This window comes from Lonchura striata, chromosome 3, assembly GCF_050655825.1.
Source record: "Lonchura striata isolate lonStrDom1 chromosome 3, ASM5065582v1, whole genome shotgun sequence".
Classification (NCBI taxonomy): domain Eukaryota; kingdom Metazoa; phylum Chordata; class Aves; order Passeriformes; family Estrildidae; genus Lonchura; species Lonchura striata.
In genome coordinates, this window is record NC_140705.1 from 37284974 (window position 1) to 37357062 (window position 72089).

A 72089-nucleotide genomic window follows, 5' to 3' on the forward strand; every position below is an offset into this window, starting at 1 on the left:
CATTCTGCAGGACTGGCTGACATAACAAACCAGTGTTTCAAATGGGAGCAGGCTATTTGCCAATGTCCAGATGTTGTCTACTGATATATACTAGATTTTTTTTCCCTGGGTGGAAATATTCTTTAAAACCAAGCCAGTACAGAGAAGACATAGATCCTTTTTTCATCTCAGCTTCCTGTTTAAAACATGAAGGTGAGTTAAAACCATAGTGAACTTAGGTGTCAGAGGCAATTTGAAACCTGATCTAGGTTTGAATTTACTTTTTTAACTGGAATACTAATGCTCTCTGGGCCAGCCTGTTCAGACCTATGCACAGCAAAACAGCAAAATATGCCAGGGTGGCACACATGAAATTTGCAGTGGGAAAATGTTCAAAACATTTTTCAGGCTTGCATATTTTTCTCCTTTTTTTATGGTTTGTGGAGATCTTTTCTTTGTCGAGGAGAATCTGAAATAAAAAGGGCTCTTCACAGCCTCCTTGGAAGGCTGTTGAAGGTTTTCAAATGTAAGAAGAAAATGTTGTGGGAAGAAAAACCCAGCAAAGCTTGGTGAGCTTAGCTGGAGCTTTAAAGAGATTATACCGAAAGTTCAGACAGACTTAGAAAAAGTTGAACTTGACTGTTATCTTGAAAAGATTTTGAAGGCAGGGATCATCAACACAACCACAGCTCTCATCTCTGGCAAACAATTTCAAGCAGCTTTAGTATCAGATAGTATAGCCTGGAGACTCAGGAGAGAACTTTCAGGGCTGCTGTTTCTTTATAGGTTCAGATTTGGAAGCAAAATTTACTATTGCTACATCTGGAGAAAGAAAAATAATAGTTAGATACTGAAGATGTGTATGATGGTCATTCTATCAGTGTTATTATTTCCAACTGCAGAAAGAATAAATCTGATATGACTAGAATGTATTTTTTTTTTTTTTTTTAGCAACTACAGGACTAGATAATTCTTGTGGCTGGAAACACACTATAGGAAACTTTTCCCCTTTGCCAGGCATGTCATTTTGACTGCTCAGAAGCCAGGTTTTATGGGCACATCACAGTTTGGTGACTATAGGAAATAAGTTCTTGGGTTCATTTCAACATGTTAAAAGGAAAAAATGCAGCACCACCATAGCACCTTTATAGATAGCTTTATTATCATAGAGTCATAGATCATAGAATGGTTAGGATTGGAAGGACCTTAGAAAATATCTAGTTCCATCCCCTTTCCATGAGCAGAGACACCTACCAGTAGAACATGTTGCTCAAAGCTCCATACAGCCTTGAACACTTCCAGGGATGGCCATCCACAATTTCTCTGGCCATCCTGTTCCAGCACCTCACCACCCTCACAATAAAGAATTACTTACTCATATCTAATACAAACCTACCCTATTTCAGTTTAAACATGTCAAGGGCTAACTGTATATGGTACTTGAAGTGATCTCCTAACATTTTTTTAGCATTATCTTTGTGGGTACAAGTGACATGTTCCTTTTCAGGGACTGACAAACAGAAAGTGCTAATATTACTTGCTAAACAGGCTTCTTTTGGGATCTCTTGTGTTTTGGAAAATAAGAGATGAGGTTCATGGTCTTTATTCACAGAAAGATTTAATAATGTATAAAATAATTATGCCTGCCTACTGCAATGGTATGCACTGCCACAAGCTGCCAGAACAGCCATGTGCTGGGGACACAGTTTTTGACAAACTGTTTCTAGAGTCATATAAAACTAAATTATTCCAGATTAGTAATCTATTTATAATATTAAATAGGTATTTAAAATTATCTTGCAATTCAAGTGTCAGCAGTGAATATCAATTTAATAGTTTTATCTTTTTTTGTCATGTCTGCAACAAAACTAGCACTTCAAGTGAGACCTCCCAACTATGTGAGAGTCAGTTGGAAGCTCATTAGCCTCAGTTTGATCAATTTTACTTGTACTTGGTGTCCTCTGCCTTAGCAGAGAATAGGAACAAAATATTAGTGACATGACAGCCTTGAGGAACATCTACAGAGTCAGGAAAATGTAAATTATCTTGTCATCATTTATTCTGTTACAACAAAGAATCTCTCTTTAAAAAACAAAAATTTTAAGGTAAGGAAATAAAGGCACTATCTAACACACATATATAGCTTTTTAAACTATTCCACCCACTTGGCTTTTTCCTTTCTTTATGTGTGTTCTGTTGTGGTGGTCAAAAACTAGTCCTCGTAGCCAGACTGAGGAATGGGTTTGTAGCTGCATGCTTCATAGCTGTTAAGAAATGGACATTTACATTTCAGAAAAAGGGAAAAGCTACATAAACTCTGTAGTAGCGCAAAACTCTAACAGCAAACAAATGATTCCTCTGCCTTCTGCTATATGATGCTTTGCAAAGTTTCGTCTTCAGTACTAAGAGAAGAGACATGTCTTTTAGACTCATGTTTTGCATTATTAACCTGTCCTTATCCATAGAATTTCAGCTCTAGCAAGTATGAGATGAATATGCAATTTATTATAAGAAAGAATGTTGAAACAGTGAGGTTCTCCATGCTTATCTTAGCATTTATATAGTTTATTCATCATTAAAATCGATGCATAATCATAACTGGATGTATAAGAGAGCTGTCAGGCACAGTGAAAAATTCAAAGAGGCAAGCAATTTACTAGAGTGTCTACATTTGGCTAAGGAATAACAGGTTATGGTGGTAATCTTTTCAAACAATCATTATGAGATCATTTTTCAAGCACAGATTTAAATAGAGATAATATCTTGGAACATTCAGTGCAAGGACAAAAATATAAAAATATATAACTAATGAAATATCTTAGAGTGCTCAGAAGTTGACAGGTACATGATAGCATAGCTGCCTGCAACTGTTGTTTTCTTATCTATGTTAATGTGTTTGAATGTTCACACTAACATAAATATTTTAGCTCAGCGAGAATAAGCCATATGAACCACTAGTCTGTCCATGGCAATAAGCAATCTGAGTTGTAGTATGTTAGATTTATAGAACAAACACAGGTCCATTTCTTAGTCTTTATCCAAGGTTTGACCCAAATCCTACAGAAGTTAATCATGGCTTAATCCACTATCTATTGTAGCCGCTGGAAAGCTCTCATACTCTCACTCTCTAGTGAGAGTCTTTTCACAAGGTGACAGTAAAAAGCTTCAAGATAAGAACAGAAGCAAGATCTGAACAACTGCAGAGCTATATAAGCAAGATTTCAGATATTTCCCACTGATTTGGTTGAGGAAAACACTTCACACCTTCTTTGCAGGTCCTTAACAGAGCAAGTGTCTGTAGAAAATTTACTTTGGGGAAAATACATGCTTGAATTACCTATGGATAAATCTCAGACAGACAAGATTATTTCAGACATCTTTTGGGGCATCAGTTTTCAGCTTGGAACAATTTTGCACAGCCAGGACAACACCAGAATTAGGTCAGATTGAATAGTGGGTATCTTGCAAACTTTGCCACTTTGGTGTTATGTAGCAAGCCTCACACAACAAAAGGCTTTAGATCATGGAAATCTTAGTTAACCATCTTTCTGCAGCTAACACTGAAAAATAGACACATAAGCTATAAACATGGCAACAGGAAACATTTTGTCTGGATTATGCATTGATGGAAGAACCTGGTCTGCGACCCATTTAATTTGGAGAAAAGAAGCCCATGATAACAAGAAAAGCCTATTTTTCTCATTAATGTCTGTAAAGTGACTAAATGGCCAATATAACTCAAAGTTTCCACACTTAATTGGGTTTTACTTCTAAATAAAGTGTAATTAGAGTTTACTAGGCACCAAAGTGCCTATTTGAAGGTAGTTTAGCCAGACACAGGAAATGCTGAAGGCAGAGAGAGCAGTGGGTCAATGTGTCACATATTCTTCAATACTAAGTTGTGCAATTATTGAAAACATCTATTTAGAATTCCTACATCAAATCCAAGCCTTTGAAATCAACTATCATAGAACTATATGTGTATAACAATTATATGTGTATAGTGGAAAAATAGGGTGAATTGACATTTCAAAATGATATTAGGAAATTGATAACTGTACTTGTTCTGTTGGCTAAGGGAAACATCTGGAGGAGATGGAAACAAATTATATTTATACGTAAAGATTCCTTAGTGAGTCAGTACTTCAAGGTGCACTATCTCCTCCAGGGTATTGAATGTCCTCTTCTGTAACTTGATGAGATTTTCAAAAGCATGGTGAAAGCAATATAGAAGCACTTGCCTTGGTTACCCTGTGGGAGAAGAAGGATCTTTATGCTTGTGATGCTTGTTCAGCATGGTTATGAAATGAATTTTGGACATATTGAGTACGAAAAACTACAGTGATGATGATCCTACAGAAAGTCGCTTTTTGGAATTATCTGCATCATGCATTATGGCTCAGGACACAAATATTAAAGGATTTCCTTAGCTTTCATAAGTTTCTTAGATGTCTGTTGGATTCAGCAGTAGGTGCCTTTCTATTTTGTAGATATATTTATGTTTTGCTCACTTTATAACTAAATTATTTTCTTCAGGAAATATTTTTATCATTAATTATATGCATGGACAATTCAGGAAGCAATTTAAATGGACAATTTACAAATGCATGCTCCCTAGAAGATCCTTGTGAGAACCACTGAATTCTCACTGGAGAAATAACATTTTGGGTTTTGGGAGGTATATAAACTATAAACAGCTTCATTATTTTCAGAGAAGTGCCTAGCACAGTCTTCCCTAAAGATTTTTGTTACATGCAGAAAATGTACTGTTAACATAAGATAGCACACATCTCAAGAAAACTCAAACATTTCCAGATGAAGATGTTTGTGAGACACAAGGTGAATCACTCTCCTATGAGGAGCAGCTGAGGAAGCTGAGGTTGTTTAGCCTGGTGAAAAGGAGGCTCAGGGGAGACCTTATAATTCTCTAAAATTGCCTGAAAAGAGGCTGTAGCTGTGTGGGGGTTGGCCTCTTCTCTCAGGCAGCCAGCAACAGGATAAGAGGACAAGTCTTAAGTGCACCAGGTGTGGTTTAGCCTGGACATTAGGAAGATGTTCTTCCCAGACGAATGATTGGGCATTGGAATGGGCTGCCCAGGGATGTAGTGGAGTCATCATCCCTGGAGGTGTTTAATACAAGACTGGCCGTGGTACTTAATGCTATGGGCTACTTGACAAAATGGTGTTAGGTCATAGGTTGGACTTGATGATCTCTCTAACCTAGATGGTGAATTTGTGATTGTTTGTTATGGAAAAAAGCCCAGAGGGTGTTATTGTTCAGATATTTTTTTTTTTTTTAGATGAATGAAGTTGGGAAAAAAATTAAATCTCTAGCATTTACTAATGTAGTTTAAATGAGATCTTACACTGTCTTCATATTTATGCTCCTCAGATGACAGATCCTGTAGAAACATATTATTTAATAGACGCATGGGTGGGAATTTCTTACTCACTCTTATAAAATCCCTTACTCAAAATTTGCGAGCTGTATGAAGGGAAAAATCGGATTGGTTTCTTCCCCCGATATTTTTCTTCATAAACAGCTGAACTTTCTAGATGAGTTCCTTAAAGAAAACCCAGTAAGATTAGACAAAGCTAGTCAGAAGAAAAATTCAGATTATATCAGAGCCAAAGTGAAACATGAAGATGTGTCATTTGGCAGAGTGAGACATCTTGGGGGCTGAGCACTGGTTAGTGAAGTAGATGATTAAGGTTCTGCTTGATGCTGTGCTGGCATAGAATGATTAAATAAAAGTTTGAAACTGATCCTCTGTAAACTTAGCTAAGTTTCCCAGCCAGCCAGTGCATACAGATACATACCTGTTTCTCCACATCCAGGAAGAAAATCAGTTCTCAGTGTAAGAACAAATTTTCTGACACATTTATCATTTATCACAAAGCTTTTAAATTAATGCATTTCAAAAAAAAAAAAAAAAAAAGAAGAAGAAGAGAAAAAAATTAATTCAGCAGCAGAACCACCATTTTAAGGACAATTCTTTAGAAAGGACAACTCAGAGCCTTCCTTTGGTTTTATGTTAGCAGTTAAAAAGCACTATAAGGCTATCAGTCCTTCTTTCCTTACATAACTGGAAATTATGAGAAATTTCATAGTTAAATTTTGTGATATCCCACTCCTTAGGGAAAGGGACACCCAAGATTTGTAAATGTTTGTAGTTAAAAGGAAAATGTCAGAGGGTCTGCAAAAATGCACAAAATTTTATTAATAAATTGCACACTTGGCATAGAAATCAACATGGTAGCACTACTATTTAGGCACACAACAATGGGTTTTAGGTAAAGGGGTGAGTTGAAAAAGTAGAGAGAAAAAAAGAGATTAATTAATAAGACAAAGAGAGAGAAAGGGAGTGAGAGATAAAGAGAAAGAGAGAGAGAGAGATAGAGGTAGGAAAAGAGATCACTAATTCTGGTTCCAGTACTGATCCATGGACAGGATGTCCAGGATCCTGGGGTGCACATGCAGGCTAGTTGGGGGTACTCATTTTTAAATAGGTTTTCCCCATCCTGAATATAGGTTTCTCACTTCCTATGCAAACTAGTTATCATTCAAAGTCTGTTCTTTCAGACCCTTCTGGAAATGTGTCAGAGGGCTTCAGGGGTCTTTGGTGGTCTTCGTCCCTCCTACAGTCCAATGTTCACCTCTCGGTTTCATTCTTGTGTTTGTGCTGTACTGTGTTGTGCTTATTTCCAGGGACTAGAACAAAGGTATTTGTACTGGAAATGTGCTGCCCTACCTCCTTATAACCCCCTTCTCCTGACACATTCTTCCACATGATGTGTTATTACCAATTATCCTTGTCTGTTATTACCAAGGATCCTTGGTTGGCTTCACTGTCATCTGGCTATCAGCATTTGAGGCACACACATTAGACCCTTATCTTCTGGGATTCTACAGATTTCTTCTCCTAAATCAGATAATGTTTTAAAATGCTGGGATTTCTTGTGGAACAACAATTCAGTATATGAACAAGTTGTTTGTAGAAATTCTGGATTAACATGATTTTGCAACACTGGGCGTGGCAAGATGCAGCAGCTGGTCCAGTATATCAGAATTTAATACACAGATTCTTGAATTTTGCTGTAAGGATTATATGTATCAAAGATATTTGTGAAAGAAGGAAATAGAATGTAGTGCACTATCCCCTTTGGAAGTAATAAGCAGTTACTGGATATGATTAAGTATCATCTGTTTAACAACTACAGTGTTAGATTCAAACAAAAAGAATATATTAAACTTCCCTACCAAAAAGAAAATATTAAACTTCCCTTTAAAATATTAAACCTACCTACTGTACCTACCACTGATCCATAAAATATAATTTAAGTTATTAAATGAAACGTTTTCCAGTAATATCTGTTGTTTACAACTCATATTTAAAATTTCCTCAGAAAATAAGATTACAAGGATTCAAATATCTCTTAAGATTTGCACATTCTTATTTTTTCAGAATGTAGTACCGTCTTTTCTCTGTGCAGCACATCTTGAAGCTTACTTGATTTGTTCTCTTTTTTTCCTCTGTCAAGCAGTCTCTTCTCAGCTATTTAATCTTGTATGAGCACATTTCATCCATGCTGGCTTTCTTTTCTGCTTATCTCTAAAACTGTTTTGTAGCCTATAGATGTATCATCATCTAACATATTATCTACCTAAAGTGTTTTATCCATGCACTGGGCTATAGAGTCCTTGATACAGAGACAACAGGTAGTCAGCATGCAGCTGATGTACACAAAATGCAGCCAGGTCTTCAAAAGTGATTTTTAATTTTGAAGCATTCAAACAGACAATTCATAGACTTCAGAAACAGAGGATGCTGAGTATGACCATTAAAATGTAACAGCCTGAAAACGACTGGTGCTAATGTTGATGACAATGGTAGTTGCTGGAGTTTTGACCATTGCTGTGCTTATTCTGCACTAAGACAGGAGGGATTTTTGTCATAAGAAGACTAATCTTCAAGGACTTGGGTTTTCTGAAGGCTCAGAATCAAATCCCAGATATCATAAGAGGCCAGGGCTTAAACAACCTCTTTTATCTCCACTGGTGAGCCAAATATCATTTCAGTATATTATTAGGTTTACATTTCTTGTCTAAAAATAGGATGGATACCTATGTTCTCAGGCTTCTTACCTGTAGGTGGTTTATTCTACCTCTGCTCTAATCTAAAATCCAAAGAGTTAAAGACACGAAAGTGTTCACTTTTTACACCGGGAGTGGCTTCTGCTGATTTTTTGCTTTAAGAGTCTGTGAAGTTAAGTGAAAGCAAAAGAATATATTTTTGCAGCATGTATCAATCTTCTGGTAGTCTTTGATCTCTTTAAGGGTATTCATGGTCTAAATGACTACCACACTTTTATACAAATAACTGAAAACTGGATTTGAAATAATTGACACCAAAGGGAAAACATGTTAAAAGTGTTAATCTCTATTCACCACTTAATTTTTTTCCAGTGCCGACACTTCAAAGGTAAACTAATCCTTATTTTTTTCTTGAAAACTAGTGATTTTTGCCAAAGTTAAGACATTTTATTATAAAAGCAGATATGTATACACTCTTCACAAGGAAGACACTTCAGAAAGTTTTAAGAAAAAATATTTTTGTCAACAAAACCATTGCCATAAGAATTTTTTCTTACAGTTTACCTAGAAGATTTTGCTTTCTGATTTCAAAGCCATAAGTGAAATTAGAAAAATAAAACCAGCCCAAACCCAAAAACCTGTAAACCACATTGTGCACAAGTAAGGCTTCTGAAAGTCTGCAGACAACATGTTTTTACCTCTTGTGACTTTGCCTTTTGCAAAACTCTTGTATTTTGTCATAGAATCACTTCTCCTCTATGCACTAAGGATGAACTCTTGATTGATACAGTTAGTAGAGGGAAAAATGTAGAGGACCAGCTTCTAGTGGTTTATGTAAGTAGATGTGGTAATAGATAAGGATATACTGGGATTTATTCCTGCTAAGTCTCTTAATTTTCATGGACTAGATCACATTCCTAAGTGCAGTGTAGTACACAAAGTTAATCAGAATAGTACTGCACATAGTCCTTTGCAAGATACTAAGTTCTTTGTAGATGCTAAATGAGGTATATCTTAATAAACTGCCTGAAACCAATTTATGAACAAATCAGAGAGAATAAGGCATCTCAGAGCATCTGTGGATTAGTGGGATTGAGAGGCACCCACATGGGATTTCCTGGTCACTCTGTCAGATATGATGGTGAAACTTCTCCCTCATGGGCTTGTCATGAAAACACTCTCTAGAAAGGAAAGACATGACAAAACATTTACATATAGCATAGGTATGTCAAATTCCTTTCAAAAGGAATAGTGATATCACCAGTGGTCATTTCCAAAGAGAATTTCTTCATAAGTATGTCTAAGGGTAGTGAGGTCCTAAGCAAATTAGTTTTAGCTTTTCCCCTTTTTCTCTTCATCCATATTTACTTAAAATCATAATCATTTATGTGGTAGAGAGCCGCAGTGTAAGAACAGAAATTCAAAGCCTTTAACTAAAACTAACAGCAAAGAATTGAAAATGGGATAGAATGTAGTTAAATCACATTCAATTCTTAAATAATATGCATTCTTTTATTCACAGATAATGCATTGATTTCACAACTTTAAAACAAAGTAACTCCTTAATATCAGCATTTAACATACTAGCTTGTAATTCAGATGGGATTTTGCTTCCATTTTTATAGGATATTCTATATCCCCATTATGCCTTGGGCACTGCATCCAAGGGCACAAACAGCCTGTAAAAGATGCCACAAAAGTAGTACTTGCCCAGTTTTCTTGGGAAGATATTCTATGTACACCAGGCAAATTTAATCAGACTGTTTTTTAATTAATTTATATTTCATTTACTGATTAAAAAAAAAAAATGCAATTAAAAGGAGTAATCAGAGGTAAAAATTCAGGAAACACTTGCTGGAATGGGGGGCACTAGAGTTCATTTGCTTCTGATTGCCATCACTGTGTTACAAAACATTTAACATTTAGAAGCATCTGCAGGTTTCCACATTGAGCCTTTTTCTTCACTGATGTAAACAATATTAAAGCTCTCTTAGTAGTGAGAGATGTGATACTGGGCTCATTGTTACTCTACTGAGATGCTAACAGAAAAGAAGTGAAAGGAATAAAGTTCAACAAAAGTTTTGAGAGATTTCCAAAGAAAAAAGTGATTATAACTTCTCCTTTTTCAAAGGGTCAGTTGTTCAGTAAGGTAGTCTCAGAGGGTGACATTACATTATTATACCAATTTGTCACCTAAATTAAAGCCATTTAGCCTGTTATTTAATGTGCAGCTGCAGAACTGATGTGTTTTATTTTATTTTTAATGTGCTTTTTTATAGATGGGAAAAAGAAAACTCAATATGGAGGTAAAAATCACATCAACTCTAAAGATATTGCTTATGATAGGAACTATCTCTGGCAAGAGGAACAATAATCTGAACAGATCAAAATGCTCTCCTTTGTTACATATATCTTGTTGGTTAAAAACACAGCAGTACAGAGATATCCCTTTACACAGACATCTTATTTTCTGTTTTTCTGATAAAGAACTTTCCCTAAAACAGACATAAGTGCATTTGTGCATTGACAGGACCTATTTCACATGTTGTGACCATGGGTAGTGTCTTCTACCCATGAAATTATGAAATAACTCCATTTATATTGTACATGTTACTGCTTCTATTATTTTATGTATTACTATTTGTTTTATTTTATTTCTCATGCTTAAAATATTTAACTGATCTACCAGGAATAAGAAACAATATCGACAAGACAGATGACCTTATGGAAAACTGCAAGTGGAAGTCTGCTGCAAGATTAAATCTCAACAGCTCTACTCCCCATTTGAATTCAACTGGAAGCTTGTTCAGAATTTCTTCAAATTCAGGTCTAATTTTAATCTCTTTTTTGCTTTACAATTCTGAGTGCTTATCATCATATTGTGCTAGCCAGAGGCAGTATTTCTATCAGAATGATAAAGTGCTGTCCTGGCTGGTCAGTTATCCAAATCTGTGCATACTTTTTACATATGCCATAAGATATACAAACTTAGTTTCCTGGAAGAATATATCTTCCTGAAGTTTCTCCCTACCGCTACATTTAACTTTCAGTTTGACTTTTGATGACCTTCTAATAAGCACACTCCTTTCATATTTTTTGCTCCATTTTTAGTTTTTTTTTTCATACTAAAGTGTCATTTGTCATGCCTTGGGATTTTTTTCAGCCTCTTTGCTTTTGATTGCTTTATTAAGTTGAGCATCAGTCCTTTATTGTCTCCTTAAAACTCTGTAATATTTTTTATATTTTCAAAGAAGTACATTTATATGTCGGAGAACAATAGTACTGACTTATAACAGTGTTCTGTTCTGCTTTTATTTGAAAAAATTGCCCTATGAACACAGTCCTATATTCAAATATTCTGAATCAAGGGCAATTGCCCAGGATTTATCAGTTTTATCAAACATCCATGCACAAACAGGCATATGATGGAGTTTACTTTTCTGTGGGCAGAAGAAGTGGGATTGCATCCCAAGGTGCCAGGCTCCAGGGGTTGCTACAAGCAGTAGTGTGTTACACTGAGTTTTTAGAGATGGAATCATAAGGTACAAGTTTGTAGTTGGCAGCTGGTGGAGTGAGTTTGGATTAGTTATGAAGGCTCATGGTTCTGCACATTTCCTGAGTGATCTGAGGGTTGGGAAATCCTGAATGGCTACACTGTGATTGTGATTCAGAATAATCTCACCTTTCTGCTGCTGAAATTGACACTGAGGAAAACGGTGAGGCCTTGGACTGAAATTCAGTCCTAACTGTTTCTCATGTATGTCTATTCAAATCCTGTTTTGTAGATATTTTCTAAGATCACTCATGACCTATCAGCATTTCACTGAGGTATTGTCCTTGTCTAAGTCTTTATTGTGTGGAATGACAGAAAATAATGTAAACCATGACAGAATTAAAAATCAGCAGGGAACATCTTAGCACCCTGTCAAGGCCACTCTGCAACTTTTTTTATCACAGCGCAAGAGGAAAACACTGCTTTGTAATTATGACTCACTGATTTTGGGTAGTTCAAGTGAAAAGAGCAACAATAATAACATTTATAACAACTGTTTTCTCCTCTATGTCTTGGAGTTCTTCATCCATATACAGCATTCATTTCTTTTTGCAGAGACCATCACACCTGGAGGCAACCTGGAAAACTGTGCTGTTAGAGAAAAGCTCTAGCTGCTCCTTGGACCCCTCAGCTTTTTTTTTTTTTTACTTTTTTTTTTCTATATGAAAAAAGAAGTATTGTTTTTATTTCTTTCACATTTTCTCAGCCATTCCTCTCCTATCAGATGATGGTTAGAAACATGTTTTCCTCAGAAATTTCCTTTGGATTTGAACTAGTCTGACAAATCAGAGTTTAAATTGCAAAATTAAATTATTATTCTAATTTGTTTATCTATGTGCTTAATTTAATTATATTATGACAGATATGAACAAAATAAGTCTTCTAATTTTTGCATAAAGGAAACCAATAGCAAGATTCAAATTCTTTTTTGGCTGGTCACAATATGAAGGTCTATTATCTGTAAATCCACAAAAGCACCTTTTAGATTATCAATGTTTCCTTCCACACACATTAAGAAAACAACCTTACATTTAAATAATACTTGATTTTAATATTTATTTTTTAACCTTTCAGTAAAAATGTTTATTGACTATAATTTCAATATTTTAATTTTTTTAACAATAAATAAAATCCAAACCTGCATTTAAATAATGCTAAATTTGTAATGCAAATTGCCTCAAGCCAAGCAACTACAAAGTCAAGTTGAAAATATATTGTTATTTGTATTCCATTTAAAACAAAACAAACCAAAGCCCAAGGATAGAATTGGAAAGAGTCATGAAAGGTCCTGGTGTAATAAAAGAAATCTTTTGAGTATATTACCACTGTTATATTTTAATTCTTGTTTAACTTTAATTATTAAAAATAGCCACAATTAAATACATTTGGAAAAACCCAGCTTCTTTAACTCTAAGAGCTTTAAGAGATATAAATCTCTAGGCAACCCAGAAAAGTCCTGGAATGCATGGAGGATAACTTCTGTCCTGGGTAAATCAAAATTTTTTATTCCACGTATATCCATGCCCAAAATTGTTACCGTCTCTTTAAAGCCAGGTGCTGAGGCCAGAAACAGAACTGCTGGGGGGATTCCCTTTACAAAATTGAAGCTGCCCAAGCAGACTTTCTTGCTTTGTGGTCTTTGCCTAAGGCAGAGGCTTTGCTTAGCGTTTGTTTTTTCCCCTTTTTGTTTCTCTCATATTCATTTCTTCTTATTGGTGGAAAGGGATTTGTTAAAAATAAGGTCAGGAAACAAATTCTGGAGATCCCCGTAAACTGTCTTAAACCAAGACAGCTTCCTAAGCCAGGCAATAGATAGCCCTCCTGGAGGGAGAGCAGTGATGGAGCTGTGTGTGAGCTGCTTGGGAGCCTCAGGGCTGGAGGCAGGCTGGGCTGCTGTGAGCACACACCAGTGGAGCTCACAGCCTTGAGGAACACGGGGCAGGTAGGGAGGAAAGTTAGGTCCCAGCAAACTTCCAGCTTTTCAAGGAGTTTAATAGGACCCCTCAGGAAACTGCTCTTGAGGGTGAGGAGCAGAACAGAACTGGCAGATTATTAAGGCTATCTTCTGTAGGGTCCAAGAACCAGTGAGCCCCAGGCACAAGAAATAAGGCAAGGAAGGCAAGAGACTGGCATGGCTGAGGCAAGACCTGCTGGTCAAGCTAAAGTACAATGAGGGTATGCACCAGCAAGGGAAACAAGGACAGGTACCCCAGGAACAGTATAGAGATACAGTCCCATTGTGCAGGACTGAGGTGAGGAGGACCAAGTCAAAGCATTATTTATATGAGGATGTTAACAAGTGGACTAAGAACTTTTAAAGGACAGATTTTTTTTTTTTTTTTTTTTTGTAAAATACAGAAAGGCTTCTCTTTTACAAAATTGTAAGAAAGAATTTATAACCTTCATGCATGATGCTTGCTATATTTCTTTGCATGTGTATTTCAAAGGCATCTTTCTGTATTCCATATGAATATAATGACCCCTATACAAGCTCCTGAGCATGACTCAATTTCTTACACATTTCCACCTCTATTATGTCACCTGCTTTGTGGCTGCTGCCTCTGAAGAGCCCAGGTGCCTGATTCCTGTGCAAATCCACCAGGTGCACATACATGTTTTGAATATTGTAGGATATCCCAAATGGGACAAAACACCAGACACCTATGTTTAATCATCCCCCAAAGAATTCAATTCAATGACTGAATATATCCACAACCTCAATGTTTAATATGCTATTGTATTTAAGGAACATATCCAGATTAACTAGTCTTTATAGATAAAAATAGAGATTAAGACTGCTTTTATGAGGTGAGTCCATAGTGTATGAATGGAAAAATAAGTTATGAGTGATTCACCTGACCTGGAACAGCAGAGAATTTGTTTTAGAAAAGTTAGCTTAGTTTTACATAAATACTAACCATGGTAGTATCTAGAAGACAAACTTTTGACACTAAATAAATAAACACTATTTAGTGAGGAATAACCTAACTTTTGGTTGTAAAAGCCTGCTAAAGACTGTTCCGTTGAAGAAATAATTCCTCATTCTTCCCTCAGATACATTTCTGAGATGTTCAGAAAGAATACCTGAACCCTTCCAAAGGAACCTTCACATATATTCTACTCATTTCCTCTCTTTCTCTGTTCCCTGTTAAAATTCAATTCAAGATTTAGTTTGGAGACAGAAAGGTGGCTTTATGTCTAATTTATGTAAATATAAGTAGTGTTTATTTGAATACTGCTGAAGTTGGAGAGGGAAAAATTTCACATGGGGGATTTTTCTTAAACTTGTAGCTTTCTGATTATGATTAATTCCTCTTGTTACTGTCATTAGAAGCTGCTCTGAGAAGATGAAAAACATGTGGCAGCCATACATTATTTCATCCAGAATCTCTGGAGGACACTGAAGATGGAAGGAAAGTCAAATCAAATAACTTGACTGATATTAAGTCAATACCTTCCTCAGTTTTACTCTTCTTCCTTTTCTTTCCCTTTCTCAGTTGGGATGCACCAACCTAGCATGCACATGGACAATAGAACTAAAATTCATGGAACATCCAGTTTGATTATACTTTATTACAGAAGTTTGATGAGAACATGAAAGCAGAATCCTAATCAAAGAAATGGATTGAAACTCTTTTCAACTGAGGAAGCACAAAAAGTATTTATGAACGGATATCTCAGAGAGATACTTTTTTCCCAAATTACAAGTTCTATATGTAAAGTGGATATGTGGATATGTTGTCAAGGAATTCATACAGGGAAAAAACTTATGGTGAAAGAGTACGGCCAAGTTTGCAAAGACAAACCCTGCAACATTAAGGAAAGCTGCTGCCTTTGCAAATTTACTTAAGGTCTGTTAATTTCCTATCACTATAATTAAAATGATCACATGCTACTTTTTCCATTTCTTCATCTGATACTCTGAGTATGATGAATTAGTCTGTGGCTTTTGCTCAGATTTTATCCATGGAGTCATATGGACTTGTTCTTAAGATATCCATCAGAATGCTATTTAAGGACTTCCCAGACAGCTACAGGGTTGCATGTTCTTGCTGTACTATGGAATAGCAATATCTATGTTTATATAAAAAATAATGCATGAGCAAAAAAGTTAAAATATAAAAATTCAAGAATCACATTTGAGATGACGGAGTAAGGGATAGTTATAGTGGAGAGATAAGCTGTCATTCTTTAGTTGCTCACATTTGATGAATTTTGTTGTATGTCATGAAGCGCAACGCTGCCACAGAAAATTTCAGCATAATAGCTTTCAATTTGGCAAAGTAATAGGAAACTGAAAAAAATTATTACCCTGCTATCTTTCAATAACTGTTAATATGTTGAAGAATATCAAAAAATAATTGTCATAGTTTTCTTCTCAGACTTTATACCTTTCAAATAGTTCTCCTTTTTTTTTAATTGGGCCTTAGGAATGAATTGTTCAAAGTATGCTAATACCTTGTATGTGGTAATAGAGTTCCCACATGAAATATACATCTAATATTTAAAGGATCTGTTATATACAGTGGAAAAAAAGTTTTAGAAAGCTTATGGAATTTGTGTTGTACTAAAAATAATCAAGCTTTTTTTAGATGAGAATACTGAAGGGGACTGTGGAAAATGGGCCATAATTAAAATTTATAAATTAAATTATTCTACTTTCCAAGGAATTAAAATATAACTATAGTACTTTATGTCATTTTTCTTCCTTTGCCTCTAGGAGTAATAAAGTAACAGCAGAAAGTGAAGGCTGTGACACTGAATTGGGAGTCTTGAAAATCAGTTCTCTTTTCAGCTCTGCAAATGATTTCTTTCCTTCCTTCCTTCCTTCCTTCCTTCCTTCCTTCCTTCCTTCCTTCCTTCCTTCCTTCCTTCCTTCCTTCCTTCCTTCCTTCCTTCCTTCCTTCCTTCCTTCCTTCCTTCCTTCCTTCCTTCCTTCCTTCCTTCCTTCCTTCCTTCCTTCCTTCCTTCCTTCCTTCCTTCCTTCCTTCCTTCCCCCTTGCCTCCTGCCTCCCCCTCCCTGCCTGCCTGCCTCTCTCTTTTCTCCCTTTCTCTTTTTCTCTCTCTCTTTGTTGTGGGAAAGGGGAAGAATGTATACCTTGAAAAATCTCTAGTCCATACCTGGCCAAAATAGAAAACTCTACAGAAAAACGGAAATAAGAAAATAAAAGTTAGATTTAAATCTCATCTTTCTAATAATCCCTGTGACAAGAACAGGAAACATTTTATTTAATGCATTTTTAATATTCAGGTTCTAATTTCTGAAATCTCCAAGCTCTTATTTAAACTATTACTTATTCTGACAGAAACTTGTCTATAGGTTTTGCAATCTTTAAATTTTCCTCTTAATAGGTGAAGACACTTTGGCATAAATTTCCCACGGTATTGAAGGGTTACAGTCTTGGTCAAATCACATCCTATCTGGCTTTAAACACAGTACAAAAACCCCTGTTATCCTCAGTCCTCAATGCAGAGGTTGTTGCCATTGATCATGCTAACCCCATGTCATCATGTCCTATTTGGCCTAGGCTTATGGGCAGCTCATAAGCTCTTCTGGTGCCTACCCCACTTTAGGAGCTAAATCTCATCCAAAGCCTCTGGAAATCTGATCTCAAATCCTGGACTAGCATCATGCTGAGACTTGAATTTAACTGAGCTCGTCCAGCATACCTATCTCACCAATCTCTGCCACTTCATTTTTTTTTCCTAAAGCAGACATGGACAAAACTAATGATAAAACAGTGTCCTCTTCTAGACTGAGCATTGAAAGCAAAGATACAAAAGAGACTAAACCTTTTTTTTGGGTTGGGTTTGGTACTTAGGGAAATGGTTTAGTTCTGGACTTGGCAGCACTGGGCTAACAGCTGAACTCTATGATTATAAAAATTTTTCCTAACCTAAATTATTCTATGATTATACAACAAAACAAGATTTAAACTTATCTTGTAATCTCAGTTTTGTGATATTGAAAGACTGCTTAGCTGTTTTCTTATCTTTTCAAGCATTGGAGACACTTGGCCTTAGCTGATTGGTTAAACCAATTGTTCAGATATTTGATGGGCATGAGACTCTGGAGAAAATTTCTTTGTTTTTCATCTCTAGTCTTCATGGTTTGCCTTCCTCCTCAGGATATTTTTTATCTCAAGATTTTTTTATTTCTGTCAGTGTATATCATAGAAAAGGCTCAGTAAAAGACCAGCACTTCCATGTACTAAAAAAAAAAAAATCTCTAAATCATTTTTTCCCTAACTTTTGCATGTTGCCTTGGTCTGTTCTCAGTGACTGTGTACAGTATTAATTTTACTCACATTGAAATGTAATTGTATGTATACCTATAAATGAACACATGTGTACAAGCGTTCATGCACATAAATACATCCTTTTTAACACAAGCTACCATGCTCTGACCTGATGAAAACAGTCAGTATGTATAAGCTGTCTCTCATCTGTGGTAATAAATGCATATTCCTTTTAAGACTGCAAATTGCATAGCTTTGTGACATAAAATAACTTTTAAGTCTTGTCCTGATGTTAAATGTTTTAATGTTGTTGATAGTGGTGTGTGCAATGAATAATATTGTCTGAATAGGGTTAATTTGTAGAAAATTAAGATGCTCTGTAGTACAGATTCTCAAAGCATTCTCTTTCTATCCAAATGTGAAAATCTACTTGTGGGTTTTCAGCTAATCAATCAGAGGCTGCTTTATTCACAACACGATTCCTTATGATTATTCTGATGAAACTTGTCACAGGATTATTGTGACTCATCTGCTTTTGCAGCAGCAGAGTTTATAACTCCCATGCAGAAGGAAGACAAATAGAATAAAATGATGTAAGGTCTAAGTTTGGCATTTTTGTTCTTTAAAGGATTCTCAATATTCACTCTGATGTTGCCATATACCAAATTAAAATAGTAGCTCCCTGAAAAGCTTTTTGGAAATTTGGCCCATTTTTTAATTTACATGTAGTCTGCTTTGATCACAAAACTCAAAATATTACACTGGTTCTTATTTCAACTTCTCTCAGACTTACCATTTTTCATTACCAGCTCACTATATTGTTGGTGGTGAGGGTTCTGTAGGTGGTGAAGAATGTTACCAGGAGCTGTATCCTATTCTTTTTCTTTACACTGTCTGAACTCCCTTTAGGCTGCATGTTCTTCATACAGCCTAAAATTGCAATCTGCTTTTCAATGTAGTCAGTTGGTTTTTGCTTTCTAATCAATGCTGGACTCTAACTATATTAAGCACCATTTATACAGCTACAATTAAAATACTTTCTTTTCTGTTTTAATTATGGCATATTTTCCAATAAATAATCTATTGAGCTATCTTGAACAAAGCATACTGGAAAATGAAAGGGGCAAATATATTTTAGGATACTTTAAATAGGAGTGATGTAAATTATCTAAAGTAGCCATTTGGAAATATTCAGAAATGTAGAGTGGAATACATATGTAAATTTTTGCTGAGAGCTTGCAATAATATAAAATATGTTCAGAACTCTATAGGTTAATTCATGTAGATACAAACCTTGCAAAAATAAAATACCCATTGCTTATATCTCTGATGATACTCTTCTTGACCTCTAAGACCATGGCTTATTCTTAATACTTATCTGATGCCATCTTGATTTTTAGTGTTCCCCTTCAAAATACTTAAATGCATGAGCTGTAATAAGATTCAAATGTCCAGAAAGATTACTTTGTTGCATGAAAAATTAAAATAAAAAAAAATCATTAAGTGGTTCTTGCATAAAACCAACTCTATGTGGGTTTTGAAACATCTTCACTGACCAAACAACATTAAAATTATTGGTATTGGTAGTGCCTTTGCAGTCTTTTGAAGAACAAACATGCAGCTGGTTGTTCATGAAGTAATTTTAAAATAACTTTCACTTTCAATGTTAAAATTAACAAAAATTCTAAAATAAATAGTTACTTATGTCAGTCTATGACACTATAGTTCTTCACCAGTATTTTAGATTAGGATGATCTCCAATAAACTGCATTTACTGTTGCATGATCTCAGAGTATATGAACAGTTTTGTTTTTTTTTCTCATCTGTAGCTAAGCTGGAAAATGTGATGGAGGTATGGATCAAGTTAATACAGCCCAGCCACAAATGGACATTTCCCTGATACTTGCCATATGAGAGCTACTCTGAAGTAATCCCTCTGCCACAGAAATTATGTGTAAAGGACCTTGAGTCTTTGTCAACAACTATCTCATTCCACACAGTGCACAACTACCACCCCATGCCATTTGCCAATACAGGTGCTGCCTAACATGCACCTACACTACTGCAGTTTTTCAGTCTAGGTTTTCTGAAATATAACAATACCAGTTACAGTTCTGGTTCTTAGTCAGGGTTTAGCACAAAGGTAAATCCCAAAAACAGGTAAATTGAACAAAGAAGGTTCCATAGATACACACGCACTACAAGGATAGAATGCATAAACAATGCAACATAGGAAAGTGAGTTATTAATACTAGAGGAAAAAAGAACAGAAGAGGAAAGAGCTATCTTTCTCAGAAAACAAGTTTTTTAAGCAACCTACCTGAGATTTCTGAAGAAATATGAGGGAACTACAAAACTAAACCTTGAAATTAAAAAATGTGCACTGTTTGATCAGTCAGAGCAGCATGACAGGAAGATAACAGAAATCAAAAGCAAAACCTGTTCAACCTCCTGTCCCAGGTCCAGCTGTTTAGAGACTGTGGTAAACTTGATACACTTGGGATGATGGATGACTCTGTTTTCATGTTTCTAATAACGCTCTTCAGCAGGCAAATCATTGCTCTGAAAACATGCCAAATTACATGTGCTTAATCATTTTCATGAGAAGGATATAATGCGTGCAAGGTTTGGATATTGTAACATTAATAGGATGATCAGCTTAATAGCATAACTGTGTGAGTCCTAGTAGAAAATAACACTTTTCACAGGGCATAATTGCATATACATATATGGACAGTCAAGCATATTCCTATTCTATAGTACATGCAATCTAAAAGATATGATTGTTTCTTTTGTTCTATAAGACCAAGGAAGTATTAGAAGCCTTGATCAAATCTGGAAGTAGTGTGAAGTTGAAACACAATTCTTTGAAATGGTTAGTAATCATCCTGACTAATAGTTCATGGAAGGGGTGGTCTAAAAATTGTCTTTCTCATCAAAGCCTTAATGAATATACTTAACTCAATTAGGTAAAGTTTTATTTTTGTGGAACCTGTATACTTAGGTCACTATATATATGTAAAAATATAATTGCAGTCATCTAAAATTTGCAATTTATTTTCAGCATAATTTTGGCAATTCATCTAAAGCCATGAAGAGAATGTCACATGTAGAAATTGACTCATCCTACCTCTCTGAACTACTGAGATATTTGGGAGTCCCTATTTTGAGACTATAAAGTGGCTTAGAAAATTCTATCTACTGGTAACTGTTTTTAGAGAGATGAAGTTATTTGAGTTGAAAATCAATAAAAAGAACATAGAATCTCCAGAAAGCACATCACTTCATCCACAGATTGATATAAAACAGGTGGCTTTGGGGTTTATACATTACTTTAGATTATACACCTACCTTTTTTGGATATCAGTGGTGGGATCTACACAACCTCTTCTAGACAGTAAAGACTGTCACCCTAGTTAGTCTCCTCAGACTTCCCCTCCACCCAGGAAAGGTACTTTCAAGGTGCAGTCCATTTCATCCTAAAGTTGTCTAAAATATTTCAGATATATTGTGCCCTAAAACACCTATTTCCATTTATGTAAAGAGGCCAGGGACAGTACTTCACATGTTCAACTCTGTGTTGTGAAAGTTTCAAGTTAAGTGACATAGGTAAACGCCTGAAACTTCAATTATTGTAACCAAATACAAACAAAGAACTTAGCATTGTTGGTTAATGAATATTGTTTGTGCCCTCTTTGTTCAAATGGCGTATATGTAGGCAAGTGGCTTCAATGGGTCACTGGTACCATAAAAAGCAATCCCCCACTTGTACAATAAGAAATAATAATCAGAAGATGACTAGAAGCACCTAGTTACAAAGTTATGCTGTATTGAAAGAGGTCAAGCTTTCTGGGATCAGAGAGAGAAGAAATGCTAAGAATGCTAATAGCATTGCTTCAATACCACAATGGATCATCCACATCTATGAGTGTCTGATGGGAAGGTGCCAGGAAGATGTTTCGAGGTTCTTCTCAGTGGTGACAAGCAAGAGGTAATGGGCATTGGATGAGGATGAGGAAATTCCACATAAACATGGGGAAGAATTTATTTTCTGTGCAGGTGACTGAGCACTGGAACAGAGTGCTCAGAGAGGTTGTGGAATCTCCCTTATGGGAGATATTCAAGAATTATCAGAATTATCCGCAGTGCTGTGCCATGTGCTCCAGGATGACCCTGCTTGAGCAGGGAGGTGGGACCAGATGATCCACTGTGATACCTTCCAATCTGATACATTTTGTCATTCTGTGATAAAATTGAATCACTGTGGTCCTTCACAATCTGGGCAACAGCAAAATCTGGTGCTTTAATGAAGCTTTCAGTATTGCACAGACAAATTATTAAGTGCAGTTTGTAGATGGAGAAGCTTGTCAAGGCTTCTCAGAACTGCCATTCTAAGTAGAATATAACTAAAAGTAGAGTGTTAATTAAATAATAGCTTTCAATGCTTGAAAAATCCACAAATTCTACTGGTGTTTCAGAAAAATAATGTAAGAAAGTATTTCTTTCAAAGGAAAGAAACACGGGTAAAAGCAGGATTGAAGCAACAAAGGAATGAAGAAAATTAAGAAATATTTTATTGCATTTCATTTTTAGGAGAATTTCTTGATGATCCTTCTCCCCTTATAAAAGCTTCTGTTTCTCTTTGCTTCTGTAATCTGCCTTGTTAGCAGAACATATGGTGACTATCTGACCCTGTGCATGCAATCAGGCAAAATCCAGGCAGAGAACTAGTCAATTGCACACTGAAATGTTTCTGAAAATGATCATTTGATGTGACCATTTTTCTTCCAAGTCTTTGTTTCTGTTGTTACCAATCAATTTAGTAAAATGACCAAGGGTATATTGCATTCTGTGTATGTATGTCTGCCCTTTTGTGCATTGTGTCCTAGGTCATGAAAGGGTGTCAAACTGCCAAGGACTACAATATGTTTTCACTGTAGAAAGACTGACATCTCCTTAACCCTTCCATGGCCTGCTCAAGTACACAAGGACTAAGACCTTGACATTAATTGAGATAAAGCTGTAAAAATAACAAAAAATAAATAAAAATAGTGGTGTTTTCACATTCTGTGATTTCAACTTTTGCCCCTAACCATATCAACAAAGTCTGTTTGCTGTTAGAGTCTTACTAATAAAAAAGTTTTTGAATATTGTATTATTTATATTATTGGAAAAGAAATTGAAATCAAAGTGAAATTTTGAATGTTAAAAATTCACTGATTTTTCTTTTAAACATAACTAAATTATTGCTTCAAGATATGCTTGTGCATAATTACTATTTTTAGCAATAACCAGACATGGTCTGGAGATTAATTGAAAAGATTAAACACAATAAGATGATTGTTTCCTATCATCCAAGACTTGCTTTATCTCATAAAATATTTTTTTGTTGTTCTTTTTCTGCAGTTCCTTGATGACATCTGTACCCTGGATTTCACTGGGTTAGACTGTTGCCCTTAGTCCCATATTATAACAAAAAGATGGCTTCTAACTGAGACAAATAATTTTGGCATCTTTACTCTGCATTCACAAAATGGTCACATTTCCTTTTTCCTAACACACTGAAGATTGGAAGACAAATCTTGTATTTTTAGATAACACAGAAAATACTCTGTATCTTTTCTTGTGGTTCTGTTTTGATGGGAAAAGCCTTTTCTTAGGCCTTTGCGCAAAAAGGAAACCAGTATGTCTGTGTTCTGGCTCACTATTCAACTGTCTAATGCCATTCAAAAGTCCTGTCGTTTACAAAGGCAGAAAAAGGCTTGTGTATCTTGAAGCTGTTCATACCAACTCTTTTTCATGGTATCTTTAATCTAATCTAAGTAGGAGTCCTTTCTTCTCCCTCCAAGAAGAGTTACTGGCATGTACAGGTGACAGCACAGCAGCAACCGCTGTTGGCATAAACTCTGAGGATTCAAAAGACCTAACTTTGCTGATGAGTAAAGTCAGAGAGCTGCCAGTGGCTTCAAGTTTAGAGCATTGATCCATTGCCCACTGAGTCCACAGGGTTTTTCCCTGGCTTATATCATAGTTTGCTGCAAACACTTTAAATGAAGGTGATTTTTTCCTTATTTGTAGCATTAATAACAAAGAAATAGATTCCAGTACCTTTTACCTCCTCTTCAGTCATGTTCCACTAAGCCAATGACCCATTTTTAACTATAAATCTTAAAAAATGACTGAGATGAAAGTGGTTTTATGAATAATCCTTTGGGAGTAAGAGCACCTCTTTCATTCTTTCCTTCCCTCCTTCCTTTACTTCTTCCTACCACAGTCCCTCCTAGTGTAATTTAAAAAAAAAAATAAATAGATTGTCTTCAAGTCACCTACCTGTATGTTAACTGTGTCCATTTTTTATTGCAGACAAGCACATGCCTTTGTTCTGCCTCGGCATTCAAATTTTTTTGCTGGTTTTGCTTTTGTGGTGATTATGTTGTTTTTCCTTTGCTTTGCATAGTCTTAATTACATTATTTGGCCTTTTTGAAAAAGCATGCAAGAAAAATGTCATTACTTTAGAGTGACTTTTCTCAATTAAATCAACGGTATCAGATAATATAAGGGAAAATGCTTGCGAGGCACTGGTCAAAGAGAATGAGTCTCTTCAGGTTAAATAAAGTTTGAAAACCTTCTAAATAATCCCCTTTGCATTGTTTGTTGAGTGCTATCACAAATTATATTTGACCAAGTAAATAATAACATGATCTCAATTTCCCCCAAAATAAACAGAAAGTGGATATTTTCCACCTCTATATCTATAAATAATAAATGCCTTAAAGTTTGTACACAGTAAATAAATCAGTAGTTTAGGACAGAGTTCAATTCTTCTTTCACATAATTTTTACAGCTGCAACAACTTCAGTGAAATTCCTGTGGAGCTGAGATTCACTGATGAGAATTAAGCATCTTGGTCTGATGCAATGAGTCTGAATTATAACCATTTGACCAAGGCAATTTCATTAGTGATTAACAAGCATACAGAAAGCAGATATATGGGGCATGAGGGATAATAACGGGATGTTTTGGAATTAATCCAAGGAGGAGAATGCTCTAACTTTACAAATTTTAAAGGTATTTTGGTTCTTTCTCCACCTTTCTGCCAGCGGGTCTTTACCTGCATTCCCACTTGTAATGGAGCAAAATTTGATATGATCTTTGGTGGGCAGATAATGATCTGTTGAAACTGATCAGCTTTAAATGAAGAAGCTTAATTTGCATCACCCTATTAACCTGGTGTCCCATGAGTGTAAGTGAATACAAGATGGCTGAGGAAAGGCATGGTGGTGCAGGAACAGGAATGTGAGGCAGTGGCTCATACTATCTAAACTATACCATCTAAACTCTTTGTAAAACTACACAGCCCTTCAGGCTTAATGAGACTGAGTTTTACTTAGGCATCTTCTGTTGGCAGTAGAGAAGGATTTCCCTCAAACCAGAGCCTGATTTACCCACCCTGTTTTGCCTTTTCTAGGTTTGTATTGAGCAGGAGAAAAACACAAAACATTTAGCTTGCACCCAAAAGAAAATTTATGACTGTAGTCTGCAGTGCAAAGTGACATGTCCCCTCTGAAAGCATTGAAAATGAAAATGAAAGCATTTCCAGCCTCACTTTTCTACTGAATAACATCATGTCTGTCCACAATGTGCATCAGCTGGGTTTTTGGGGTGAGCCTGGAAATGGAGAGAGTAGTGAACCCACAGTGGCAAGTCAAATTAGTGAGTCTCCCAGAAGGTGAACAGGAAATACACAGGTAATAATGAACAACATGTACCTTGCTTGTGTTTCTGACAACTGCAGTTTCAATTTAATTATTCATATGAATACTTTGCTGGGTTACTGCTGTTATTAATGTGCGTTTGCATATTTTATAAAAGTGATGACCTGGAAGAAGTACTCAGTCTGACAGGGCAGCAAGCTGGGCTGCTTTTTAAAAGACAGGATAGAGAAGTGAAGGCAGAACTGTCCTCCTTTGTTACCTCAGCATGGCAGTACTGTGCCTGCCCAGATCCCTGTGCAGATCAAGGACTTCAGTATGTAGCAAAAAAAAAACCTTTCCCACTACATAAATTGCATACCCATGGAGCTACTGTCATTGCTTAATCATTCTACATGTCAAAGAAAAATTGTTGCATGTGGAGATATTGTCAGTGACCTGTAGAGAGCCCATGCAGCTGGTCCCATTTTGTACTGTGGAACTGCAACCTCTATTTTGGCTTGTGTTGGGCAGCCTGTGACCTTAAGCAAAGGCACTTTGTTATGGTTTTACCTCCTTGTTAAACTGTCTGTGCTGATATTCCAGACAGATGTTTGCCTAACCTATTCTTAAAGACCTCCAGTAGTGGAGAATCCACAATATCCCCAGACAATCTATCTCATTGCTTCATTATCATTACTACAAGAAACTTTTCCTAAATGGCATGTTTATCATAATTGCTTGTAGTTACTAGCAACTGATTTCTGGGATGCCAGATGTGTAAATAAAAGGGACTTTTCCTTTATAAGTCCTCCATTTTCACTTTAAAATAAATAAACAGTCTGTATTTGAGGAAAGGCTCATTCTAGATAATGTTTAACTTATTGCACTAGCCAGGACAATTATATTCCATCAATTCAATGCCTTGTGAAACTAAAATAGTGCAGAATAGTCAGAAACTAGCTGTGAAAATCATCATAGAAATCTTGATGGAAAACTTTCTGATGCTAAATATATGAAAATTTTTCATAAGGGTGTAAAAATATTTGCAGACCATCAGCCTTTCCTTAATTTTGACATGATAAAATGGAATTTAATTTTCCAATAAACAAAGTGCATCACTAAGTTTAGAACTACTATTAAGAAAATCAGTGTTTTCATGTATTCTTTGAATTTCATCAAGGAAGATAGGATACTCATTACTTTGCATGGATATAAATGAACCCAAGTTCAAACTGGGTATAGAATGCTATTATTCTGATTAAGTAATATTTGTGTTTTGCATCAGTGTAATTACCTACAGGAGTAAAGTAGCAAGAAATCAAACCCACTAGAGATCTGTCCTAGATTCCATTTCATTTGATGAATTCCAGCTATGAAACCTTATGAATTTCTCCAGATCTGGAAAAAATTTGCAAGAGTAAGCTCTATGAGCATCCTTTAATTCTAAAACATAATGGAGACAACAATGAATGTGGGCTGGTTAATTATGCTGATGCTTAATTTACAGGTTTTCAAACCAGTCTAAAATATTTATGCACCAGAAAGGCACAGTATAGTAAAAAAGGCAAAACAGTTTAAACAAAAAATGAAGAAAGTTCATAAAATTACCATATCCAGACCTCTTATGCCATATCAGTAACGATATTCATATTCAGAAGATCATACAAAGGCTAAAATCTCTACATGAAAGCTGATTCTAGGAGCAGTGAGGTCCCTGTGGACAATCTGAAGTATAAATAGATTCAGATTAGACAGATTCCTAATTTCTGATATGACTAGTTATTATCAAATAGAGTGTACTTTAATATCAAATATAGAATTAAGCAACAGCAATGAATAAAATCTCAAATTATTGCTGATCTTTATTCCTAGTAGTAATTTTAAAGAGTAAAACAGTTTTAGGGTCAAGTCATCTTATCAAACAAATTTAATAACATTGCTATAGCAATGTAATCCCAAGTAGGGATAAATATACTAACGATTACAACAAGTTACTAAGACAAATAAAATTGCACATGTAGATATGTATGCTGGAAAGAAAGGCTAAGTGACCTGTCTCAGGGACCATAGGGGATGCATACTCCACTGTGTAGCTAACATTTTTCTTCCATGTTTCAAAAATATCAGTTTTGCAAAATAATCTAAAAAGAGAATAAAAGAACTTTGCAAAAGGAAGCCTGAGCAATTGTAAATCAAAATAGAAAAAGAAAACATAATAAAAGCTGAAATGTGCTGTATCATGCTGCATTTCATGCATTACCTTTCCAGCAGTACTTCGCATAACAGATTTCTTGACAATGGTGCAGGCCAAGTAACTTTTCATGCTTCGTGACACAGTAAGTACTGTAACTCCAGTGGTATTACATGATTATTTTATGTAACATTTAAAGTTTTTGAATGGTCTTATACTGAAAGCTAGACAATCCATGAAATAAATTTGCAGGATGAAAGAAAAGGTCTCTTTGCACAAGGTTTTTTCCCCTTTTAAAGGGAAGAGAAGTTGCAGGGACGAAAATGTCTCCACTCTTCTTGGATTGGAATTTTCCTTCTGGGTGAGTCTCAGGGCTCACCCAGGAATTTTCCTCCTGGTGAGTTTATGTCCATTCCACCTGGCTCTGTAGCACCCCTGCCTAATTGTTCCTGATGTACTTTTGGACAAGAAGAACTCAGTTTACAGTCTTTGCCCTTTCCTATGTATACTGATCTTCTGCACCATAAGTATCTGGAGACAAATATAGTATTTGCTGTTAGTTGACTACTTCAGGTCTTTCTGAGAGATTCAAAATTGTTATGTCACATAAACATACAGAATGAGTTAGTTTTATTGCATTTTTAAGAAGACACACATGTAGAGATTAAGGCCAGGAGTATTAAGAGGATTTACCTATTGTGGGTGTTTCAAGCTTGGCACAAATAAACACTTGGCTGAAATAGAAACATTGGTAAGCATTTCTGATAAGCTTGATCTTAGTGACTCCTTAAAAGGCCAGACAGTGATTCAGAGGAAGATCTCAGCATGGACTTAGGAAACCTGAACCCTCAATTCTGTGGTCTAACCACATGGAAAAGAACTATAGCACATGGAACAAAATCAAACACCAAATCAATATGACAGATCTGTACTTGTTCAAAGGAACTTTTATATTTGATCTGGGTTTAGCTTATCTATATAGGTGAAGGCATAAAGGAAAAGAAGATTGACAAACCTCGAAGTAAAAAGTAACTTTTGATGCTCTTGATCACCTTCTGCATCAGAAACTCTCAATAAATGTATGGTTGCACTACTGCAGCATGCTGCCAAGGTGACCATCTGTAGGTTAGCTTCCAGGGAATCTACAGAAATTCTCTTCTAAATCAAGATTATTATTTCAGTTTTAAAATCAAAGAAGGAAGCTTTTATAAGTACTTTACCTGATGACTTTATGGGCTAAATTGTTAATAGGATAAGAATTCTCAGCAATAAGTAAATAATATCAATTCTCATCAGATACAAGCTCACGCAGATATTGAATGATGAGGGTAAAAGCTATAATGGAAACTTGAATCAAATTTATTAGCAGATGTTCAGTGGTGCAGAAGAATTATACATGAATAATAAAGTGGAATGCTAGCTGAGAGCTCTCAATTTCCCACTTTTCCCAGGAAGTACCTTTTAATGGAGGCCTTTTCCCAGAAGCTTTACACTGTGTTGAATTCTAATTAAGCCATATTGAGAAAACATTCGAGTGACAATGATTTACAAATGATGAAATTATTTTGGGCTTAGCTTAAGGCTTTACCGACTAGAATGATTTCTCTGTTATGACCATATGTCTGTCAAGAAACTTGATTCAAATGTGAAAACTATTGGGATTTTTGAGACAGTTAAAGAAAAAAAGAAATTGAAGATATTTTCTGCAGTTTTATTCTTATTTAGACAACTAAACATTTTGCAGCTGTCAAAGACCACAAACCAAAACTTCATAACAAATATAAGTGCATGAACTTGTAAAACATCTGTCATGCATGCTTGTCATAGTCAAGGACACTTTGTTTCATGACCTGTTTACCCATTTGGAAGTAATGACTATGGACTGAAAGAGCAGGAAGACACACACTTTCACCTTCCCTAAAGGTATCTCCATTGCCATGGTCCCCTTCCATGAAATTGAACAGTGATTTCTTTCTGTCTCTGAGACAAACTACACCTCATCAAAACAATCTTTATTTTGAGCAACAACATGACACTGTACCCTTCTGGTCAGGGAGCTTAATTCATCACCCAAAAAGGTATCCTACAAAGTGCATAAATGGATACTGATATCCTAAAGGCTAAGGGACTGAGGATGACAGATGGGAATGAAGAATAATGGAAGGAAATCTAAGGATGTTGTTTCTTTCTTTGTGAAATTTTACAGTTGTTATCATAGGTATCTACAGGATCCAAGGTGACTCAATATCTTTGTATAGGAAAAGATTTGAAGGTCAGCTAATTCAGTCACCTAACATAGACCTATCAAACTTAAAAGGTGATGTTTTGACAGTTAAATGTCACTCTCCCCTTATTCTGTAAGGCATTGAACTTTATACTGAAGGCAAAGGGAATATTTAGCTAAACTAGAACATGCATTTTTTCACAAGGTTCTTCTCTGTGATCTTCCAGCCCAGATGCCCTTGCAACTGCCCAGTGAAACTTCAACAGCCGATGTAAAGGAAATTTGTTCTTTTCCCTTTCCAATGTGTTGCATCCGTTGTTAAGTCTACTGCTGAACATGCTAATAGTGCATTTACAAAGGATACCCTGATACATTTTGGGGCCTGCTGTACCTGACAAGCCTGATGATGCTTGTCAGAGGGCACATTTCTAAAGTGCCTCAACTGGATTCTAAACTAGCCTTATTCCCCTTAAATTTGCCTTATTACAGGGGCATCTCAAGGCAAATTAGTACACATAGTAGTCTTTAATGTCTCACACTGGTAATCTTTACCATTGACAGTGGATGTTGACTGAACTGTCAGATGAATTATTTAGACAAAATGATTACCAGAAGATTAATATTCTTTAAATCTGCCTTCACAAGTAGGAAAGGGTTAAAACTGGAAGACTTGAGGAGGAGGAGGGAACAGTTTTCCTCAAAGTGAACTTGTAGCTGGGAATTCTAAAAATGTTGGTGTGGGAAAATTCTTTTGCCTACTGTTGTTCATCCTCTGCCTGTGTACTAGTTTGAAAACAAACTAGTGGGATATTCCAAGTCAGAATTACAATTTAACAGAAAAATTAAGATAAAGGCAGAAAACACTGGCTTAAACTGACAGAGTCAGGATACAACCTGACATTCTGTTTGTCAGGGGGGTGGTATTAGTCAGATTAAATGATTACTGCAGACCTCTTGAAGTGGTAGATGTGGTTCTGTTGAAATGGTGATCCTGTAGAAGGGTCTGGTCTTCCTCTGAAGGTCCAGTGCTGGTTGTACAGTTCTTGTCCTGTGGAAATCCAGAGGATAAGGCTGCCCTGTGGTGTTCCAATTATATCCAGGTACGAATACTTGTTTTCTCCCTGTGGGCAGAGCATCTCACAAGGGGATGATGTAATTTTATGAGTCATGCAGTGAGACTCCATGCCCCATTAGCAGAGGATATCCCCTGGAGTAATCAGGGCTGAGTCATAAAGGAGATAAGGAACAATTCCCACCTGTTTATAACACCAGATGAAGATGGTGATAGAATGCATACTTTTGATTGCATCTTGCATTGCTAAGAGGGCCTGTTTTGAGAAGTACAATTCCTGTGGTGAGGTAAAGTACTCTCACAGGCTTGGCCAAAGCTTTTTGCGTAGTGAGGCAAGCCACACCCAGCCCTCCTCCTACTGTGTGCTAGGATGAACTGAACTGCATGGAGAGCTGTGTTCCCACATGTCTGTTATGCCCAGTGTTGTTAGGGAGGTAATAAAATAAATCTACTCTTTGCATTTCAGCTGTGGTTTGATGGTTGCCCTTAGTTACTTGTGTGTGTTGATTCAGACAAGTCAATTTGCAGTATATAATTACACATTCTTTTAGCTTCCTTTGTAAAGTTATATTCAAAACTCATAATCTGTAACAGGTGACTTAACTGGAGAAGCTTAGAACAAAAAAAATCCTAAAGAAAAGTTTGTCTTCAGTGTCTCATTTCTAGCTCATACAAATGTGATAAGGTGGTCTGAAATGCATACATTACAAAAGATTGTTCCCAGTTTCTACTTTTCTATCTTTATGCTGCCATAGCTCATCATATCTCTTGTGCAAACCCACTATCTACTGGGAAATGTATGTGTGCAGACTCTTGACTGTCTCTTAGTAAAAGTCCTGCCTAACAGTAGATTCATATCAGAATATTGGAAGTCACTGTATTTCCAGTTAATTGGCAAAAACCTAGTCTTTTTAATATCTGAATTCAGAGAATTGTAGAAAAACAGTTCTGATAAGGACTTTGAATGCCTATCCTCTTGCCTTACAAAGACCAATTATGTCTATTGGATTTGTCTGTGATAATTCTCAAATATTAGGGCAGTATTGTTTGGTCTTGATTAAGGTGTATTCCCAACTGGAATATATGAGTCCTAAGATGAGGAAAGACTGCAGGATATGCTATGCATTAATCTCATAAAAAACTTTGACCTTTAAAAATGTGATTTCTATTCCAGTGGTAATTTTTGATTTTATTTACTATTATCTGTTACTTAGCATCATACTGACATTTCACTACTATTTTAGTTTTTGTATATTTATTGCTTTGTACTTTTATTATACTACATATCTTTGGGAGGCTGTTTTCCTTCTACATTGCAAACTGTAGATATACTATGTGCTGAAACATTATTGATTTGGCTTTTGAAAAACACCTGCAATAAATATACCTTAGTTTTAAAAAAAGATTCTTATTAGTTAATTTTTTTAGTGAGTAGCCAATGAAATTTACTGCTCAGAATTGATGGGCAACAAATCCAACAACAGGTAGATGGATTAATCAATTTCCCATTAAATGGAAAATCAAAGCACATGGCTAAAGGTCAAAGTATGAATAGTAACATGGATAAGAGGCTGTAGTGATCACGTTGAAGGACAAGAGTTCCATATTCAAAATAATATTTAAGACTTGTAGAATTATTTCTGGCTGGTTTTATTTATCTCTAAATAGCTTGTTGGGGTTTAGAAGCAGGTCTTATATAGCAGAAGCTCTTCTAGTGCAATAGTCATTCTTAGAAAATAAAATTAATTTATTTTTACTTTGAATAAATCAACAATGTCACCACAGATTAAGCAATACTTCTCATATAAAACATATATCTGGAAACGTTAGAAGGACTATTAGGTAAGCCAAAACAAGAAAGTCAATGGGCCTAACTAATCTGAAATTCTGTACAATTGTTTGCAGTGCTTGTGGTATCAGATTTGGACAGAACATACCACATGGAAACTGAAGATTACAGACCTGCTTACTTCCTCCATGAACTGGAGGTTTTGAAGGGCAAGTCATGTTACAAAAATAATGTGAGTAGCAGGAATGGTACATCTTTAAAGTAAATTTCCATTAAGTTCTCTTCTTGGAAGAGATTACAGATTTCATTTAGACCTCTTGCCTTTCTGCCACTGCTCTAGTCATGTAAAGCTTACTTCCTGTTGGTACAGTGTTGGGAAACAGATTTACATTTTTAGAGTGGGTTCTGATGCAACTGTCCTTAGCTATCTAGAAATTAGGGATAGGTCATACAGATGGGTATACAGTGAAAGGTGGAGTATCCCACCTGAGTATCCCTGTCTGCAATCTCTCTTACATCCTGTGCAGTGTCTTTAAGTAGTGTGCAAATTTCTGCAATGTTTTAGGAGTCACAGTGGCATCTCACAGTTTTTGTTTAAGGCACTTAATTCCATCCCTTCATGGCCAGCCTAAACGAGGTGTTGAACTCTGTCATTGAAAGGAAGAATAGATACCTGGAGAATCAGAAAGTAAATTAATCATTCTTTGGAAATGCCATTGCCATTGACTACACAGAATAGACAATTTTTAGAAGGCTAAAGTAAAACAAGATGAATGTCTATCTTGGAGACAAAGGCATTAATGAAGTAGCATTTACAAATGGAGATGAATGATAAGGTGCTTGTTGCCCACAGAACATGCAGCTTTCTGCATTATCCTCTACATGAAGAGCAATTACATTAGTTTTTATAATTTAAGGTTCTGTGTGACAAAAGTTTAGTATTTAACACTAAACTAAAATAGAAATTTCCAGGTCATTCTCTGAGGAGAGCATTTCAGTTTTTCATGCTGAAGAGTTGTGCATCTGGACTTCTAAACCTGGGGAGGGAATGTAATATAATGTAGTGTGTCTTCCACTCCCTGGATAAGTGTTTTAATTATTAAACATTAAATAGTATTCACTAACATTTTAAATGCAGTTACTCACTGGTCAGTTTGTCTGATTTTTGTTTTTTTAGTTAAAAAACCTACTCCTCATTTGTCAGAGGCCCAACTGATAATGTGTCATATCAGTATATCAGTTTAAAGGTGGGACTAACCTTGACCCCTATACCTGGCCTCATCACTCCAGTAGAAGCCTGAGGACCTCTCTGTGAATTGCATGAAGGTTGCATGGCAGTGACTTTTTTTTTCTAGGGTTACTTGTTCACAGACTATTTTCCTGACAGGGATCAGGGTACAGCCCCCTCCTTCAGACTGAGAACTATAGATTTAACTCCTCTTTTTCTCATTCTCCCAGTGTAGAACAGAGCAGCAGAGGAAGGAAGAATAGTAGCCAATCTTGGGAAAATTAAATCAGTATTTAGCTAACACCTGTCTCCAATAAGAGAACTATGATTAGTTCTCTGAGAGAGCAGGAAAATGAAAATCAGAGCAACAGAAAAAAAATCATCAGAAGAAGATGAGGAGAACCTGTAAGCCTGCCTGATCCTTAGATGGACCTTTAAGTTTGACCAGACTGAGTAAAGTGTTTTCTCTCTACTTTAATTCTGAAGAAAGCATAAATGTGGAGATATTGTGGGTGGCATTGCTACAGAACATCTCCTGAGGATGCGGACTCTGGTCTGGCTGGCAGCAAGGACATGGGGACAGCATATCCTGTCTGTCACTCAGCCATAGAAGCACATCCCCAGAAAGACAGGACTCTCCATGTGCATTTGCACTTATTCTGCATTAGTTGCAGATAGATGTTTCAAAACATCAGTTCCCCTCTTCACAGATTCCCCTCACCAACAGCTGTATTTTGAAAAAAAAGATAAAAATTAACATGCGAATAGATTGCCTTTGGAAGTATTTGCCCAAGCTGCTAGGGATATCTGTCCCCCTATTTCACAACCTTTCTTTCCTTCTTGTTTGAGAAGCAGCCTTTTTGAGGCATTCTTCAATTATTTTCCCCTCTGTAATTTGACTAATTCTATGAAAATACCCTTGAAATCTCCTGCTAATGAAATAATAAACCTCATGCAGTTGCAAATATATGCATTATATGTCATAATTTCATTTATTTTTCCCCATATTTACAAAAGGTTTAGTGAAGCCAAAACGGATTACTCTGTGGGCCACAGGCACATTTCCCTAATTTGTGTCGTCTTGGTATTGCATAAATTCCTCCCTGTAGGCTGGAACATCAACTTTAAATTAACAACTCAAATATTGAAGGTTTTAAACTTTTGAAACTATGAGTACAATGATCATCCTCTCTAGGTATGTAGTAGCAAAAATATAATCTGAAATTTGAGCTTTGAAAGGTGTCTTTCTTCCATTGCTATCAAAAGCTCAAAACAAAAAGGAAGATAATTAGAGGAAAATTATTATTTAATAAGTTTCACTTTCTTAACTAAGTTGGTCATCTTACGATGAGGGGGAAGAATTGTCAGTGAGATTGTGAAAGAGCTAACCTTTTCCAGAAGATGAACAGTCAGTAGTTGCTTATGAAGACACTGATTTTTCAAAACTTCTCTCTTGACTTGATTGAAGATTAAATTATGATCTCACAGTAAGACAGCAAGGGAAAACAACAAAGCCCTACTCTTTAGTTGAGGCAGGAAACACACAGCCAGAACCATCTCCTTTCTGGGACCTTGCCAAAGGAATGGACTCTGTCTGTTAAGAAAGAATGGTAACAGGTTGGATTGACAAAGTTTCTTTGCAATGTACAGACATTTGGATATTATAAATGACAAAATCCTACTTAAGTTCCTGCAGACTTTAGGACATAGTCTATGACTCAGGAAATTGTCTAAAGTTTGAAGGTTAGGTAATGTGACCTCCAATCTGAAATAATTTCTCTTCAGTGGAGAGGAGCCAATGGACTGGCTCTAAGGCATCTGTACAGAGGAGACGGTCTGCATGTAGGCATTTACATTTGAGACTTTCTACCTGGATTGAAAAGAACACATCTTCCATGAGTCATATCTTTGTCACATCTTCAAGTCTTGTGCTTAAGGCTAGGGTTTGTCAAATGATACTGAATGCCATTGCTATATTCATCTAAAATAAGTTCATGATTTTAAAATTCCCATTATAACCTAGGGAGCTTTAGCACCTACTAAGCTTAGGGAGTGATTCAGCTAACCAGAAAGGAACTGTCCAAACACAAATGTTGAGTAGATTTTCAGATGCCAGGTTTTACTCAGTATGTCTGCACAGACTGGTGGATATCACCCAAGGAGCAGTGAATGTCTATTGTAGCACAAGGGCTCACACTCAAAAAACTTCAGTTGGAAGTTGGAATCTTTGTAGGCTGGAGGAACTCTAAACGTACAGAATGTTATTTTTAGGCAACTAAATTCCATCATAAAGGAAGTATTTAATTTCACTTCAGAGTGAGCTGAATTGCTTTCTCAGCTCTGTTTTCTTCACTGACTTTATGTCCACACATTATATTTTGAGATAAGGTATTTTGCATTATATTTAGCAGTTGTGTGAATCTGTAGGTATATGTCTTAATCAGGCTTTAAATATGACTTCTCAACTTGGCTTAAACCTGGAGAAGTTAAGAAATGAATAGCAGCCTGAACAAAGTTTTCCAATGTCTGATTGCTGTCTGGACTAAAATAGTCAAATGTGAGTCATGAATATATTGGGAGATTAGATCATCTCTCTACAACTGAGTGTACTTCTTTCTTCAGCAACGTGACAGATGCAAAGATAAAATATGAAGCCATTCTCGTTACCTTCCTTCCAGGCATCTCACACACTCAAGAAGTCTCAGAGATAGAAGACACTGGCAACAGTTCAGAGCAGCACCGTGCTTTGCAGTAAGGAGCTATTACATCCATGGGCATCTGCAAACAAGGAGTTGGCAGAAATCTATTTCATGATGTTTCCTTTCCCAGATAACCTTTGCTAATCAGTATCCCAATTTATTTTGCAAAATTAAATGATTTAATTCCCTATTTGGCTTGAACGCCCAAACTTGTACAGCCATCTAGACAAGAGAATTGAGTAAGTGTTGGCTTCAGTGGAAAGAGGAGAGAATATAACAGAGGAAATCAAAATGAGCTGTTCTAATGAAGCTTAGTACCTGCACTCACAATGATGCAATACTGTGAGTTCAGCAGCTAGCACAGTTCTGCAGGATCCCACTAACACATTTTGACACTGGCTTCGTGGTTGACTTGGTTGAATTCCCATAAGGTTTGGTGATACTGGTAAATTCAGGGGCTAGGAGGAGATGTCTTTTATTTGTTTTAGTGTTTCCACATTTTTATGTCCTTGGTACTATGAAAACATTAAAATACAATTTTGAAATACAATTTTGAAATACAATACAATTGTGTTGAAATACAATTTTTATTAAGATGTTTTTGTTTCCTGCTCTCATCCATTCCACTAAAAGACTATACACATATTTATAGACATTTAGTCAGTTAAAAAAAATACATATACATAAATTATGGATATGCCTTTTAATTCTAGTACTTACTTATTTCAATTCCTCTGATTTGAGCTATGCATTCTTATTTCTCCACTCTACAAGAACTGGACTGTAACACACTATATGACCCCACAAGGAGGAAGAAAAAGGAGCCTCAATTTACTTATATTCCTGAATGAATTCAGGAATGAGATCAAGCTTACAAGATGAGAGGCCTGGATCCTTCCATAACATTCTTTCTATGCCTTCCAGATTAGACTTCTGAGTAGGAGATCTCTTCCCAAGGCAGGAAAATCACATTCATACCATCATCTTATCTCTGAGCAAAATTGACAAGATGTATCATAGAATCATGAGTTGAGTTGGATGACACCCATCAGGACCATAAAGTCCAACTCCTGGCCATATTCAGGATACCCTATGAGTCACACCACATGTCTGACAGCATTTTCCAAATGCTTCTTGAACTCAAACAGTCTTAGCGCTCTGACCATTTCCCTGGGAAGCCTGTTCCAGTACTCAACCACTCTCTGAGTCAAAAACCTTTCCCTGATATCCATCCTAAATCTCCTTCAGATTCATGCCATCATGCCATTTCCTTGAGTCCTGCCACTGGTCGGTCACAAGAGTGAAAAGATCAGTGCTTGTCCCTCCGCTTGATCTTGTGAGGATGTTGAAGACCACACTGAAGTCTCTCCTCAGTCTTGTCTTTTGAACAGGCCAAGTGACCTCAGCCTCTCATAAAGCTTCACCTCCAGATCCTTCACTATCTTTGCTGCCCTACTTTGGACCCTCTCCAATAATTTAATGTCTTTTTATATTGCGGCACTCAAAACTGCCCCCAGCACTCGAGATGAGGCCTCCCCAGAGCACAGCAGAGCAGAGCAGAGCAGAGCAGAGCAGAGCAGAGCAGAACAGAGGATCCCGTCCTTTGCCTGGCTGATGATGCTGTTCCTCATACCCTCTAGGACAGGGTTGGCCCTCCTGGCTGCCAGGGCACTTCTGGCTCATGTTCAATGACCAAGACCATCCACCAGGAACCCCAGGTCTCTTTCCACAGCACTGCTCTCCAGTTGCTCATCCGCTGCTCTATACACACAGAGAAGGTTGCCCCATCCCAGGTGCAGAATCTAGGAGTTGCCCCTGTTAAACTTCATGCAGTTGGTGATTGTCCATGTCTCTGATTTGTTGAAGTCTCTCTGTAGGGCCTCTCTGTCCTTGAGGGGGTCAGCAGCTTCTTCCAACTTAGTGTAATTTGTAAACTTAGTGTTTCTTTAAGTCCTGAGTCCAAGCCACTAATTGAGATGTAACAGCAATGAACAACAATACTGTAATGTAACAGCCTTCAAATTTTGTACGTTTTAAAAGCAAAGTGATGCTGTGGCAGAATGCAAAGAGAAAGGATGTGAGTAACTGGCATTTTAAGGACTATTTTTTAATGTATCTTTCTATAATTTAGACTTATTCTAATTTTCACATCCAGAGAATCTGTCATGATAATGCTGTTTTTACACAGTATTGAAAGACTTATTAAAAAGGCAAATGTGTCGCTCTTTGAATACCTGTAAGTTACATGCATAAAAAAGAATTCTGTCTCTTTTCGGCTTGTACTCTTCAAAAGCTCAAAGTTCTGTGAGGTGGAGGCACTCATACTATAAAATAACCCTGTACAAAATACCATGAGACTATGACTTAGATGAATAAGTCACATATTTGTAGTGTCAGTGTGCAAAAGTATGAAAATCCCCAAAAATGTCAAAAAAAAGGTGGAGCTTTTTGTCCTGTTCTATCATTAATAAAATATGTTTGTTTTCAAAATCCAAAATCAGATAAATAAGTACAGTCATGACTGCAATATAACTCTTTTTACAAAAGAATAATGATGAGAGTTGTCTCTTCCTACTGGTTTGTACAGCTTATGGGGGGAGAAAAATGCAGATGCACTGAGTATAAAACACCACTGAATTCTGCTGATTTGGTTTCATTTATGGACTTCAGATATTAAATGCAAATATTTGCTGAAGCCTGCAGATGTGTGTTTCAGATACATTACTTTCAGAAAATAAGAAAGTTGAAAGAAGTTGTATTACATTATTTTCAAAAAGTTGCTGTGTACAGTTGCTTTTTAACTTACAAGAGTATGTTATATCATCCCCTGTCCCCTCTTCCACCAACCAAACATCCTTTAGAGAGTGTCTGACTAATGAGCTGCTCACTCTGTTTTTCTTTTGGCAAACTCTTGAGTTGAAGGGCCTCACATTTCCAGTGTGTAGCTGAGATGCACCCAGGGCATGCACTGAGGCTAAGGAAGCACTTCCTCATTTTTTCATTTAAGTTATACTTCTTAAATTTATTTAAGAAACTTATTATCTTTCTAGAGAAACAAAAAATGATCAGAGTGTACTAATATTTTAAATTATAATAATAATAATAGAAAAAAAAATTGTGTTCTGGATTATTTTTTTCAAAAAATACTTAATCCCATTGAATAAAATTGTCTTTTGGCATTCCAAAAATGCAGTTAGACTGTATATATCAGAGAATGCAACTGTTGCCAAATTGCTGATAATTTTCTTTCTTACTACGAAGATAGAACAAATAGCTTTAAGTGGCAATACCATATATTTCAAAGAAATATTGTCAATTGTTAGGCTACAGGTCTTCTTTCCAGCACTTTCTTCTTTGATTTTCTTGCTGCAGAAAAGCTGCAAAATGTCAGATTCAGAAAATATGGTACACAAAGACGTTCCCTGTGCATAGATCAAGAATCCGGACAAAGAAAATACTTTTAAGAACTTCCTGCCTTTAGAGAATTTAAGTCTGTTAGGTCATTAACAAAGTGTGGCCAAACCCAGTCTTTTCTTTCTGCATTGATTTCCACATATTAGTTTGTTTTAGCACTTGCTGATTAAAGCAAAGAAGTTTTATTCTCTTAACTTTGTTCTTTTCTACCTATTTGTTCCAGAGGCATGATATCCATGATATCGGTGTTAATTTTTTTATGCTCCCATTGCTCAGTAAATTCATTTTTAGCTAAAGTTATCCATTGTCCTTGCCACTGATGTTGTTTATTCCTTTTCATTTTTAAGGGTAGGATAGATTTAGTTTGAATAAGTTATTTTACAAGATTGGCTAAATGATCAGTTGTAACAAACCAGTTTGTCTTTAACTATCACAGTCCAAGAACTGGAAATCTGAATCAGTCCTGTGTAACTTTTCAGCTCTGTTTTAGATTGATCCTGTGTATCTGTGAAGTGAGTGAACTATTCGATTTGTGTACTTGTCATACCCATGGAGTTGTCAATGCAAGTAAATAATAGAAGTATATTCCTTGCTGAATGATGATTTGAAATGGACTACAAAAAAGTATTTCATAAAGAAGATGAAGAATTAGTTTGAAGTTAGTGCCATGCACCAGACTTACTAGGCTTTTAGATGCTCAAGTCAAATGAAAATTTCTTTTCTGGGTCTGGCTGAAATAGCTTACAATGTATCACAGCTTATGAGTCCATTTTGAAAGAGTGCATACCACGGGCTGGAAATAAGAAAGAGGTGCTTGGAAAACAATATCCCTAACAAGTTCTTTGTTACTAAATTAAGTTTAGATAATTTATGAATAGGTTTCTAAAACCCAAGTGTATATAAACTATTTGCTTTCTATTTTTTTGCCTGTATTGGCCACTCTAGTAGCAGACATTTTCTGTTTTCTTGTTTAAGAAGTTATTTCTCAATGGCAGAGAAATATATGTCTCTCTGTTCATATTCACATGCATCTACCTCTTAGACTTTGACTTTAGAAAAAATATTTCTAGCAGCAGATAAGCATAGTTACTTTTAACCCATTCAATATTTATTCTTTTGTTATTTGAGTATGGTGGCATACATTGAAGTTATATGTTAAATCGATCCATTAAGTACTTTAGTTTAATTATTAAATTTGATTCAATATTTAATTTAGTTTAATAAAACTGGGCTTCCATAAGTGTATGCATTTAAGTGATATATACTGAGAATGTATAATTTTGAATAGATTAAATATTTAATAGGGAACACTTATTTGAATTATTCAGTATGGAGTCTAGATAACTGATCTACCCTTTCAAAATAGGGAAAATACAAATGGCACATTATAAAAATAATGTATTTCCAACCAAGACTTTGTATAAAATACTTTGAACCCATTGTTAGTTCCTTTCCAGACAAGCAAACCAATCTTTGCTTAATGGAACCAACCATTGAGAATTTATCAAGAAAGCTACCAGAGCTTTTTTAAATTTAATATGGCTTACAAAAACTAGACTATTAGAATATGCAGAACACTGTGGTGACAAAATGATTTTAAAAATGGCTATAACAATATAATTTTCTTTTCTCTTTTTTGAACAGTTAAATGTTCAAAAGATTTGTAGCTAATGGTGATTTAGTATTCTGGATCAGATTCAAAGTGGAATTCTCAGAGTCACAGTTGAATTCTCTAATCAAAACATATATTTTGTGTTGATGCTGGATCATGAGGAAACTTAGGAAAATGAGACATAATTTAAGAGAACTTCAACACTCATCCAATTTCAGGTTTACGTGTCATGTCAGTTGAAATAAATGAGACAATACTTAGCCAATACTTGCATTTTTCACTAAGAATGCATATATTTATAAGCATATAACTGTGCAGAAGGATTTTGAATCAAAGAGTGTGCTTCAAAAACCATATATCATACAAGGATCTTTCTGCTTAACTGTCAGCAGGCAAGATCTTCACTTCTCTCCTAAAATCTTATTTGACTGCCACTGAGGACTGCTAGGCAGCACTTGTGATCTTGTTTACACTTATGGATGTACAAATATTTTTACCAGTAAAAACTGATGGAGCAGCAGTGTGATGCCTTGACACAAGAAAGAGTTGGTAGCACTGGCATGTGAAGGCAGCCTCTCTGGTGATGAAACTGCATCTTAATAAGGAGTCAGTCAAGAGAAGAAGAAAAGAGACATAGAAACTAAGAAAAAAACTGAAGCTGGTGCACAATGTTCTTATTCCTAAATACAATCTTAGAAATTTATTTATCTGCCTTATCTACTGTAAATTTGCTTCCTCTTTGAAATTTGTCCTTTCAGGTATACTCTCCTTTATCCACATAAAATAGTGAAAACAATGGCTCCTTATTTGCAGTGAATGAAGCATTTTCTGTGTCTCAGCACCAGTCCAAACAAAGCCCTAAGGGTGGCAAGGTCTGACTCCCTGTCAGCTGCATGTATCCTCTGTATCTGGGCATCACCAGACTCAGGAAAGGAAGATGTGCAGTGTCCAGTTAAGTAACCACAAACAAGCCTTTGATTCTCAGAGAGATTTCTAAGTCATGAAAAGTCATTTTTAATTGATGATTATGAATATGAACAGATTAATTCCTCCTTTGGCTAAAAGTTATGGAAGTGGAGCACATATTATGTCTGTCTATAAAAAGATGCTTTCTAAATAACCATCAGTCTATTTCCACTATTGATAACAATACTAATCATGCCTCTTCAACATACAAAACCCAACTAAATCTGTAGAATTTCACATGAAGTACAGGTGGCCACTGTGAATATCTTTGCAGGAATGTAACCTGAGTAACCAAATCAAAATAATAACTACAATGCTTATAAATAAGAAGAATCTACTGATAAATCAATGTTCATATTATTTTTTTGTGATTGGAACATATTTCTCCATACAATAATATAATAGCAAAATGAGTTTAGGTAAGATTTTTGATGCCCTTCAGAGATTTTTTTTTTTTTTTTCGAGTATTTGAGTTTGTACATAATTGGATAGAAAGTTATAAATGGAATAGTTTGGAAAGGAGATATTTTACTGCTACTGTAAAGTAGCAGCAATTTTTGCTACAAGAAAATATCTAGGGATTTTTTACTGGTTTTAAAATTATTTCAGGAATGGATTGCTAAAAGAATGTGAAAATTTAGGGTTACTTTCATTTTTTTATTTTTTACGCAGCACGAAAAACAAATGTTAACTCTGTCAGATCAAACAGCCTTATAAAAACAACATAAGGATAGATATAATTTTTGAATCAGAATTCAATGAAACTCTGAAAGTAAAATACTTTCTTCATCTAAGATTTGAAGTGGACTAAGATCTAAAGCTAAGATTTGTTTTTCAAGATTAGTGTTTGCAATAAAATACTGCTTTTAATAATAATGCCCAAATGAGAAGCCTTTCTATTATAGAAATCTAATAGTTTTGTAAGTGCTTGGAGAGTGACAATGTGGGTTTTCAAAAGTTTAGTCATTAATATTTCAGTTCCCAAGCAGAAACAAAAATACTTAGTCTATCAGAATTAAAATAAAACATAAAATGAAAATATAAGTCTTAGACTTTTTTTATTGTTTCTGTCATCAAGATAATGAGGAATTAACAAGATATACAAAATCTGAAAAGTTTCAACAACTTTGCTTTTTTCCCCTTCATTTGAATTATTGTTTATATTAAAAGTATAAAAGCACTTTGATCAGGAAAATAATAATAATAATAAAAAATTTGAAAATGGTGAAAATTTGTCTGCAAAGAATTGCCAGAAAGTTTTCAACAGGCTATCAGAAGCTGTGGGATTCCTCACTCTGCTATGACATGATAAATAATGCCTACTGTAGCCTCTTCCATGGTGGGACATGACTCAGTGTTATTCAGAACCCTAACCTCCACTATAAAGAATTTGAAGCTTTTTTCACTTCTTGAACTTAACAAAAACGTTGTAGAATTAAGATACTTGTATAATGTCACATCCCTTTCCAGAATGCCTAATCAAAGTTTTGGGTGTTCAAAAAATCCTAATCTGCATAAGCCTCTGGGAGTCCCAAGTGTTTGCATTGTGATGTGATAAGTAGATACTGGCCTTCCTGAAATTTTCAAATACTTCCAAGGAACCCTAAAGAAACAGAAGTGGATATGAGAGAAGAGGAAAGAAAGAACAGTATGATATGTAGGCACTATGCTAATTTCATTTTGTGAGTCATTTACAATTTCATTCTTTCACTGAATTTTAAATTTTGTCAAATCAAAAACCTGCAGTTAAGAATGGCATTTATGTGTTTCACTCAGGACAATCTAAAACAGATGAAAAATGGTATTGGCTAAGATAGTGTGTAGAGAAGTGATTTCTACTCTTGCATTGATTAGAACCTTCATCCAGAGCCCCTTAATGTTCACTATCAATTGAAGCAGGGGTTAGTCACTGAGCACACAAGACATGTCGTATGAAGATTGAGAGGGACATAGCATCTCATCCCTGATAGGATAACCATTTTATCTCAACAATCATTAGGAAAATGTAGGAAAAATGAAGGGAGAAAAAGAAAGAAGGAAAGAAACACACAAGAAATCTATGAAATGTCTCTTTTTGACAGAATTCTTCTGTTCAAGATTTGTAAACATCTCTGCCAGTTTTCATATGATACACACTACTGATCATCACACACATGCCAATGTGCACACACACACATGGACACACATTAAAAACATGCAGTATAAAGGGAAAAGTTTTGTGGAGAAAACCATAGCCATAATTTTAGATGACACTCATGTTCACTGCATGACATTTTGCCAGCAGCATGCCGAAACTGTCATTAATGAAAAATTATTTAACTTTTACATTAACTTCACAAACCTTATTTACACAAAGAAATAGGCCAGCATATCAGCAATGCTAGTGTTCCATTTAAAAGTTTAATTCTTTGTTAATGGATTAATTAAATTTATGACAAAAAAAGTATTTAGCTGTCCAGCATTGTTTGTCTTAAATCTATATAAACTTGAAATGTAGTCTCCTTGACAAATGAGGTTACTAGAAACTAAATAGAAAATCTTATTTGCCACCACAGTGGTGACATGAAGAATTGCAGCCTTTAGCTCAGGGCTACTAAGCTCTTAATAATGAGAGAAAGGTACTCCATCTTCACTTATAGCCACAATTACAATGAACAAAAATAGCTGCCAAGGCTTCTGCAAAAAAATATTCATGACAGTATGAAAAATATTGATTTTAAAATCCAAGAAATGAAATATCTTCTGAAGTGCTCCATTCAATCTAGTTATTATTTTCCAAAAGAAACTGAGGAAAACATAAAGCATTTTGGCGAAATTCTATATTAAAAGTAAATCCTCCCAGAAGCAGCATAAACAATCAATCCCAAGCTCTTCATAAATTAATGCAAGTCTTGATTGATCAGCTCACATGCAAAATGCACACCCTGTCCTGGAATTTTTTTTGAGTACTGAACCTTCATCCATTCTGCTCTTTTCGTTTTTTTCTTCTAGCCTAAATAAATTTGAGAGACACATCTATGTATGTGTGAACCCCAGGAATGCTGTTGCACAGCCTATTGCTCTGAGCTGCTCAGCGTGTCATGCAGTGGCACTGCATGCTGATTCTGAGCTCTTACAGTCACTGCATATTGGATTTGCAATGAACTCCTGAGCCATTAAACATGTCAGAGCAGATGGCAGCATCTGAACATTGCTTTCTGTTCTTCCCACATTAATGCAGTATGACTGTTTGGTTCATAAAATAATGGCTTAATTTTGAACAGAATGCAGCATTCATTGCAAAATGGAAAAGATAAAGGTCAGGGAAACATGCTATATAATAACAGTGGTTACAAATCCTTTTTGCTACCTAACCACACTTTTCAAATTTTTTAACAGTGGTTAGAATTTTGAAAGATGCCTAGGTACCTCATTTCCTCTGAAATCACAGGAATAAATAATAAATAAATATCTTTAACAATCTATGTTTAGAACCTAAGCCTTCATTTTAAAAAGAGACTTAGCAGCAAAATATTAAAAACATTTAAGTAGGGAGTGTAAAGATGTGGACAGGTAACCTAATGAGATTTTCAGAATGACTAACTCCCACTGAAATCAATCTAGCCTAAGTCCCTTTGGCTTTCAGTAGGATTAATGATCCTCGGTAAGTAAAATTCTTTTGGAAATGAGGCTTCTATATTTTCAAAAATCTTAAGGGTGCTCCCTAAAGTATAGTGTTATTATTTTAGTACAGGGTGTTCAGCTTTGATATATATTTGATATATATTGTTATTTGATATCTTTTTACCTACATGAGCCAGATATAGTTTTAGTTATTATGAAGTTATACATCTCTTGGAACCAAATGACATCAAGGCTGGGTTTTCAAGAAACCAATAGTACTGCATGTAGTACCTGCTGAGCTCACAGGTTTGGAAAATGATCAGTGATGTTCACATCCTTCTTCCACTGAGAGCATTTGAGTACCTGAGTCCTAATTTAGTAATGTGTCCTAGCCAACTAGAGGAACACTAACATAATGTTTTATAAGCATTACTTGGTACATGGTAGAAAAACGGGAACTGCTAATAGTTTAGGAATCACTGCACTTTGGCAAATAAAATTATGTGTAATGGTGTGACAGTTTTCAAGTTGACACCCAACCATTTTTTCTTTCCTCCAGACAGGCATAGATTTACCAGGAGAAATATAAAATGGGGGTGTCTAAATGACATCTCATGTATACTGAATGGAGTGGCATCTCTTATGTATACTGAAGACTATCATTTCAATCTTCTTGAATGGCATGTTCATCTCACATTTGCAAGCTTTACTTACAGTTACCTTGAGGGCATGTGGGTGGGATTCATTTTACATGACCTGAAATTCATCACACTTGACTTGATCATGCCTGTTTATATATATATATATATATATATATATATATATATATATATATGTACATAGATATATATGTGTACATACACATCCAAAACAGTGGAGGCAAATAATGATTTAATTACTTTATACTGTGCTAGGTAGGTGATGGAACTTCAAGTTAAAGGTAGCGTCAGCCTATTTATTGTGGGAACCCAGGATATCCCTCTGGCTGCCCTGGCTGTCTCAAGACCCTGGAAGGGGGCTTGGAGACCTTGGCATGAAGTCAAAAACACCTGTGGCTTCAATTTTAGCCCATGAAAAAAACTGCCAATTTGTATGAGGAATTGCAAGCCACAAGAGTTTGAGTAGTATGGTAGTTGAATTAACACAGGGTGAAAAAGTAGAATTTTAGGGGTTTAAAATAAGAGGTTCAAGGGGACAAGATGGAGGGATTTGGGCATGTCCTGACCTTCTCCTTCTTCTTGGCCTTCATGTCTTCCTGTGATGGTGACACTTTTCTATTGGTTTAAGGTAGAGACATGTGGAGTTGTGTTATTTGTATGTTTTATTATCCCTGTATTATGTATTGGTTTATTCCTTTGTACCCCCATGTACAACTTGGTTTATCCCCAGTTTTCCCGCCTTGTCCTCCCTTCCCGCCTTTCCAGTATCTATCCATCACCCTGAAAGAGGCATTTTACCCCCCCCGGGTGCCTTGTCTATCACTCGGTGTCCCTTCCCATCCATCCAGAAGCTTCTACTCAGGGCACCGGGTGATTGGGCGAGGACCTGGGGCCCCTCCCATATCCTTCCCCCATTAGACCACGTTGTATCACCCCATCCCGGGGCCACTCCCTACCTCTATCCCTATTGGTTACCGGTCTTCCCCTCCCTTACAGTTTATAAGCCAGTGCAAGCACCTTGTGCTTGTTCCTGTTGGCTGGCACCGTTCTGGAATATTTGGCCCCGTTGGGCTACAATAAACTTGGACTTAGCCCCCAGCAGGATCCGCTCTTCATTTACCACCGCGAGGCTTGCTAGCGCTGCCCGGAACCCACAAAGGCACTCTCCAAACCCCAGCTGGGAGCGGCGGAGGGTGCCTCCATCGCCCGCCCTCGCCCCAGACTGAGAGCTAGCCGGGGCTGAGAACAGGGATCTGGGGCGGGAGCGTGGCAGAGATACACTGTCCAACACAAATGATAGATACTGGCACATTATTGTAAACATATTACACCTAGTTTTTAGTATAAAATGGTAACACCACCCCAAGAGGGTGGGAATCTGTTGCAGACTGATCTGCTAGACAGACCGTAGCTCCTTGAGAAATCATATTATGGATGAGAGAATATAAACAACCTTGAGAAGCCAACCCTACACATTCTGACTCCTTCTTCGATGCGCAGGCTGGGAAAAAAAGACTTTTTACAATCTCAAGGTCGTCTCGACCTCCAGACCCCTGGGAATTTCTCTTCACCTTGTAACCTCCTGGAACCCACAATAGAGTAAATGTATAGAATCATGCAATCACAAATTTATTTAGGTCAGAAGAGACCTTTAAATCAACTGTTAACTCAACACTGCCAAATCCATTAGTAAAACATATCCCTAACTGCTAAAGCTACATGTACTTTAAGTAGCCCCAGAAATGATTACTCCACCACTTACCTGGATAGCCTATTCCAATGCTTGAAAACATTTTAGTGGGGCATTTTTTCCTTATATCCACTCTAAGCATTCCCTGGTAAAACTTGAGGCTATTTCCTCTTGTCCTGTTATTTGTTTTTTGGCTAAAACCTCCTTTCAGGTAGTTGTAGAGAGTGATAAGGTCCTCCCTGAGTTTCCTTTCCTCCCGGCTAAACATCCTGTTTCCTCAATCACTCCTTGGCAGACTTGTGCTCCAAAACCTTCACCAGCTTCATTTTTCTTCTCTGGACTTGCTCCAGCAGCTCAGTGTCCTTCTTCCAGTGAAGGGAACAAGCTGGAACATGAGATTTGAGGTGTTGCTTCACCAGTGTCGAGTACAGGGGGACAATCACTGCCCTGGTCCTGCTGGCTGCACTATTGATACAAGCTTGGATGCCATTGGACCTCTTGGCCACATGGACACACTGCTGGCTCATTTTCTTGTTATTGTTGACTGAAAGCACTCCATGTTATTGTTGACTGAAAACACTCCTGCACAACTTGGTGGCATCTGAATATTCATGCTAGTGCATATTTTTTCCTTCCATATTAGATTTATGTATATGAATCACAAACTATAAGGGATAAAGAACCACTTTAAGCACATTCTTGTTAAAGAAGTATTTGTTTTTTTCATCAATTCCAGGTGACATTAGGAAAATGCTTTAGGCATAATTTTTTTGTCTGCTTGCTTATTTGTTTTTTTTTCTCCTCAGACAAATGTTTAATGGATGTCAAATTCTATCCTAAAGAAAAGTCTGGTACAAAGCATGCATACAAAGAAAAACCTAGGACAAGAATGGCATAAAGGCTGTGCACAGCACTTCAGCCACAGAGTGGACTTTATTGTTATATATCGCCAGACAAGCTTTGAAATATTTTTATTGCAATCTAATGACTTCTGTATTAATAACATTACCATATGAATATGTATCAGCACCAAGCTACTGGCAGAATGCTCTAGAGACCATAGAAAGTTAATAGACCTTGTCTTTAACTGATGTCAAATACTGTAGTGCCACCAAAATCAATACAGTTGCACTGGCTTATGCCAGCTGTGGGTCTGGTGCCAGGACTCGGCCTTGAGAATGTGGTGCATGATTCGGTGTCAGGAACTGTACTGCTGGAGGCAGAAAGCTTCACCTTGAATTTTTGTATTCAGTATGCAAGATATACAGTTATCGCTCTATGTAAACTTTTGAACTCAACAGGATATGTGGAATGCAAGGGTTACAGAATTAGCCTTTAAGATATGCCTTTCTTTGTGGTTGCACCCAAATCCTATTTCTTTTGAAGCCAGTGAACATTTCTAGCAAAACATTTTCACCATTTTATCTTCAGTTTTACAAGCCTTTGTATTTTATGGGCTTTTGTTGAACCTCCAGATCCTGTGGTTACTCTTCAGCCTCAAAATCTACTTAAAACTAGAATGTTTTATTTTGTCCTTTTGTCCCTAAAAACTTGAGTCTATAAAAGCAAGCACAAATAATTCCTTTAAAAAACCTTATGATTTTAAACTGAGCCCAGGATCTGGGAAGCTTAAATCAAGATTTTGTCATTATTTTGAATTGCCATGTTCTTTCAGACTGATCTGCTGATACGACAAATAGCACATTGAATACATCTGCATTAGGAGGACCCAGAGAGTATTGCCTTTCAACTGCACAGACATCACTGGGCTTCCTGATGTGCCTGAGCTTTTTACTTTTAAAGAGAGTTGGAGGGTTAATTCACACCTCTCACACAGCAGTTGTGTCTGCCATCCCAGTGATGTGTGGGAAAATAAGAATACCACTCTGATGAATATTCATGCCTGATGAATAGTTTTAACATTTCCACAGCTGGACTCTGGCTGAGCAATCACAGCAGCAGTCAGAAAGTAATATATGTGAATTGAAGCTATTTTCAAGCTTTATTTTCTAAATCAAATTGCCTGCTGAATGCTAATAGCTATGGATCAGATGTAGTAAGTAGGGTCATACTGCATGAGGAAGCACACGTAGGTGTGAGACTTTTTTACACACAGTGATTCTGCTTATATAAACAATGTTGCTCATGTCAATAACATTATGCAACACTTGTAAACAATGTCTTCAGACTGGTGTAAACAACAGTTTCCATTCCAATGAAAGATCAATGTCTACAAGCAGGAAAGAGGATATGTTTTATAAGTAGGTATGATTTTTAGTAGAAAAATTATAGTAACTGCATCAATTATTTTCCATTCAGTATGTTGGATTAGGCAAAAAACTTCTGATTTTTTTCCATTTTCTTTTTTTTTTTTGTTTTGTATTATTGGAAAGGAAAAACTGCTGTTGTTAGACCTACAATCATGCTAGATATTACTATCAGTCAACAGACAGGGCTTATCTTAAATTGCTCATATCGATAGCAAAGTTTACAGGGCATAGTAAGAATATAATAATAATACAGATAATTATTATTATACAGAATATAATAATCATACAGATATCAAACTAAAAAAAGAGAAAGTGATGTAAAAAAATAAATAAAAGGTTTATGTGAAATAATCTGTATTCTTTCATAATTAAGTCTCTTCCTCATCTGCTTCTTCAGATGAGAAGGAACTTGCTACCATAAAAGCAAGGGCAGAGTTTATCAAAGGGAATTAGTGTCATGAGATGATTATATTCACCATTTATATAGAGACAGAAAAGCTTTTCTTCCTGATTTGAATTAGAAGCAAACAAACAAACAAAACTCCAAAACAAAACAACAACGATCAACAACAAAAAACCCAGACAAACAAACAAAAAAAGCCCAATAAAAACAGTAAAAAGCTGTTATCCAATTTGAAGTTAATACCTCTTATATAAATAAGACCAAATGTGCACAAGGGAAAAACTCAGTGGATAAAGAAGTTGAAAAATTATGATTCCAAAATATTCTAATAGCCTTACCTGACTTTCTCAAATGATGGATAGTTTTAAGGTCTTAAGGTAAAATAGTAAAAATCATGCTGATTCCTTGTCCACCTAATTATTTTCTGGTGTAAGGCAGGCCAGCAGTTTGTCTTGCCTGTGCACATATCTCAGAATAGGAGTACTCACATGAGGTCTGACCTGTGCAATTTTCAGAGTGAGTCTCACCTTAGAAGGAATAATAATAATAATTATTATTACAATGATGACAATGAAGTATCCCAACTGCAGAATATTACTGGGGGGAAATTAGACACAGGGAAATCTTTACTCATTGAAATAGACACCATTCCCATCTTATTTTCTTTTTTGTTCCCTCTTTGTACTTTTACTCCTACTGAACACTTACTTAATTTTAAGCACTTTACTGGTCACTTCTGAAATTGTATTTGATGACTGCTGGAAAGCACAGGACAGAAGCAAGATACAGGCAACAATTTTATGTCTTTGTGTTCATGTTATTTAGGTTACACTATTTCTAATATCCTTTCAGTTGCTTAATGAATTGATTTCATGAGCTGGTACATGCTGAAAGTTTTTGAAAGTAAATCAAAAAACCCAATTTTATGTTTGAAAAAAACCCTTTGTTATCCTAAATTTAACTCTGAGACATATTCTATGGGTTGTCTTAAAAAAATAATCTCATTCAGTTTTTCATTATGTTGTTTATATTGTTACCTTTTTAGCCAGAAGGATTTAATTGAAGGAACTAAATCAAGCTGTAAAGAGATGAGGAATGAAGGTTATAGCTTTCTTATGTTATCTCTGTATTACTCTAAGCCTCAAACTAGCTTCTAGGATAATTCCTGTTTCTGCAAAACATCTCTCCACTGATCTTTTATCTGCTGCCCTTATAATGAGAATTTTCAAGACTTTGCAAGAGCCTAATGAACAGAAATTATACCATGTGAGAATAAGACAGTTTTCTTCAGTCTTACTGCAGACACAAGAAGTTCTGGAGTAGAGATACTCAAGCAAACCTTTTGCTAGGTTTTGTATTGAAGTCCTAAGAGATTATTAGATGTCTACCTTATAGATAGCGTAATTATCAAAGTGGCAAGGTTAAGGTAGGAAAGGATGTGGGCTGCAGAGAGGCAAATATAATAAAATTTTTCATAAAGTGGGGCTAAAGTGGTGAGGCATGAAAAAAACACTCAAAAGGAAGAACACTGAACCAAGAAGGAAGATAAGTCCCAGAAGTGCCAAAGACATTCCAGTATGGGTGAATCTTACAGTGTTTCAGCAATAGATGTCTATAGGAACCTCTTTCATTTGGATAATAGAAGATGGCTGATATCTTTGCTATAAAAACTGTCATGCCCTTAATTTCTTATCCTGGGAGGCATAAGTATACTGCAGAGGAATTTCTCACTTTCATGTTATAAGCAAGAATTATTGTTTAAAACAGATACCAAGGGGTTTGAAATGCTTGTACTGGCTGTATTTAGCAAGTGAAAAACACCAATTAGTCTGTCTAAAGTTGCTAGGGAAAATTGAACAAACAAATATGTATTTATCACCTCTATTTTGCGTGTGCTTTTTTTTTTTTTTTTTGGCAGTGCTTGGGCTCTCCATCTCTCCATCTCTCATCTTAGTGAAAAAAAAAGAACTACTATCACAGTTGTCTCATGGTGGCCTGGGCTCCATGCTCATCGATGAAGCTGATCCTGAAGTTTAGTTTGTCATCACATGTAGGCTTGATGAAAATTGCTTATTGCAGTTTGTTTCCTCAGTGTGAAATAACAGTCTAGAACTGTTAGATTTTAGAAATTCTCTGGAATTAATTCTGATGCTGAGGTTACATAAACCTATTAAAATTGTCTTTTTTTTTTTTTTTTTTTTTTTTTCTGGAAGGGGTGGCATAACAGTGTAACACTATTGGGCTTTCCATCACAATTTTTCTGACTTTCTAGTTCTTGGATTTCCACTTTCATCTTTAGTTCTTCCCAGCATTGGAATATCCTCCCCATTATCATCCTAGGGGGAGACTACCAGAAAATTCCATTAAATTATATGGTCCTATTTATTTTCTTCAGTATTCTCAGATTATTTTGTTGGATTATTTTCACTTAGAATCAGTGGATTCTTAGGAAAATTGACTCAACATAAGAGCAGACTCTCAGAAATTCCTATTTCTTGAATTAATAAAATAAGAAATTCCAACATACAATTGCATTGCTAAAACTTATTTAAATCTTCTCCACATATAGATGGATTCATAGCTGTGTTTTAACTTTTGAAAGCATGGAGGTTTTTTTGGTGTTGTTTTTCTTTAAATCCTACATTTTTCAGTAGCTGAATGTGCAACTTTTTGTTCCACACAGAAATCAAGACTGAAATTGTCGACAGCTTATCAAATTTAGAGTTCTTACAGCACTTACAAGTATTTCATGAAGTTCAGGTTCCTATTTCTATTTTCCACAATTTCTAAACCTTTCTAAGTAGTTTGTGGGTTTTTTATTAAAAAATGTTGGGAAAACTTGCAACCAAATTAATGGATCATGGTATTGATTGATACTGTAAGACATTTTGGAAGTTTGTATAGCCTCAGGGATTTATTTTTTAAATGCAAGTCTGACTGTAAAGATTTCTAAGGTTTGTGTAAATGCCTGATGAAGGTTCTTGTACTTTGAAAAGAAAGAAAAAACACAACTCACAACAGATTTGCGTGTCTGAACCTCATTTTTTGTGCGAAATCCTCTCTTTATGACTTAAGAATCTGACCTGAGATTTTTCTGCTTGGAAGCATTGATTATATACATCCTAAATCGTAAGGTTAAAAGATGCAAAAGATGAGTGACCTTACTACTGATTCAATAGTTTCAGGACACAAAAAGTCATCTAATCTGATCTCCTGAAGGTCACAGGTCATTTTTTTTCCTCAAAATATTCCTAATATCCCCCAAATATTTTAACTTGACTGGAGTGCATCACCTCACAAACAGACAACAGATGAAGGAGAAGTTCTGTAATTAAATAGTGCGTCTGAATGTGTTTGGGCATGAGGGAAATGCCCAAGTGACCCCATCCACCAATCATGAGTGATTTTTCAAAAAATTTGGTGAAACTTTCTAGTAGTCTCATTTACTGATCTAGTTTCCTTGGATAGTTTGGGTTTTTTCTTTGACTGACTGTGATCTCACTGCTTTCATATAAGTTATGTGTTGTATGAACAACTCGTCCTGTTCTTGAATTGTGTGGCTGGTAAAAGATGTCAGATGATAGCCAGTCCTTAAAATTATTCACTTAGAATCCTAGATCCAGTGACATTCATGGAACAAGATATATACTAATGATAAAGAGTGAAGAAGAAAAAGATTTAGAAGCCACAAGTTCAAAGCTTAGTCCTACTCATTTCTGATTGATCTTGTTCTGAATAGTATTCTGGAGTTCAGAAAAAGGTTTCATGTTTTGTGGTAGTAGAATCTGAGCCTAAGACTTCAGGTAAAGTATGAACACATGACATGAAATGGATGTAATTAAGAAAAAGAGCAGCTGCTAAAGTTTTCAGTTTTATTTTTCCCACCTACATCAATATCCTATATTCTAAATAGGCACACATGCTTTTCTCACAATACTCACAAGATTTCTATGCTGCAGTTGTGCCTAGAAGCTTCAACAAAAATCAAAGTTTCATTGTGCTACCTGCTGCATGAAATTGCTGGGGAGACTATCTGACCAGCAAGACCTCAGTGTAAACAGACAAGGCAGAAGAGAAACAACAGGACCTGCACAAATTCAGAGGTACTGAATGGAGTGGACAAGAACCTTCAGCACCACAGCTAGTCTTGGGAAGATCTATCTCTGTGGCCTACGTGATGGCTTCATGACAAGGTTTTTCAAACAGCTCTAATATCTATTCACACTTAGCCACTTTTACATATAGACGGACTAACACAAGCTAATAATTAAAAATGTTAAAAAGGGTGCAAAACAAATACAAGAGCATGCCATTTGTCATGCTTTGTTTTCAGTGTCACACCAGCAAATGTGCTGTATCCATTAACCTTTTCGAAAAGAGCAGAAGGTAAGCTAGTTAGCATTACAGCTTTACCAAGTCTATTGACTTCTAATGAAAAATTCACCACATCAAGATATTTTCTTGTATCTGTCTAGTTCATACAGCTTGTCACTGAGACAGCCCTTAAAATCCCTATGTTATACTCTCCCAGTTTCCCATGTTTCTTTATCAAACAAAACTGGACATTATCATGATGATATATTTATGCACATGAGCTTTAATTTGTTCATTTTAAGTTCACTCCTTGTGGAAGATGACTTTCAAGTTGTTAGCTGATAGCATGTGCTGTACAAAACAGACATTTTGTTGCTTAGTGATATCCAGGAGCTGACTGGGCCCCTGTCAGTCTGCTGGATGCAATGAACACTCTCTGTGTGGAAAGGTTAATGGGTACAACATGTCCTTCTTGCACCTTGGAGAGCGTACAGCACGTTCCCAAAATTACATGAAGATTAAAAACAGTGATGGTATCATCGAATGCCTGTATGAGGATGCAGGTGCTCTAATGATAAGTTTGTGGTTTATTCTCAAAGAGGAGAGTGTTGAGAGCAATTCCCACTCCACAGTGTAATCAATCATTGGGCTAGTGTATAATTAATATGCCAGCTATATCACATAGCAATTTTCCTTTTCAGAAAACTTAACTGTATTTTCAAGGTAGGTCAGCAGTCCTTGTGTCTACCTGATATGTCTATGATAAAGAAAAGTTTAAAATAAATATAAAATAAATTACTACCACCCCCTCCAAAGAACAAAAGAACATACCATTTAGGGTAACAGCAACTTGGGTTTCTTCTTAATTTCAGGCATGAAAATGGATCTATTTGTTTTATATTATGATATTAATTATTGTGGATTCAAAGGATAAAAGCTTTGAGAAACAGAAAAATTTTACTCTATGACAAGATAAATTTTACTCTGTTCCAGCTGTGTGGAGGAAAACCTGACAGCCTTGAAGTATCCAAGATGAGCACAAAAAGTTATGTATATGTAGAAGACAAGATAAAAGACAGCTAAAGAAGAGAATCTGCACAATCTAAGTACCTTCTGAAGTTCCCTAAGAAATTTGGATTATAGCTAGTCTGCCTGAAAAAAACATGTAATAGAGAATTTTAAAGAGTAAATTTAGTCGGCCTATGCGAAAAAAAAAAAAAAAAGTCAGAGGTCTTAAATGCAAAAATAGAACATGTTTCATGATTGTATTGTTTAAAAACAAATTGTAACCAGATAATGGGCATGAAGGAAGTAAGGACTTCTTTTGCTTTTCTGCAGTTTTCAGAACTGATACACTGCTTGTACAGCAGTATTATGAAGTTTGTCTTATGTTACCAATAATAATATTCCTCATTTATATTATCCATGATGTGGATATTTTGTGTTGACTTTTTTTTTTGAGTTGAGGTTCTTAGCATCAGCAAGCTTACTACTAAAGTCAAATGCAATATCAAGCCAGATTCTTGAGATACTTGCCTTGTTGGAGGTAGTCAGATGCTTAATATATACTGCTGAAGAGTTAAATATTTGCTATGGATTGCATCTGTGTTTTTTGTAGATGGCACATAACACATTTGCCATTTATACAACTACGGATGTACCAATGTGACAGTGCCAAGCATGGTAAGATGACATCACCATGCAGGACACTGTAGAGTGTCATTAGAATTTGAAAATCTTGCTTGCAATTAATCTGGATTTCTAACATCTCATTTGGAACAACCATGGCATATTACTGTTTCCTGAAATTTATCTTTGATTTCCATTTTTAACTCTCTGTAATTACAGTAGCATATAGTTTTAGTGACTTATATATGCTAAATTGTGTATATTCTATTTCTAATATTTATTCATATGCTCTTTTTCTGTATTATCCCATATCAGACCGTAAGTTTATGTGTCCTTAAAATAGTTCATTTCAAACACAGGTTTTCAGCAGTAGCTGCTGATAATGCCTCGCATCTGTTTACTTGTGAAATTCTGTCTCATCCTAACAGACTCTAAAGATGGGCTGGTTAGTTCTTCTTGCCTTGGTTAGCTTTGAACTCAGCAGCTACCATTAAAGAATACTACAGCTTGTTTTTTCAGCAGTGTGACAAATGACAGATATATCTTTTCTCTCTTCAGCTCCCTAACCAACATTGCAGTTCAGGATTTAAAATATCTACAGCTTCAACTGGAACAAAAAAGCAAAGGTCATGATGTACAAATCTGCTTTATTGATGCAGCAGCTAGGCAAAGAGGGTAGCTCTTTGGCAAGCAAAACTTTCCTGGCTTTATATAGCAGAATAAGGTTCCCAAATAACCATGGGGTCATCACAGATCTCATTATTTGTAGCACATGCAAGGCATGCTTCTTTGACTCCTATTTTTTGATATTATGTCCTAGACATATGTCTATGTGAAATGGGAGGGAGGGAGGAGTTTAAAAAGTGAAAAGCAATCCAAGCACCTAAAACTCAACTGCAAGAGAAAACTACTACCAAGGAACAAACAAGCACATGATGATCATTGCTTAATGAACTATTAGGGATTTCTAATGGAACCTATACTTGTGATATAAAAAAATAAACGTAAGTGCACAGTAGAATATAGTTTTGGAGATCTTTCTGTGAGATATGTAGATCCTAGAGAAATAAAAGCATCTAATACTCCATAGAATTGCATTTTATTATTTTATTTTGAGAATAAGTCTAACATACTTTATTTCTGTTGAGCAGGCCAATTGCTTTTCCGCATGGATACTTCATTTACATATAAAATCCATAAGTAAAAGTTATTCAGCTGGAGTGAAGTCTGCTGAAAGTCTTAAATAACAGGAAAAGACTTCACTACACTTAATAAATAAGACAAGTTTTCATCTTTAAATTGAGATTGATTTGGGCTGTAATATAGATATTACCTCCTCCTCCTCCTTTTTCTTTCTGCTCCTCAGGCTGAAGCAGTACAGATCCTAAAGTCAGGCACTGAGTCATGTCCTGTGTGTTAGACAAAAAGCCAGGAGGAAACAGAAATCTTCTGCATTGGTGTCTGAAGATGAGTGTGCTGAATTGATTGCAAAAATCATGATGCCAAAGAAAGAGTAGGCAAGACAGAGAACTACACAAGAAAGATAACTCCAGGACTTCAGATATGTTGTCATTCAAGGGTCACTCAAGGATGCTGTTTCTTGTTGCTGACCTTAAAACTTTGCATGGAATTGAAAACATGATGCCAGGAGCATCATAAATTTGGGGAGATATTATCTCAGCAGGCTGACAGGCATATGTTTTTCCTGACCTGCATTTTTTGGTTTTGTTTTTTTTTTCCTAAATCAAGGCTTGAAAGAAATGTTGCTTGTCATAAGCTGAACCTTAGGGAATTTTCATCCATCTATTAATAGGCATTTATTTAACAAAAGTAGCATGAGGTAGTAGTTACCTATTTTCATCCTGAACTTTCTCAAGTCTCAACAGTTTAACCTTGAATGAATATTTTAAAATGCATGTTCAACTTCTCCTTAGAAATTTTACTGGCCATGACATAAGCTTCAGTGTTACAACTGGTTTGCCATAATTAGGAAAGAGATATCAAAATTCTAATACAGGAACACCTGAGGTAGCATATTAAATATTTATTCAGAGCAACACATTAGGCAGAATAATGTAGACAGTGAGTTATTCTAATTAGATGTCCACAATAACCAGCTTTTCAAATCTGAACATTAAGCACTTCATGTGGCACAAAGAATACATTTATGAGGAAAATAAGGGGACTTTTCTTTCAGGGAAAGATTGAGAAAATTAATTTTCCCCTATTTCCCTTGGTAAACAATCCAATTTAGCTGAGATCAAGGAACAGCAGCTTGCCAATTTGGGATAGCAAACCTTGTTCATTTGCCATGACATGTTACTTTTTTATTTTGGTAAGTGCTAAGCAGTTGATCAGTATCAGCCATTAGAGTTCACCTTCTTCTATCAAGTTACTATAAATTCTAGATACACAGTAGTTCTACCTCCTATAGTACTACTCATGACAACAAATACATTCTGATATTTTTTTCTTTTCATATTCAGGTACTTATGGTTCTTATTACCTTCTGTAGATCTATAAGGTTTCTCTGTACCCAGAGAAGGTAAAAAGAAAATTCTAAAAAGAATTCCAGAAATCCAGTAATGAAAAGTCTGACAGTTTATTTCCAGGGCATCTCCATATAAACTACTATGTGCAGTTCCTTTTACTGTGTTTACCTCTTTTGTATTTTAAGTCTATATTGTCAAGGGAAATTGGCTAGGTTTCTCGTATGGTTTTGGGAAAGATTTTAAAAATCCCTTGTGCATTTTACATCTTTATCCAATAAATCTCAACATAAATGATAAAATAATTTCAAATTAGTTTTTCTTTACTTTTCTAGTTATAAGACATAGCGGAGTTAAGTTAACTTTCAATATGTTCCTTCAGAATTTTTTCAAAGAATGAACATTTTTGAGGCACTCGTCAGAAAATATGTATTTTAGAAGAAAAAATATCGTCATTCCTCACTTCCTCCAGGGCAAACAAAAGCTAGACCCTAAATTATGGATTGTGTTCTCATGAGAAATTGTAGGTTTTTATAATGATACAAGTATGGCAAAATACATGAGAGAAGAATTGGACACTTTCTATGTGCACTTTACTGAAGCCCCAGATGTCTAGCCCTTCAGGATGTTGTTTCTGCTGCCAAGGAACTGAGCTTAGCCTGACCATAGTATGTGAGCTTATTATGGCTCAACATGACTAGAGAGTTCACTTTTACTTGTGGAAAGGCCAAACTTCCTTTTAAAGCTAAAACTGCAATTCACATCCACACATCCACAAAATATTACAATATTTCATACAATATTTTTGCAATAATTTCATACAATATTTTTACAATAATTCACACAATATTCTTACAATAATTCCATTTAATATTTTTAAAAATAAAAGCAGAAATTATTAAATTGAGATGTTTTCCCACACTATTGTCCCCATTTTCTCACAGAATGGTACTTACTTTATCATTACATATTAATTTTATGCATTTTTTTATGTTCTATGATAGCTTTTCTCATGCATGCATATTTAGAAAAATAACTAAATTGTAGAAGAGTAACATATACAGCTTTACAGTATTTTTGATTGCACAATAAGCAGAAAAGTTTTCTTTTCTTTCTATTACCCTTTAAGATCCCACTCTCCTTTCCCAGAAATATGAGCCCTTGGTGTCAGCATCCAAAGGAGGAAAAGTAATAACCAACTGGGACAGAGACATTCTGTCATTCAACACTACATATCTGCATTAATCTGGTTTTAATTTGCTTATTGTTCAGTTTGAGCACTGGAGACAAAGACTCAATTTTTCTGTTAAGGAATTCCAAATATGGTCAAAATTCAAATGGAAAAAGTAACAAAGAATGTAGGTCATTTAGGATAGAAATTCTAATGTAAGAAAATGTAGGAAAATCTGAACTCATAAGTTTCTGTCATCTCTGAAAGCAAAATATATCATAGAACCACTGCATAAACACATTGATTATTTTGTGCTTCATTTGTTTCTTCTGTCCTCCTTTATCCTTAAATTAGAAGCTAGATGCTAAAAATTTCATTGGAAACTTAAGGATTAGACTTTGCTGTGTGAGGAAGTTTCTGAATAAGACATCAAGTTTCTAGCCATCAGAGGATAATTTATTGATACTTGTCAAAAGGAAGTATCAATCTAACAGAAATCAAGACAAAAGGAATGCCTGATGAATTTCCTTTGAAGTGCCTTTTATAAAAGTCCTTGGTAATACATATTGATGAACTCCAAATTGTCTTGCCTGAAGGGAAAAGAAAGTAGACTGCTTTACACTGTCTTATAAATATTCATCAAAAGAACAAGACTTATGTTTCCAGGCGTGAGGTGAATGATTACGCTTGTATGATTGCCTTGGAATCTGGATAATTAGTAAAACAGTCTATGACAGTGGGAGAATTTTAAACTGAGTAACTTGCCATCAGTCCTTTTGGATTTAAAGACAATGCCTGCTACTTGGAAAGGAAGCAAATTTAGGGCTTGATGGATAGATATAATTAAGCTCTCCATTAGTTTCATCTACTGTTTGTTTGCCTGTTTGTTTAGACAAAAAAATTAAAGGCAAAGTTGTGAAGCATGTCTGTATTCTGACTGGAATAAAGCTACAGCATCTGCACTGTGGGTGTCTTACTGGATCAAGCTAGTGGAAAGGGCTCTTTAATTAAGACAGGAAAATGGAAAGGAAAAAAAAAGACTGGTGGGGTTGATGTTTCAGTAGGTCTTTTGCAGAAATCTGCAGACTAATGTCTTACTCATTTAGCTCAGCTCAATCTTGATTGTTTCATAGTATAACAGAAAGTCAACAATTTACCTTTCATACTTATTTAGTGTATGTGATAAGGATATGAATTGTGTGGGAAAGATTTACTGGCAGTCATTGGGGAAAAATATGCTTTGTGCTCAGTGATCTGTGAATTTTCATGTGTTACTCAAACTGTCTGCAGCTTTCTATTGACCCTTGTGACAGGCAGCTAGCCTTCTACCAGCAACTCCCAAAAAAAAAGTGCCATACTCAGGAAACCTTATCCTGTACAGTGTTTAGCACTTAAATGCAATTAGGCATATACAATATCCTTTTTGAAGGGAAATAGTTGCTCAGTTTAAGTAACTGAAACTAATTATCTCTGTTGAATGAAGGACATATTCTATGAGTGTTTGAGTAGTGTGCTCTCTCTCTCAGAAGTGGAGAGGGCAAATAGATTGTATTTCTGGGTGGAGAGCTGTAGGAGACTCTTACAGGAGATTTATACCAATTTATAGCCATATTTACATGCAGAGTTCTACGAAGCAAGCCAAAATGAGGTGGCAGTCAGCCCAGAGCATAGAAACTCAGCTTGTAAATAGCATTTTCCAAGAAACAATTTATTATGGAATAATGGTATAATGTTTAAAATACTGGCATTCAAAAAACCCATGTATTACCATGAAAATTGACTTGAACAGAAAGATTTAGAAGGACCTAAAGACATCGTGTTAGGCTGAGTTAAATACCTAAGTGGTGGTGGTGATGATGATGATGATGATGTTGATGATGATGATGGTGGTGGTGGTGGTGGTGGTATTACCTTTGCATAGATAATTTTGTAGGTATATATTCTTGCAGGATAGATTATAAACTTTGATTTTTTTTTTTTTGTGGGGTTCTATTTAATATGCTGTATTATTCATATTACTTATCTAATGGAAAATGAAGACTGGACACTCAAAAATTAAAGAGTTGAGAATTAAAGACAAAGAGAAGTTCAAGAACTCAATTGGCAATGAAACAAACCATAGTAACCTTGAAATAGAAACAATGAGGAAATTATTTTTTCCCCCTTTTCTCCATAGAATATTGTTGGAGATTTCCATAAATGTTAAAGCAACATCATCATTGTAATATCTTTCCAATTGTCTGTGTGGGAGCAGCTCTCTGTTTAACTAGTGGAGGCTGAAAGCAGTACAGAACCGTACAGAGAAAAGAACAGCAGTAAAACATATCTAAACTTTGCACTATCCGTAATTTTTACCTGAATCTCTATAATGTCAGACACTGAATGATTGCACTCTAAGGAAAGGGAGAAGAGATACACAGTGACATTAGAGATTGAGCAAATGATGTTCAAAGTTTCCTTATTTATGCATTAAAGCTTGATGTCAGAGCATGCAAAATACAGCCAACAGCAGCAGGGACAGGTGTCTGTAATTAATCAAATGACTACTATACCTTTAAGATAATGCAACAAAAGCAAGGTGCTGAACTGAGATATCCTGACTGCCATAAATTGCTTACTGAAACAATGAAGGATCTACTTCACATTGTCTTTGCAAGATATCTTGCTAAGGGGACAGGTAGTAAAATTTTCTTTCCACTCTGATACTACCAGGCAACCACTTTTCAGACTACTCGTCACCAGCTGGACTCCTCTGTTCTCTCTTCTACAGCTGATTATTTCCAGATGACTGTTTCTGTTAAATAGTCAACAGTTGCTAACCGTTACTCCGTTGTGATTCCCAGCGGGACCTTGCTTCCACTGCATGAAAAATATTGATCTGAGGAGATAACCACAGGAGTTTGAATACTTTGCTGTTTATTTTCAAAAAGGCAAATCAAATATTCGTTGCACTGCAATTGCACTATGTTCTAACTCTTTCTCATTACCATAATAAGGCAGTTCTGTTGCATTTTCCTTCTTATTCAGTAATTCTGCAATGTTCATGGAGAGAATATGAACAAAATTATAATGGTCAAGAAATGTGAAATGCCCCATTTTGAGCTGGGCACAGCACAAATTAGACTTTTCAGTCTCTTGACTTTTTTATCTTGTTTCAGAAATCACTCAGCAATAATGATTTCTCTGTCTTTCTTAACAAGGCCTGCTCTTCTTTTAATGTAAAATATTTTTAAAATTTGTCTTTTTAACAGCATTATCATTGTTTTGTCATGTACATTTCCTCACAGCTGAGTTGTGTGAGAACCTCAGCCTTGCTCTGGGGTCTCATAAGGTGGTGAAATTCCTCCTCCAACCTGTGCTTCCAAAGAAAAACTCCGCAGGCTTTTGCTGTTCGGTCTCAAGGCAGTTTATTGTGAGTTATCTAAAAGATTGTCTTCTCGGGCTGTGGCTGCTTGGTCAGCGGCCTGGGCAGAGGCACACACACACCCTGACATCCTCTCTGTCTGCTGCTTTCTTCTTCTTCTCTCTCCCCGCCCAGGGCTGCTGCTATCTTTTATATGATATATTATGTATTACATGTTTACAGTTTTCCCCCAATACCCACTACCTATATTACAAAGTGCTTTTCTACTCTAAACCAATCTGTGAGTGCCAACATCACCAAGAACATGGAGGTAAGGAAGAAGAAAGAGGAAGAACAGGTTCAGCCCACTTTCCTCCATCTTAGAACTTCTGACCCCCATGTACAAAGTAAAACCCCCCCTGTACAAGTGTTAAAACCCCCATGTACAATACTAAAAAAAATTTTCCTCTACTTTGTAATTACTTTTACTATACTATCTAACCTTTTGTGACTGCTGGTTCCACCTCCAAAGTTGGTAACTCATTCCATGGCTCAAACTCAAAATCACAGCTGTTTCCACCTGCCTGTCAGGGTCTAAAATGCTTCTGACCAAGGCCTGGAACCTCTAAAAATGTCTGAGAGACATTTTGAGTTCCCACACTGAGTCATAGGGATTCTTTTGCATTTTTGAATCCAGTATTGGAGAATCCTGTTATACAAGCAATTCTCTCTGCTGGAAACTGTATTACTATTTTATGGTTGTTATAATTTACATTTGAGTCTTGTTCTACTTCACAACTCCACTTCCTAGTTTCATATTGCATGTATCCATGGCTTTCCCAAACCTTTCTTAGCTAGGGTTTTTAGCCTTAATAGCTGCCATGTTGGTTTTACCAATGCGTCTCATATTTGAAATGCACTGAGTGAAACAAGCTATCAGATCTGATACATTTGTTCCTTTCTCACCTTACTGCAGCAGTTTTGTGTTTGGAGATAGTGGAGTCTTGAAATCTGCTCAGACACTGCTTGGTCACAGATTTCACTACTCGGTCTTGGATATGCCCCATTTGATTTCATCATAAGCTTTGTAGAATTTTATCATCTTGTAATGATATCATATTTTTCCCAAATTATTTAAAAGTGGAAACATCTTTAAACTGCTGATTTTTGCCATTATGATTGCTATAAAGAAGTAATTTAATTATTTTCTGATTTTTCTTGCAGTCTTCAACCATCTTTTTATTTTCTCAATTTCTAAATAATTTGGAGAAACAAGTTTTTGCTACTTTTTGCAATTTATACTATTTTAGGAAGTTAGAGTTTGTAAGTTCCAGAATTAAATTTGTCTTTAAAAAAACAAAGCAAGAAGAAAAATTGCTGCTGAAACAGACCAAAAGTAAAACGTATACTGGCCTAGAAAAATGTTTCTTTTCCTATGATTTTTTTTAACTTTCTCCTGCTGGGGCTATGCTCAAACATTCACTAAAACAAGGCTTGAGAATAACCGCCAATATATTAGAAAAAATAAATATTGGGATATTCAATGGGAGATATGAAAACATCTTGTGCCAATTCTTTTCCAGTTCACATTTCGATTTTAAGGAAAGAAAAAATTAAGCGAGAATGGAATTTCTATCTGTCTACAGCAATCAGGCTAATTAGAATACAAAAGACCCCAAACATTTAAAATGTTCCCAGTGGAGATGATGGGGGAAAAGGACTTCAAAATACTTACACAGTTATAGATTTGCGGGTTTATCCATGAAAAAGTGCAAAGAGTTATTTAAGCAAAGTTTATTATTCAGGAGGGCAGGTAAAGCAGGTAGAGAAAATGGTTAAAAAAATAAAAGTATACAGGAGGGTTATACCTAGAAATAATTGCCATCCTGTGGAGAATCCCTCAATCTGTTGCTTGATATGTGATAAACATATCTTGTGATTTGGATTTCCTTTCCTACTCCTCCCAAACTGTCTTTGCTCATTTGGATAACTTGTAAATTTTTATTCTATGCTTCTGTTTGTGTACTTACTACCAGTACAGTAACCAAAGATATCCACATATTTGGATGCCTTTCACATAAAAATGTATTTTGTGAAAGAACAAAGTAAGATGTTGGTTGCCCTCTGAAGTTCACTAGATATGAAAGACATTTCTGAGAACCAAGAAGTGACAAATATAAGTACATTATTAGAAAATAGAGGCTTTAGAGAAAGTGTAGGCCATGTAGTTTAACATGAGCTTTGTGAAAAAGGCCTTGATGGAGGTTAGTAGAAGAATACCAGCATTATAGTTCATTAAAGGTGTCCAAAAGGTGTCCATTGCTTCTGTCAAGGAAGGTCTTGCTTAAAGATACCTGTTAGAACTCTTTGAAAATAACTCTGACATGACAGATAATAAAATTTTCAGATACATTACACTTGGATTTTCAAGAAGTATTTGAGAAAGTACCACATCAGAAATTACTTACTAGGTAGAGAACCACAGATAAGGTGCTAGATATAATATGGGATAAACAGACAAAATTTAGCCATGCATGGCAGCACAGTAACTTTGAAAGGGATAATGAACAGAGGACTCAGGGATCAGTTTTGACTGCACTTAATTATTAATTACTGATTACTGGAATGAGGATACTGAAAACAATGACTCTAAGGATCTGATCCAAAGACCATTGAAGTTAATGCCTTTGGATCAGGAATCAAACCTGAACACCAGTCTACCAATCTATAGCTGTACTCACAGTTGGGAAAGAAAAAAATCAGAGTCAGAAGATTTGCATTTAATTAAATATTTGGACTAAGTAATGAGGGGAAAAAAAAAAAGGTCTGTAAATTTTGATATTCCATAGTTTTGAAGTAGTCCCAGATCCCAGGGCAAATATGTGATCATTAGATTTAGTTTCACCTTGGCTGTATCTCCACAATGGGACAGATATAAAAATTGACCAAAATAATTGCCATTACATATATATTTGGGATTTTTTTTCTAAACTGAAGATGTTATCCCATGAGACTCACCCCAAACTATCATTTCATCACGTAAGTTGGTAACCAAATTATGGCAGAAGTAAACAGCAGGGCATTCTGACCTTATAATTAGTTTGAATGCAACTGGAATCTAGACCATTTATTATATTGTGACAGATTTGTAAAGTTTTCACTCAAAATTTGAAAGAAGAGAGGACTTCTAACTCACCAATGGTTGTCTGATTGTCTTTAGGAAGGAAAAGTTTTCAGATATATTAGAATTTTATTTCAGTAGTGAAAGTGTAGTCCCATTGTTGTTTATAAAAATAGACATATGTGGTACCATTATCAGCATTTACATACCAAATTCTATGTGTTCTCTTCTGCGATTCAAACTAATTATGAGGTCAGAATGTCTTTCTGTTTAATTCTGACATTTTGAGTGCCAGGCGGTTACATGGTTAGGTCAGAACTACAGCTGTCTTGAGCACGAGAATTCAGAAGCTGATCAAAACAAAATAGATACAGAAAATGTTAAGGGTAATACTAGAATATTTTTGGGAAAATTTTCTGTTCATTTTCAGGTTCATATAACAGCCACTATTACAGCAAAAGAGGTGGGCCAGCACAGCTGAAACAGAAGTGATTTCTTCAAGAAAAAGAGGTTGTCTGAATGGTGAAAAACTGTGAGAATCTTTCTAGAAATTTCATCACAGCAGGAAAAAAGGATCACAGACAACTTGCTTCAGAAAGTGACTCAGTGAAATGACAACCATATGTATTGCAGACTCACTAGCACTGATCACCATGGTTAGAAATTGCTGGTGGTGTTGGTTGCAGAGGTGATGAGTAATGCAAGATTTCTCATATCTCAAAAACCTGTAACTTCCTACAACTGCAGATTTTCTTGTGTTTTTTTTTTTTTTTCTGAATATAAGTAGTATAAGTGGGTTTAAGGCATTTTTTTTTTTCCCACAGAAACCACATGGCCTTCATTCTGAGCAAAATGCGCCAGGAGGACCGCTTTTCCTAACAATAGTTTAATCAGGTCTAAGCTCTTAGAATATGAAAATCATGCTGCTGTGATGGTATTTCATTAATTTCTTTAAACATTCTCAAAAGTCCTGGGACCATAAGGATAAGTGGAAATGCACATTTCTGGTCTAATGTCCAAAGGAAGAAAATATATTCCCAAGTGTGCAAGAAGAACATTATCAACTAATTACATAAGCCTCTGTGTGGAAATGAAGACTCATTGCTCCACTCACAAAATAATGCAGCCCAGAATATTTGATGGAAGTGTGAGGAATAGTCATCAGAAAAGGGCTCATATTTTCTAAGCTCTCTTTCCAATGTTGAGTTTGAACTTGTGCATATTTCTTGCTCTGGCATTTGTTGGAGAAGCTAATTTTTACTCATCATCCATAGACTTGCCAGGATCCACTGCTAATAAAGATAAATGAAAAGTGGCAAGATACATGAGAACACTGTAACAGGTTCATCCTCAGATTCTCAATGCATTTTTGTCAGGGAGAAATGGCAACAAAGTAAAGATTGTTGTACTCCTTCAAGAGTCTAAACAAGTGAATTTCTATGGAATACACTGAAAAGAAATAAACCAGTTAACCACTCTCATTGTAAGAAAATGTAAGGCAGATGCCAAGGTGTTGGAATAAGGATAAGAGTTGCTTATGGCTTCTTCCACACTTGGATGTGTCAATAATTTCTGTGGCAGTGTTGCTTTTTGTCCCTCACATGACTGAAAGCATGTGTGCTCTACAGAGCCAACAGAGAATGTTTTTTGTATTTCTCTCTTCCATTTCTTTTAAATGAGCTGATCTGTTACCGACTGTGATTCAAATGTTGTTTGCACAGGTAATCTAGCTAGTAGTTGCTGAGGGTTAGGTTAGAAATGATGGATTAGTTTCTGCTGATACTACTTGTCTCCTGGATAATGACTCCGGTTTCTTCACTCTCATAGCAATAAATGTAAAGCTATACAAGACCAGGATATTAAACATTGTAGATGAGCTCAGTTGAGAGCTCTTGTAAATTACAATTACAAATTCAGTATTGATACAAATTTTAGTTTGATAACAGATGTCTTAGTAAATTTGTTTGATTCCTACTTTACTGGAAGGTTTCTTCCACCTGAGCTGGCAGACCATATATAAACTTCAATTTAGCACATTCCTTGTATTCCATTGTCATAAAGTTAGGACAGAACTTCAGTTGACTGGCGAGGTTTTTTTTTTTTTTTGTATCCAGAGCACAAAATGAATACTTCAATCAAGAGAAAGTTTTTACAGCTACTTGGCTGATCTCATAATGTCTGTACTGACATATTATTGTTTTTGAAATCTTCCAGTACTTAAAGGGGGCTTACAAGAAAGGTAGAGAGGGAATTTTTGGAAGGACATGTAGTGATAGGACAGTAGGGAACAGCTTGAAACCGAGAGGGTAGGTTTAGATTAGGTAATAGAAAGAAATTTTTTACATTGAGTATGGTGAGGCACTGGAACAGGTTGCCTAGAGAAGCTGTGGATGTCCCACCCCTGGAAATCTTCAACATCAGGCTGAATGGGGCTTTAAGCTTATTGTTCTAATGGAAGGTCTCCCTGCCCATAGAAGGAGGGTTGGAACAAGATGATCTTCAAGGACCAGTCCAACTCAAATAATTCTATGATTCTGTGACTGAGGAGATGCAGCTGGTCTTGTCTCCAACAGACAAGTCATGAGAAAGAGCTGTTTGTTGTTTTGCTTTCAAAAAAATTTTCCTGTTGTAGATTGGGAGACTGTTACCTCTCTGTTTAAAAGGCAGAACAGATTTCAGCAGATTATGAACCAGTTTTCATTACTTTTATGCCTCTAAATTGATGAAAAGAGACTCTTCTATCTTAGAACAAACCAGTACCAGGAATTAAATAAATTAAAGAATCTGCTATGCTTGGACAGGCTAAATCAAAAGAGAGGGACAGACAGAGGGAATAGGTAGTTTGGCAGGCAGACAGAAACACAGAAAGAGAAAAAAAAGAGGAAACTGATTGAGAGAGAGAGAGAGAGAAGAAAAATAACATAATAAACTAAAAAACAAATAATTAACTAAAAGAAAGAGACACTACAGGTGTACAGAAGAAAGAGACACTAGAGGTGCTACTTCAGAATCATTGACAGTAAAGGGACCTTAATGGTGACTGGCTCCACCTACATTCGGAAGGACTGTAGGGCTTCCAACATAGACATAAAATTTTATATGAATTTTTTTCACTTATTTTAGTCCAAGAATAGAGGCTTAATGGAAGATCAATCACTGAAGAATTATTTAGGATATTTCAAGTTTGTTTGGTTTTTTTTGGTTTGTTTTTTTTTTTTTTTTTTTGTATAAAATACATTTTAAGAATAAACTTCTTGACTTAAAAGTTTAATAAAGTTAATAAAATAGCTTTTTGTGTATGGTGGAAAATTCTATAACATACTTTTAATTTTACATTTTTAATAGTTTTGCTGAAGTAATTTGAATCAGGTACTATGGATTAGTAAATCAAAACATCAGAATATTTTTCTTTACATATTATGGGATGGGAGAAACACAGGTGTTGGTTTGAATCATTGCAATTGATTTTAGTTGTTATGTATAGTATGTAGAAATAGCAGATGATCTGCATATGAAATATTTATGTCAGGAAGATGGTCTTCAGAGTGATTGGGCAAAATGTTTGTTGAAACATTTCTTCTTATATATTTTGAATGTGAGTATAAGTTTTTATATTTCTTATGGAAAAAGAAAAAGGAGAAAATTAAGGCAATATCCTCCTAGATCAACTTTTTCTTTTAAAATAAAAATAATCTATACATTACTACTGTCTGAATACACAATTCTATTGTAAAAATGTACTGATATTAAAAAAATGCAAATATTAACCTTTAACCATGTAATTTTTACTTTTTATAAATACAAGTAAATGCAAAATGATTGCAAACGTTATGCAGAAATATCTTAAAACCCACTTTTGCTGATATATGATCAAAATTCAAAATCCATTTTTCCCTACTTCTACTTATCCCGCCATACTTTTCACCTTCCTCATCCTTAACCCTTGCCTTCCAAGTGGAATAATTGCAATTCTATTTTGTTAATGGAAATATGATATTACTGCATCTCAATCTCTCCCTTCTTTTTCGAGGGACACATGGATTAGGATCTCAATGATAAACAGTGCCTTAAGATTTTAGCAGACATTGAAACAACCAGGGATTGAAATATTTAATGATTTAAATTTTGATATTGTTCTTGAGATAAAGAAGTAAAACTGCTCTGATTGATAATTCTTCAGTTCTTTTTTTGCCTCAAACTAGATCCTACACTTATGTGAGGAGAGTCCCCTCTGACTCATATTGGTGTGCATCTGATGTGATATTCTATTCATTCTTTTTGATGGAATCTAATTTCAAGGTTGATATATGAAGTGTAAATTATTAATTCCTGCTGCAAATATATTCTGACTTGTTTGCCTGTATCTTCTATGGACACAAAATATTGCTGGTCACATTGATTGCTTTGCATGACTGTCACTTGGCTACTGAGACTTGCACCGTTAACCTCTCATGTGGCTAAAACTTTAATTGCTCATTTCCTCATAGATATATTCCCATAGAAGCATTGATGATTTTGATCTTAGGCTGGGAGGCAAATCACACGAGTACAATCTGCACCCCCAAACTCAATATATACATGACAAGGATTCTTGAGGAATTTTTCACTATAAATTACAAAAAAGGAATTCATACAGCTGTG